A 72,089-nucleotide genomic window follows, 5' to 3' on the forward strand; every position below is an offset into this window, starting at 1 on the left:
GGTTCAGAGCTTAGTGCAGTATATATTTCACATTTCATTTATATCTTGTTTTACAGTTACACCATCTACAGTTTCTCCTAACAGCTTGTTCACAGAGGAACTTCAGTTAATGTATGCTGTCACAGCTATATTTGCTGTGAAGAACCTGTATACATTCTATATATGTCTACAACAACATACCAGAATAAACACATCAGTTTTTTAAGGGTCTTTATTGTACTTCAAGATTCGTCAGTCAAACCTTTTTATTTATTCAGTTCACACAGTAACAGTACACCTACTAGCAGTAAGCAATGTTCTCCATATTAGCTATTTTAACAATATACTGCAAAATAGATTTGTACTCACCAGCCTGTTGGTGCAGCCTCAGCAGTCTGTCACTGTGGGCTTCAACGTTCACAGCCCTCTCTGCTGCAGCTGTAAGGGAGAAAAACATACATTATGCATATCTGTCTATCACATTCTCAGGCTAGTATTTGCTACAAACTACTTGATAGTGATACTTACACACTACTGGAGCATTCCGGTCCCATCCATCTTGGATCCACTGGTCCAAGAGTGACCCCCTCCTATGCTTTAGGTCGACATAGTGGTGTCGTACCTGCTCAACAGTCTGTGGGATGCCAGTAGCACTGGTGAGGTCATGTGTGAGATGGTCCCAGGCCTCTGCTTTGTATTGGGAGCCCTGGTACTGGCCCTGCAGCAGTCTCTCCTAATGTTTTTTTATTAGGAGTCCAGCCATAACCCTGGACTCCTGAATCCTCCAGCATTGCACCTGGAATCACACTCCCTCTCCTACATCAGCCATTGTATCTGCACAGATGGAGTATAACAGATTATGGCTGTATTCCCACCTGTTCCATTTAAATAGTGTGATATTCCCACCCTTTGCTGTCATTGGACCATTTTGAAAAGGTGAAGGTCTGCTAAGTAGTGCGCAAACATGCTGAACCAGTTTTAACTCTGCTTAAAGAGGAAGTTGTTGAGCAGTGTTTAACAGAGCTCAAATCCACTTAGCTGAGCTACCTGCTTCTTAGCATTCATGTCTTAGCAATGGTTACACCTCCTAAGCATAGCTGAGCATTGCTAACCATTGCTCACTTTTCATTTATTAAATATATTAAAATACTGACTTTATTTATTATGTGCATATGATTTAGTTTACATGACATCCCTCTACATGCTTTCTTTACATTGGCAAGGGGTGTGACTATACTGTATGGGATACTTGTGTATACATGGGTGGTTTCACATGTTATATGCACTCACACTTCCATTTTACTCCAGCTACACTACCATGATTGACAAAAACAGTAACATCATTTAAGTTTAAAAAAATGATTTTAACCCTGCTTTCCCATATAAAAATAACTTGCCTCTTAAACCATGAACACCTGCATGTATAGCCAGGACTCTAACCACTACACTATCTCAGCTTGGGAATTTCAGCTGTATATGTGTAGTTATCTCCTATGGGTTGTTTAAGCTGTGGTAAGCAGAGACCCATAATGTGCACACCCGCTTAGCTATGCTTAAACATTCCTTAGCCTAGAAAATAAAAACTATAATATTATTATTATATTCTTATGTTATATAGTGAGTATTGTGGTGTTCTGACAAGTCATTGAGGACTTCAGTCATGAAATAATGGCATATATTTGGCTTTCAGGCTTCTATCCTTCAGAGATTCATGCTAATACATATCTTGTTTTCTATCAACTTTCTAGGTTTGTGAGGGCAATATTTAAGTGTTGTCCCTATTTTTAGGTTTTTGTCCCCCCATTATTTGTGCCTTTGTCCAAATGGATTGCTGTCAGGAAATATTGGCATACATTTGACTTTCAGACTTTTATCCTTCGGAAATTCATGCTAAGGCACGACCTGTTTTCTATCAACTTTCTAAGTTGGTGAGGGCAATATGTAGGACAGGTCCATTTTCATGGCTTTATCCCCCATTATTTGTGCCTTTGTACACATTTCCTGCTTTAGTAGTTGCGGAGGTGTCATACGGCACTTTTACAATGCAGGAGGTGTGTCACAAAACCTGTCACACACTGCTTGCATTGCTTTCCTGCTGCCATATGTATTTCAGTGTCTGCAGACATTGAAATGATCATTTATTTCATTTCAGTGTCCGCGGACACTGAAATACTGGCATAATATTAGAGAAATTCTTTAATATTATGCAGGATCATGATTAGAAAGTGCTGTAAGGCACTTTCTGAGTGCATGGGGCATGTTCAATGTCCGTGCACTACTTGAACATGCCTCCTGAATTCGTTCACAGTTCGTGTCTGTGTAGCTTAAACAGCAGCACACCTTCATGAATATGCAAGGTGCACTGCTGTGGCTACATGGGCACAAACCACTCCATGCAGGAATAGCCCTATTCCTGCATGGAGTTTATTGAATCCCAGGGTTTGTGTTACACACTGTAGAGGACCCTTTGAACCTATATAAAAAGACAAGTAAATTATTGGGTTAGATAACCTGAAAAAGAAACAGAAAAATCATATAAATCTTCTGAAGCCTTGGAAAGAAAATGAAGTACCTTTAATAAGCATATTTGCAGAGGAAGTTGAGGCCTTCATAGCTCATCCTGAACTTCTGGATCCAGAATAGATGAGACAGTCCAGTGATAAGACATTTAATAAATTTTTCAACCAAGGAATAAGGATATAGTTTCAGAGTTACCTGGTAGAACAAGTTTAATCCAGCAAAACACTGAAACTGCCGGGTAAGAAGCTGAATTTGAAGCCCCACAGACTACCAGACTCTCAATGACAAACAATTAAGAAATGGGTACAGAAACTGCTCAAACTTGGGGTCCCAGACAATTCTCAAAGTGAGTGAAATAACCCCATTGTACTGGTCAGTCAGCTGGATGGTTTTGTAATGGTTTCAGTGGGTTGAGTGGTATTTCTAAATTTGAATTCTATTCTATTCCCTGAGTGACTGAGATTGTTGAAAGACTGAAAAAGGCTAGGTTTCTGTCACTTCTGGATCTAACCAAAGATCACTGACAAATTTCCACAACCAAAGAAAGATGCCAGCAGCTTGGATAAATGGCCTGTTAGTAAAACCGAATATTAGAACTATAACCACAAAAAAATAAATATGAATGAGCCGATACACGGTCAGGGTAAAATCTTTATTAACAACTGTTTGGTAAGCACTTTCACAAGGACACTCCTTGCTTCTTCAGACCATTGACAAATTCCATCAGCCCCAGCAGAAGATATGGACAATTGCATTCTGAACCACAGTGGGTCTCTTCCATTATATAGACCTTCCTTTGGTTTTCCATGAACTACCTGGAATGTTATAGAGGCTGGAAGATAGATTTTTTTGACTACATACCAGGTATGCAGCAGCTGACTTGGAAGATGATGTGATATTCTCTGAAGACTTAGAAAACCATCTCACAAAAGTTCAAGCTGTACAAAATTCTCTACACCAAGCTGGATTAACTACCATCCCAACTATCTGTAAATCAGACACATAAATGCCCACTATTTGGGAATGAAAAAAGTTAAGGACTGGTGAAATCCCAGTCTGAAAAAGTTGAGGCAGTCAAAAACTGACTCCCATCTCCTAGTAACAAAAATCAAAGCTTTCTTGGGTCTAACTAATATAGGGAGTTTATTCTGAACTTCACTACCAATTCTGTGTATTTCAACTAACTAAACTAATGGTTAGGCCCTTGTGATGTCACATAGGCAGCAGCAGAGGAGGTCTTTCGATGACTAAAGTATATGCTCTGCACTGATTCACTTTTAATGACACCTGATTCCTCTAAGTCACTCAATCCACTACTATCTAAACATTTTTCAGAATTTTGTACCAAAATTATTCTAATTATGTATAATTAACTTACATAACTTGGACAAGCTTCCTTTGTAGGTCAGTTTACGCCCATGATAACATTCATATATTAATATAATGGGGAATAGTGTTCTATTCCTCTTCACTCATATTATTTATTTATATATTTATATTCATATCATGCTTTTCGGCCCCAAAACCCGGACCGAACCACAAAAGGAGGGGGAGTTTCCATATTTATCAAGGATATCCACACCTCCAGGTTAGTGGCATTGCACGAAGTATCGGAGACCATCCATGTTCAACTGACAGTGGGCAAGACTGCTTTTCAGTTTATAGCATCCTACAGACCACCCTCTCAAAGTCAGGAATCCCACTCAGCTTTCCTGAAAACATTGGAGAACATGAAGATCTCTCCGAACACCATTATATTGGGCGACTTCAACTACCCAAACATAGACTGGGAGCATTACTCAAGCCCCAGCACCTTAGCCCAAAGGTTCCTGGAATTTATAAACTCAAATGCTATGGAACAACTAGTCACCACTCCCACAAGAGGGGAAAACCTACTAGACCTGATCATTACCAACATGGGGACTCTATGCTCCATACCAGAAGTATATCCCTCATTGGTAAGATCAGACCATAAATTAATTTCAATGGATATCCACATCCCGACCCCACTCCCAGCCCAGAAAACCACAGTGAAAAACTTCTCAAAAGCAAACTTCACACTTCTCAAAACTGAAGTGGAATCCTTCAAGGCCCCAGGGCCAGTAGAAACTACGGCCCAAACTGCAGAATCCTATATAAACGCATTCTACGGACATCTCCAGGAATGCATGGGTCATGCTATCCCAAACAAAATCAAGACCCAATCATCCAAAGGCAGGCGTCCAGTCTGGTGGACCCCAGCCATAAATAAACTGTACAACAGAAGGAGGAAGCTACTACATGATAGAGCAAAATCCCTAAAAGGGAAGGCATCTCTGATCAGTACTAGCAAAAAATTATGATCCCTCATAAAATCCTCCAAGGCCAGCTTCGAGAGAAAAATTGCACAGGACACTAAAGACAATCATAAGGCTTTTTTCAGTTATGTTAGGATCCTGGGATGCAACTCCCAGACTTGTTCTGAGCTGATTCTAAACGACAAAATATACACTGAACCCACAGACATCGCCAATATCCTGGCAGACAGGTTCAGTGCAAACTTCTCCACCACCCCCCCCCCAAAAGAGCAAGTATCTATCCCGGCAGAGTGCAGCCTCCCAAACATCTCTGATGCTCAGGTGAAGGCCGCCCTCTCCAAAGCAAAAAACACTGCTTCCATGGGACCATATGGCGTCCCGGGTTGCGTCCTACATGAACTCCAAGAAGAACTAATCCCTCAAGTAAAACTGCTGTACAATCTCAGCCTCACTACAGGATATGTGCCCAAAGAATGGCATACAGCAACAGTGGTCCAACTCCACAAAGGTGGCACCTCTATGGACCCTGGAAACTATCGCCCCATAAGCCTGACTAGCCTAGTCTGCAAGGCTATGGAGAGGATCATCATGGAACTCATAAACAAAGACATTGGGGACCTACAGACACTAGATCGTACCCAATTTGGCTTTGTCAAGGGCAGATCCTGCCTTCTGAACCTGGTCGACTTCTTCAAAACAGTCACCAAGGCCATAGATGAAGGGAAGGTAGTCCACACAGCCTATCTGGACCTCGCAAAGGCATTTGACACAATACCCCACTCGGGCATCATAGATAAGCTATCCAGCCTAAATATAAACCCCTATGTCAGAAGATGGGTCACAAACTGGCTCAAAGACAGAACCCACAGAGTCAGAGTTGCTGGAGCCATGTCAGACTCGAAACTGGTCAAAAGTGGCATCCCACAAGGTGCTGTCCTGGGGCCTCTCTTATTCGGTATTTACTTTTCTGAGGTACAGGCCAATGTGGGAGGACTATGGCTCACCAAGTTCGCAGATGACTGCAAACTGGGTGCCATAATCGACTCTCCAGCTGACACAAACATCCTTCAAAAAGGTCTCGCAGAGATGGATAACTGGTGCCAGAGCCATGGTCTAAAGCTAAATGTCAAAAAGCGTATAGTCATACCCTTTGGCAAAAACAATGTGCCCACAAATTACCACATAGGTGGTAACCCATTAAGTACAGAGAAAGTAATTAGGGATCTGGGGACCCAAGTTGATAGCAATCTCTCCTTTGACAACCACATTGCCAAAGTGGTTAGAAAGACATTCTACATAGCCCACCTCATCATGAAAGGATTCACATCTAGATCAAGAGAGGTAATCGTGCCCCTTTATTCATCCCTCATCAGGCCCATCATAGAATACAATGCACCCTTTGGGATGTACCTTACCCGACACCTGCAGCAATTAGAAAGACCCCAAAAGTACCTCACCAGGAGGATCAAGGGACTCAAACAGATGCCATATGCTGCTCGGTTAAAAACTCCAGCTCTACTCAGTTGCATACCGCCTACTTCGAGGCGATCTATGCCTGACATATAAAGCTATGTCCAACCCAGAATTAATGGACATGCTCCACCTCAGTAAATCTAAATCCCTTAGAGCCACGCGCTCGAGGGACTTGAACCTCAGCACAGAAATAAATAGAACATGCTGGAGGGACAGATTCATAACCCAGAGACTCCCTTCGCTCTGGAATAGAATTCCAATTCATGTTAGACAGAGCACCTCACTGACTCTCTTCAAGAAGAATCTTGATGAGTGGATGGGGGATCGTAGGTTTGTCCCAGGGATTACTTCCGTGTCACTATTAGACAGAGGCACAGTAAACTAAACTTTAAAAAGGGCACAGTATACTCAAATCAAGGGGTGGCATAAGCCAAACACAATCGGGCTAGGCTTATAAATGCCCCAGAGCAGATAGCCTAGTATGAACCTATGAACCTATTTACAAATTCATTTAATTTCTTACTGATGGATAACATTAACTGGTTAACAGATTCATCCAACTAATAATCCTTCATTAAATATTCTGGTGGCATAGCTTTTCCTTTTCCAAAGTAATCAGACCAGAATACTAACCCATTCCTTTTTAATACATTTAATTTAACATTATTCTGAGTTTCCTTAAATCTAGAGGTGTGTGCAATGGGAAACCACAAAAATTTCCATTGTGATACTAATGGACTTTTAAAAACATATTTCTTAACTGTTTTAAGAACTGATTTCATATATGCAGAGTCTAAAGATTGAAATTAATTTCCTTCTAAGGCAAATTTTATTAACCCAATGAAAGGATTGCTATATATTTTTAATTTATCACATTTGATAAATTTATAAGAATTTAGTAGAATCTGCTCTTGAATAGTTTTCCATTAACTAGTGTAAGTTAATTCTATGCAAAGTATAATAGAGTTAAATTTTCAGCAATAGAGAAAGATTCTACATCTAGGAAACTAATGCCACCATACTCCCATAATCTTATATGATTTGCGTAAGCAATTCTCAGTTTTTTAGGATACCATAAGAATGAAGTTAACATTTTATTCATTTTCATAATATTGGGTAATATAATCATTTTAATAAACACTAAACTTTCCTTTAAAGTAATAAAAAATCAATTTTTTTAAAATAAGAAAAAACACTTCTTCAGTTGTTTTTCAATATTATTATTAATAATCTTACTCACATTCTGATATATTTTTATTTCTAAATATTATAGTTATTTTCCTTCCCAATTATATTTATATAAATGTACTATCTAGTAATTGATTTAACACTAAAGTTTCAGTTTTCAGTTTTATTATTAAATTTTAGCTGCAACATTTCTTTAAACTTTTCAATTTCCTTATCTATTTCTTAAATTGAATAATTTGACTCTCCTATAGTTATTAAAATATCATCTGCAAAAAGCTGTATTTTAGATTGACAATACTTGTTAATTTAGAATCCATCATTTTTAATTGATTCTTATACTATTAGCTAAGGGTTCAATAACTTACACAAATAGTAGAGTGAACAAGGAACACCCTTGCCTTTGTTTAAAGTGAATCCTTGAGAGATGTAAGATCCAGTTTTAACATATGCTTTAGGGTCTCTATGCAGTTGTTTTAATATTCCCATAAATTGTTCTGGAAATGCAAATGCTTCTAAAGTTTTAAAAAAGTAGTTCCAGTCTAGAGAATCAAATGTGTTCTCAATATCTATGCTAATTAGGACCAATTTCTTGTTCATTCATTTTGCTAAATCTAAGATAGTTACTACCCTTTTTATATTATCATATTATCATATGTTAATCTATTGACTGTAAATCCTATTTGATCTTTATTAATCTACTACATCTCTTAATCTTGTGGTGAAGATGAAAGTAAATATTTTATATTATGCATTTAATAATGAAATAGGTCTATATGAGGAAACAAACTTATCATCCTTTCCTTGTTTAAGTATTGCTGAGATTACAGAAAATGTCCATAAGTGTGGAATTATTTTTGTCACTCTGAATTATCCTGAAAATGTCACTCAGTAATTTTAAAATATTTAATGGAATCAGAGTATATAATTCCATACTTAAACCAGCTAATCTAGGAGCTTTAAACTGGCAATCTCTTCAGGAAAAGCCAATGACAGTCACTATTAACCAAAAAAGTCTGCTAGGCTCACCGGTCCCAATAAAGGCAGCTTGAACACAAACTTACAATATTCCTACAGGAAAAAACACTCACATAAAAAACATCATTATATTACACAAGATTTAGTGCTTTCATTTCCAAACAGGAAACTTCATCAACTTCTTCATCAAAGTTCCTTGTGTCTTTTCAGACATCAGTGATGAACTCTGACTTAGATTTTCTTGAGAACAGCTCAAGGTGGAAAGCAAGGCAAGCAAGAATCCTGTAATGCAATACACTGTACAGAAACGGAGGAATGTTACCGGATACTTCATTTAGGAGCACATTTACCACCGGGCTTAAATTAAAATGTTTCTTTAAAGCCTTTATTAGTGGAATTTCAAAGGAAGGTCTCATTGAATGTATCATGTGACTTACTGCTTTAAATAGTTGCACAGTTACCTACTCAACTGTTATGCCTGATGAAGCCTTACTAGGTGAAAGTTTCTAACTTGCAAGTGGAGTTTGTAATAACTAGTGGATTTTACCTGTGGATTTTACCTTGCTATCTGGATTTGTTATTATATGTGGATTTTATTCTGGATAATTAAAAAGGTTTTAGAGTGGTTTGTGGTTTCAGTGACTTTTTATTCCTTTATTTATTCCTATGGAGTTCATTGGATTTGCTTAAGTTACTGGCTGTTACTTTTATCCTGTTCTTTCTTAGTCATAGATATGAACCTACTCAAGGCCATTCCTTCAACAAGCTCTGCAATGAATTGCAGTTCATTCATACTCAATGGTTTTATGGACATTATTCATAATCCTATTTTAAAACAAGATGAGCTGATATGCAAAATGCTGATAGAGAAACTTCTAATAGTGGGACATTACAACAATTTAAAGATAAGCTTAAACTATCGTAAGCCTGTATATGTCAATTCAAGCACTTACAGTGGCAAAGATTAAGCTTTGCTGCATACTTGGGATATAAGGTGGTTCCACGTGGCTTGAGAATTTTAAAAATGCCCACTTACAGAGACCATATCCAGATTTATTAAGGAAATGGCAGCTCATTAATTTGAGCTGCTCTTTCCATTATATGTAACCAATGATCTCTTACCTTGAACCTGTTGAACAAGAACTATGGACTAACATTGAATCAGTTTATTCAGATAGCAGGGGTTGAGTTAAATATACATGCTGACTTGCTTTATGAAACACAAGATTGCATTGTTGCATATGAGCAAACGCCTGTAGAACTGCAACAAGATATTAATGATTTTAAAAAAGGAAATGTCTTTACACATCGAGTGGTTTCTAAGAATGTCCAATTACATCATGGTAACTCAACCTCTGTGTCTTCGCATAATGTCTGTATAATGCCAACACCTTCCATCAATTTGATTGGTCAGTCAGATAAGCAAACTGCCAAAGAATCAACAGCTACACAACAAATGTTGATTCTTTCAATTTCTACGCCATCTGCAAATCGGATTTTAAACCAAAAATCTGTCTTGACCAATGATAAAACCTTAAAATGGGCACACCTGCATAATACACCCAATGTACAGACATCGCAGCAAAAGGAGGTGATAAAGTTCAAGATGCATCCACGATTCAAATTGCTGTGCAGATTGAAATAACAGAGCAAGATTAGCAACATGCCTTTGTGGATATGAACTCAGTCAGAATGCTTGACCCCATTGACTATTCTTTTTTGTTAGAGGAACCTCTCCAGATGTCACAAACTCACTTGTAGAGGAAATATTACAACAAAGAAAAAAATCATTCATAAGACTGATAACATGCAGCCAAACAAGGAAATGAAAACAATGGGATTTAATCTTTCTTCTTATAATTTAACCACTGATGAATTATCTATTCTAAGTAAAGGTCTGAATTTCATACCTGCTCTTGCAGGCAATATTGCAAGGACACTAGCTGAATTTCATTATTTTGTAAGAACATTGAATTTGAAAGTGCTATTTGGGGTGACTCAGGAGACTGTTTAGGTATGTAAGTGCTCTAGTCTGTTCATACCATTTAACAATAATATAATTCAAGTCTTGGAGCCTGAAGATGAAAGAGACATTTATGCTTTCTATAAGAAGCATGAGCTTAAAATGTTTTATAATCTTACTACAGCAGAACAATCAGCTATCAAGTCATTAATAGATAATGAAAATATAATAAAAAATGCTGATAAAGGTGGAGGGGTAGTTGTATTAGATGTGGATTATTATCAGAGAACTATGTTAAATATACTTACTAGTCCTGATTATGAGCAAACGTGTAAACATGAATGCAATTTTATCATAGTGCAAGTACCCAAATCATTTCACTGTTCACTTATGTTGGAATGTTCTGTTATACTGTACTATACACTGTATGTACTGCATATATGTATCCTATATGTATATTACTATTATGCATCTTTGATGCTGCTGTGTTTTCACTATTGAATTGTATTGTTTGCTTGGAGCTTTTCTCCCCAGGTCTCCGCTGAAAATGGACCTGCATCCAGTCGGACAATCCCAGTTAACAAATGTAAAATAAAATAAAAATAAAAAATTAATTGATATGCATAGACAAATGAAAATTAGTGATGAATTGTACAATTATTTACAAGTTTTTGATTCCATAACGCTATTTATATATGGGATACCAAAATGACATAAATCTATGACAAAGCCTCCACTTAGACTGATTGTTTCTGCTAGGGGGTTGGTAACGGAACCAATATCAAAGTTTTTAGGCATGCAGTTGAAGGTTGGTTTTGAACATAGAGGGAATATCCTAAAAGATACTTCAGAATTTTTACAACAGCTATATGAATGGTCTCTTAACAAAGATCTTTCTAACTGTATATTTGTCACTAGATTTTGATTCTTTATTCACAAATATTCCTAATGACATTGGTATATGATATGTTAAATATTATTTATTAGATTTTACTGAACATACACAGCATTTTATTAATGTCCTTTGTAATCTGCTGCCCACAATACTTACTAATAATATGTTTATTTTTCAAAAGCATCTGTTTAAACAAAAAAAGGTGTAGCAATGGGCATGCCTTCTGCCAATAGCTATGCAAATATTGTTATGTACATCTGGGAATGTCAATTAATTCTGTCAACAGATAATTATTTTTTAGATAGTGGTCTCTTTTATCATCATTATTTGATGACCTATTTTTATATGGAAAGGAGACAATGAGAGTTTTAATTATTTTTTTTTAAATATTTATCTGATACCATCTCTTTTCTTAGTTTTAAGACAACAATATCTACTGACAACATATATTTTAGATATTACAATTTATAAAGAAAAGGAGGGAAGATTAGGTACTAAATTATATAAAAAACAGCAAAAAGAAGTCATGTCACAGAGGGAAACTATAGCTAAGCCAATCTTTTCAGCTAATACATTAAATAAACATATTAAAGAAACAGTTCTCTAATATACTTAGATGTATGCTCACATTTAATAACAATGCATATAATGTGAGACATATAATAAACAAATATTAGAGCCTTAAATAGGCTACAAAAAGATAATACAATTCGTATAAGGCCAGTAGACAAGGGAGGGGGCTTAGTAATTATGGATTGTGATGTATATAAGCAAGCAGTTTTGCAACTTTTGAATGACAATAATACTTATGAGAAATTAAATATTAATGATGTTCACGACATTATTAGAAGGGTACAGTCAATGCTGAATGACTGCATGCTCTTGAATGTTATTAACAAGGATTTTTTTTAAGTTTTGTTTTGTTGAATCACCTACCATTCCTGTATTTCAAGTCCTGCCCAAGGTACATAAAAGTTTAGTGAAGCCTCCTTTAAGGCCCATTGTATCAGGACGTGGATGGGCTACGGAAATGATTTCTGTCTATGTTGAAAGACACTGGATATTCTCGAATTAAGCTCTATTATATCTGATAGACCGAGTTTTGGAAACAAAATAAGTCAAAATTTAAGGAAAATGCTCTGTTATAAAGAACATAAACACATACATTTAGAGCATCTAATAAAAAGAGTACTTTTAAACGTGGTATGTGCTCATTCTATAAGGATGTATGTGTTTGCAATTCGTTTGTTCATCCTGTTACAGGCATGGTATACAGACTTAGTGATTATGGTAACTGTGATACCAGGAATCCTGTCTATTTAGCCACATGTCAACTTTGCCAATCGTACTATGCAGGGAAAACATCAGAAATTTAGAATGCATATTGGGAATCATTTTTCTGATATTAGAAGGGAAAATCCAGTGAAGCCTTACTTAAACAAATAAAAGAAAAAGGCATAAATCATAATTTTAAGTTTCTTATACTAAAAGTAATACCTAACTCAGTGCAAGGTAGTAATGTAATACACTGCACAGAGACAGAGGAATTTTTCTGGATACTTCATTTAGGAGCAAGTTTATCACCAGGCTTAAATGGAAATGTTTCTTTAAAGCCTTTATTAGTGGAATTTCAAAAGCAGGTGTAATTGAATGTATCATGTGACTTGTGGCTTGACATAGTTGCACAGTTACCTACTCAACTGTTATGCCTGATGAAGCCTTACTAGGTAAAAGTTTTCTAACTTGCAAGTGGAGTTTGTACTAGTGGATTTTACCTGTGGATTTTACTTTGCTGTGTGGATTTGTCATTATCTGTGAATTTTATTCTGGATAATTAAAGAGGTTTTACAGTGGTTCATGGTTCCATGACTTTTTTTTATTTTTAGATTTTGAAAACACATATTCTCAGTCTTCAAGCTCCCCTCACAGGCTAAAAATTTTAATAAAGCTTTTAACAACACTGGTGAAAACTATGTGGATATTCAGAAATCCTTGGTGTTTATGCAAAGAGCCAATTGTTGTGAGTCTTTCTGTTTTATACATTGTATCGGTAAAGTAACTAGCTGGACCTATCAAATATATGTTTGATGCAAAAATGTATTTGACATGCAGATCTAGCCATATTCCATGCTTTCAGCTAAAAATTGGATCCTGGGAATTATACCTTCACATAAGCACTCCAGATTTCTGAATACCCCTATGACTAACCCACATCTCAAATTTCTTCTCATAAAACATTGTCACAATTTCACATAGTTTCACCCCCCTTCATCATTTTGCAAGACTTATGGAATAACATGTCTACACATCCTGACAGCCACCAAGTCACAGGTCAGCTGACTTAACAATGCATATTTTGTTGAGAAAAATAATTCTGTACTGCAGCCTTAAACCAAACCCTGGAACTTTATCATTCCCTTCAGAGCTGAAAACCATAAGTAATATCTACAATACCAAATGCACCTTACATTTCATTATATAACTCGGGTTGTTGGACAGGTATGAAAAGGGATTTTTACTTCCAGTATCTTAACATTCAGCACTCATAATTAATCTGTGATACATGATATCCAATAAAAAGTGTGCTTTTGTATAGCTGATAGATATGATCAGTAAGATATCAGATTCTGGGTTAAAATGATAATTGCTAATATTAACAGAGCTTAATTTATGAGCCATCAGGTACACAGGTGTACTCATAATGCAATAAATCCAATAGCTACAGCACCCATGCAAACCTCTTAACTGTAACACTTTCTACAGTATTTTCTGAATTTTAGCTTTATTTAAGCTCCCTTCACAGATTTCTGAGCTTCCTTCCTTTACACGATTTATGCACAAGGACAAATTTTGCAAATACATTCTGGTTATGGAATGCATTAAAAGTAGGCATTTTGGTTTAAAAAATAAACTTACAAAGTATAAATAAATCTTTCCTGGAAATGGCCATGTACATGTTTCAGCAGTTTGTTTTGTATGTATGTATGTATGAATGCATATATGTATTTGTGAGCAACTCCTGGTGTCATATCATCATGCTGGTTTCTGAGGTAAAGTGGTGTGAATGAATCACAGAAGCTCATTTCACTAGTGGTTACGCTTAATTTGCACATATTGCAACAGATGAGGTCTGAGTTTCCTGGCTGTGGTATCTGCTCTGCAAGCAACCAAACAAAGTGGATAAAACTTCAGTGATACTTTTGCAATTGCAAACGGACCCTTTGAGATGGGGTGGTGAGGATTAAGATTGACTGTGAGTATCTCCTTGCCCTGGGTCAATTATGTTTTTTTTCAGTTGCATGAAAGAGGCTACTTTCATGCTTGAAACTGCATCTGCAAATCAAATTAGGTTGAGATAGTACGCCTACAGATTGCTTAAATGTCACAGCACTGTAATAGTCCTGGCCTACCTTTCAAAATGTGAATATGAAGTCTTGGATGGTAGTAAATTAGAGTGGTCTATCATCATACCATATTTGGTCATATCTTAGTATATGCAAGCCCAGTTTTCACATATTCAGTCTCAATGTACTGAGACTCATACATTTGAGTCTCAGAATTAAAAATGGTCACCTAAATAAACCTTTCTTAGTTTGGACTTAATGTTGCAGGACTGTATTAATTTAATGCCTAAAACGTTTTAAGCTGATGATGATTTTTGTTTCTGGATCACCTTTTATTATGACATTCTTTTGGTTGAATTGTCATTTTACAACCTGCCTAGAAACATCATTTTTTCCTAAACAAGAAACATCTTTATTAAATTATCACGCATGACATAGGCAATCATACATTTATATAAATGAAAACAAACCATATTGACATAATTTTAGCTGCAAATATTATACATCACAAACCACATTAATGTAATTGTAGTTGCAAACATTATACATCACTTAGAATCTATCCAGTCATTGTCAGTCTAACGTTACATAGCTCATTCAAAGCCTGCCTTATTTTAAACCTTGTTCCTTCTCTGCATGTATTGTTCCCACAATTCTCATTTTCTTATGTAATTTGCTCCTATCCTTTTTTTAAGATCCTAATTCCAGTTGTTTTTTTTTTCTCTGTTACTATATTCACTACTTCTAGTAAATCTGATCTAGACTTTAATTTCCATTTTCTAGTAATTACTTTTTTGGCAGCCACCATTATTAGACTCAGCAAGGCCTTACTATGTCTAAGCAATTCTGATTCTGCATCATAGCTCAAAAAATCATTTCCTTAGTTACAAATTTGTTCACATAGTATCTCTGACAGAACAGTCTGCAGGGAATCTTTAAACTCTGGCAGCTCATTACACTCCCACAAAATATGTTCCCAGTTATCTCTTTCTTCCCCATCACACCTCCAATATTTGCTGTCTACCTGAGGAAAAATTCTTTGGAGTCTACTTGGTGTACAAAAGTACCTATGCAAAGACTTCCAAGCAAACATCCTAAATTTTCCAGACTTTGTTCCATATTTGGGAGGCATACATTTATCCCCCCCATTGATTCTTTGTGATTTGCTTATCCAGTCTCTCTTCCCAATCTTTTCTAATATCCTCAGATTGATTCTTATAGTTATCATGCAATATTTTGTATACTCTACTAATTATTCAATTTTTAACAGCAGTTTCTGTTCTAGATTCTTCTAAAAACTCTACAAATGTTGGTCTTTCACTTAGGATCACATTATTTCTTTCTCTTTGCCTATATTCTAATATCAATTATTGATAGGGAAGGCAGTCTCTAGCCTGCAGTCCAAATACATTCTTGGCCTCTTACAATTCTATTAGCTTTCCCTCTCTAATTATTTGCTGCCACTACCTTGGTTCTTTTACCAGTTTTATCCAATAAATTGCAGCCCCCTCTTGCCTATTGTCTGTATCCCTAATTGCAGTCATCCCTATTGGCAGAATCCGCTTTCTCCATCCCTGTGTTGGCTTAGTTCTTAGAATACTTTCTGCTACTTTATAAATGCAATATTACTCACGGTTACTGTTATTCTCCTTAAGGCTCTCCATCCAAAATCCCAGTCTCTCCTTGTTTCTTGAGCTTCCCCCTGTTTCATCGTCATCATCCCTTTCCATTTTGAATTATAGGTTTCTGCTTGTGCTTTGTATAGGGCCTTAACTGTATATCTCTGAAATACCCCTTCAAATCGGGTAATCCCAAAATCACCTTGTTCAGTTAAAAGCATTAGCTTATCCCCTACTTGACTCTTGCCATCTTCCTCTCCCAGATAAAATCATTCAGCTCTTTATTAGTTGCTATCCACAACTTATCCTCTAGTTGATAAAAATATGACTGGCCTTTATATAAAACTAAAGGGACTAAAAACATTTAAACTGCTTGGATCTTGCTATCGATATCCATATAGCAGAGCTTCCAATTTCTCAGTTTTTGTATTATCTTCTGTTTAGTCTCTTCCCACATATGCTGCCACACCAAAATTCTTCTTAATCCATACTCTTCAGTACTTCATTTTATCATGTCTATATAATTTACAGCTATTGCCTTTGTTTTAGCTTCACTAATTTTGTATTCCAAAAACATTTGATACTGCCTCAAAAAGTTCCACTTTTCTGGTTTCATCAGGTATAAAATAATATCATCTGTAAATAGATTTAGCTTTTCTTGACTACCATACCAATTATATCCTTGAATTTCTGATTCTCTTATTTTCTTTGCCAATGGTTATAAATATAGTGGAAATAACAAAGGGGAAAGGGGACACCCCTGCCAAGTTACTCTGGAAAAACACAAATTATCAGAAAGGAACACACCCACATTTAATTTTCACCTTAGATCCCTCATATATCCTCCTAATCAACCTTATAATTTTATTAGGGAATGCAAATGCTTCTATTGCCCTGCTCATAAGCTCCCAGCTTACTCTATCAAATGCTTTCTCTGAGTCAAAACCCAAAAACAACAGTGGTATTTTCTTATGTTCAGCTTCCCTCTGGATCATCACTATTCTTTTAATGTCATCAGATATTTGCCTCCCCTCCACAAAACCACATTGATCCATGTCTATAAATTTTGGCATCACCTTTGCCATTCTTTTAGCCATTATAAACATAAACACTTTATAATCATGGTTTAGGATTGAAATGGGCCTGCATGAAGCTGGCTGGATCTGATGGGTCTTTACTCCGTGTAGGTATTACAGCCACGACTGCTTTCTTCCAGGAAGTTGGTTCTTCTCCTTCTCTTAAAATACTGTTAAACAAAACCTTACAGATCTTTACCATTTTTTTTTCTCTCTGAGTTTCCAAACTTCCACAGGAATACCATCTATTCATGGGGACTTTCCTCTTAATTGGCTATCCATCACCATTTTTATTTCATCTCCTCCTATCCTATTGGTAATTAAGCCTCATCTATCTTTAACCTTGGCATATTTAATTCTTCCATAAACATTTCCATTTGCACGTTTTCTATATCTCCATATTTCTCAGCTTTATACAGACTTTCATAAAATTTCCAGAATATTTCTAGTACCTGTATAGGATCTCTTGTTATCTTTGTTGTCATAAGCTCCCTAAGCTTGGCAACAACCCTTTCTACTTTTTGTTACCTGAGATATTGTGCTAAAAGTTTTTGTGCTCTAGTGTTATTATCAAAAAGCAGTTGCTTAACAGCAATCTTTCGAAACGTGTGTATATTATTGAGGTAATCCCTTATTTTCTGCTAAGTATTCTGATCTTCTTCTTGTTATGTTAGATTCCCACTATTCTGTAATACTTTAATATTTGTCAGTCCCTCTAACTAATTCTTACTGCTTCTTAACCATATCTCTCTTTCTTTTATTTCCACCACATTTCCAAACTCCACTTTAATTTTATCTTATTCCCTAGCTATATTTTCAAAAGAAATTTCTGTCTTCTCTAATAACACCCAAATAATTTCCACTACCAATTCCTTAAATTCCTCTCTTTCAACAGATAGGTGAGAAAGCACCAGGGTCTCATTTTTATTTCATCACCCTGCATTTTTATTTTAGTTATTATTGGAGCATGATCTGAAATAGTTATTGGGTGCATATCAAGGCCTTCAATTATATCCACATGTTCCAGTGAAAGGTAACTTCTGTCTAGCCTAGCCCAGTTTTTTTTTATCTTGGGGAATAATATGTAAATTCACTCTGAACTCATACTACTGAATTCACATCTTCCATGCTAAATATTTTCATAAATTTCTTCAAAGATCTACCCTCCTTTGTTATATTTTCCCTTCTGGGGCCCCCAGACACATCTTCTCTGCTACAAATCAAATTCCATTCCCCACCTAAAAATAATATTCCTGCTGAAGACTGATTATTTTTCCCAAAATTTTATTAAGCTCCATTATAGCAGTTTTAGATGGAATATAAATACATGCCAGTGTAATCATCCTCCTTTGCCACTAGCCCCTTAGTACTGCATAGCTATCATTATTATATTTGTTATCTTCTTCTATCACTATTGGAGCTTCTCTTGCAATTAATATAAATACTCCTGTTTTCCTTTGCCCAGGTAATCATCCTGAAAACCTTTCTTTATCAAATTCACATGTTCAGTTCTTTCCAAATGTGTCTCTTCTATCATAGCTATTTGCACTCTACATTTTTAATACAGTTCACTACACTTTCTTTTTTTGTATTTATATGTGAGATCATTAACATTTAAAGATAATATTGAAATGCTTGTTATGTTAAAAAGTTATTATTCACACGTTTTATTTGCAAAAGTTTTTTGTTAGGTATCTAATTCCAGGTTTTGTCTTGCTTGCAGACACTAATGTTTGTCAGGTTGACCTTTTATACAGTTGTTTCTTGTCATATCCATTTGAGCCTATATTAAGTCTTGGAAAACTTTTTGTTTTATTGGAAGCCCTTAAAAATACACCCCAGAAACCCTATAAATTTAATATTAACACACAAAACTATGTATATCTTTAAATACCGAAGTTCTATCTTCTTAATAGGAACAATTGTCACAAAGTGACAGCCACACTCATAGACTTGGGTTAACCTAAAAGGAAGGTTATCTATGCTAAAACATGTGCTACAGCTTGTGTTATTTCTAAGTGTTGTCTGGTTTTGTATTATATATATATATATATATATATATATATATATATATATATATATATATATATATATATATTGATCTCCCAGAATGAGAAAACACTTAAATGCTTTCAGAAAACATTGGGCCGGATTCACGAAACCTCCGTATAAGACTTAATATGTCTTACTCGGAGGCTGCAGTTGAACGATATGACGTCAGCGTGCCATGAATATTCATGAGGGCATGCTGACTCATCCGTAACTCTTACACGGACTGAGTAGGCAAGCAGGGGGCGTGTCTGACTGCCGAGCAGTCTAAAATTCCACGCCCCTGCAAGGTTTTAAAAAGCATAATGTCAACAGACAAGAGCGAGTCCGCTCAAATGTACTTGCACCCAACACCACACTCCCTGACACTGTAAACCCCCATCAGAGTTATAAAATGGAAAAAATTAATTTTTTTTTAAATCCACGATATAGCTGCCCGTGTTTGTGCTTGTTTGCGCGGGTGTGCCCATTGCTTAACCACAGTTAGCAATTGTGACATTGAAGAGCATATAAGAACTACTTATGCAAATTAATCCAAATATCAATAGTGTAATGGTAGAGCGTATGCACAAAGAGAAGGCATTCACGGTTCAAGTCCCACCACTCCCCTTCTTATTTATGTTTTAAATCAGTATTTGAAATAATACCAGACAAATATGATTAAAATTTTATTAAAAGCAGTGACATGGCCAATGTATCAGTGAACAAAATATATATTTTTAAAACACCCAGATATATAATAGCTTGCCATTAAGCAACATTTTACACAGCTAAACACAGGTGCCCATAGTTTAATAGCGCTATACCCATCTAAACAGAGGTGCCCATAGTTTAATAGCGCTTTATCCAGCTAAACAGAGTTGGCCATAGTTTAATAGCGCTTCACCCAGCTAAACAGAGTTGCCCATAGTTTAATCGTGCTTCACCCAGCTAAACAGAGTTGCCCATAGTATAATAGTGCTTTACCCAGCGCAATAGAGTTGCCCAACATTTAAAAATGCTTTACCCAGTGCAATGTGTTTGCGCGGATGTGCGCGCCGCACCAACCAGGGCACCGTAGGGCACAGGGGAGCAACATAGAGCTAAGTTGCTTAAATGCAGCCACACCCCCTAGCCTGTCTAGACAGTATTAAAATAAAAGAATGACAAGGTTTGAACCCAGGACCCTTTGCATCATAATCAAAGTACAGAACCACTAAGCCATGACAACATAGGGGAAACAGCCACTATTAACATACATAAACTTAGGAATGGTAGTTTAACCATTACTAAGCAGGTCTGCAGTCAGCCGAGAATTTTGCAAAACGGCCAATTACAAAAAAGTGCGGGAAATGCGGCATATTTAAGCCCCACAGGCGGGAATACATGCCATAACTGATTGTAGCTCACATCTGCGGTCAGAAGGTCTGGTGTTGGAGAGGGAGTGCGCTTCCGAGTGCAGAGATGGGGCACCGAGGATCCAAACACATGGTTTGGCTCCTAGTCCACCGTCTTGAGGCAAGACTCCTGCAGGGCCAGTTCCAAGGGACGGAGTACAAGGCAGAGGCTTGGAACCAGTTAGCTCGTGACCTCACCAGTGCCACAGGCGTTCCCCGGACTGGTGAGCAGGTCCGTCACCACCATGCGGACCCGAAGAGACGAAAGGAGGACCGCATGAACCAGTGGATACAGGAGGCCCGTGGGATGCGGGATGCCCCACAACTGAGTATGCAGCCATGGAATGCAGTATGTAAGGATTTAAAATGGAGTATGTATAATGGATAGGAATGTCAATATCCCTTCATTTACTTTACAGCTGCAGGTGACCGTGTTACGAATCAGCAAGCCTATGAAGGCTGCTAAGGCTGCGCCGCCAGGCAGGTTAGTGATTATTCTGCATGTACTGTTATATAAAATATGGGAGAGAGCATGAAAGAAAGTGGTGTAGTCCAATAATACAGCCATAAAATGGACTGAATAAGTCCTCTGCATGTACTGTCAGATAAAAACATTAGAGAGGCAGAAAAAGAGTGTAGTAACCCATTAAGAAAGGTAACAAATGTCTGGAATAATATCTCTGCAGGCACTGTCATATAAAATAATATGTGAGTGAGCCTGAAAAAGGAGTGTGCTAACCTATTAATAAAGGTATAATATGTCATGAACATGTCTGCCATATATACCGTTAAAACAAATAAAGGAGTGAGCCTGTGGAAAAGTGTGTAATGTTATTAATAAAGGTCTAAAACCCAGAGTGTGTCTGTTTCACTTAGCATGAAATGTTGTTGTACCCTTGCATTATACAAATAGTAATGTGTTAGAAAGTGCTGGCAACCCAGAGTTCTGCAGTCCCATCTAAAGTGGGTGATGGAAGTGCTAGTAGCTGTGAAGTAAATATACAGTCCTTAACAGTCAGTTACTGGCTGGCATGCATAAGTAAATCTGGCACACGAGTAGCATGCAAATATGTTTCCCAGAAATGTAAGTGTGGTTCAATAAATGCAGGGTTCTGTACAATTAGAAGTGAAAATGTCATGTGAAAACATCCAGATATGTAGATAAAGAAATATAAATGCAACCATGAAATATGTAGCAGTAACATCTGCATCCTGGACAGTTAGTATGTGAGATATAGGTCAAGTATAGATTGAACTAGCCAAACCCATTACACAACCTAATGCATGGTGGCAAGTGTAATAATACATGTAGGGAATATACACCTGCAGTCACTAGGAATGTAGTGTAGAGTAAAAGTGTTTATAAGATGTTAATAGAGGTTTTTTCTACACCCTACTGTTTGTGCATAAACCATGCAATTCCACACCTCAATGGGTATGTACAATCTTAAATATTTGTCGGGATATATGTCCTATTGTTCCATAAATATTTGCACTCATGTTGATGCATGTGCCCTGTTCAAACACCATGTTCATGGTGGCCTGTTGCTACCAATCATCCCTGCATGCGGTTGGAATAACCACTGTTGTTCAATATATGCATGTGTTATGTTTGCTGTTCAACTGTTGGAAATGTGGTGTGTTGGGTTAATGGGAATATCACTGCATGCTGTTACAACTAATCTAAAATGCTGTTGTTTATGTTGTAATGAAACACACCGAATCACAGAACGTATGGGAAGGCTGGTCCCAGCAAACCCACCTGTCCCTCCTCAGTTGGCGAGTGCCCCTGGCACCAGTGGCTCTGGTGCCCAGCCCGGACTCCCCTCCTCCGTTGGTCTTGTGCCATCTTCGGGTGGAAGCACTCAGTTGGCGAGTGCCCCTGGCACCAGTGGCTCTGGTGCCCAGCCCGGACTCCCCTCCTCCGTTGGTCTTGTGCCATCTTCGGGTGGAAGCACTGCAGGGGATGGGGCTCATCCCCCCATGCAAGCATGGGTGGAGAAGGGCCATCCGTCACCCTTCGAAGGGTCCGGGCTGTGGTGCGTAGGGAGATCCAGCGTTCAGTCGCTGATCCCCTATGCCAGCTTGAGGCAAGAGTGGCACATCTCATGGGTGAGCCTGCCCATCCTACTCAGCCCCCAGCACAGCCACCCCCGGGGTTGTGAAGGTGCAGTGGTGACTGCCCATGGGTGGGGATCTCAGTTCCACTGTTACCATCTGTGGGGTCATGGGCTTGCGATTTCCAAACAACCTTCCCCGTCAGTTGTGTTCAACCACCCCATGTGTCAAATTTCGCCCCTGTATGCATCTTGTTTGTCTTGTCTGTTTACCTCCCCAACCTACCTCCCTAAATATACCTATTTCCCCTACCTCACTTACCACTCTCACCTGAAAAAAAAAAAGGGCAATCTGTACCCGAAAAAAAATTACGCCCCATACATAAGTTCCCATTTTGCACACATGTCCATAGGACATGTACACCGATAATTCTAATTGGCAGTGCAACAAACTATGTTGTCCTCACCCCTCTCTCAGGGGTGGAAGGTCTCAAAACTCACTCCAAATTTTCAACATATGCAGAGCTGTTGCTGTTAAAGAAATGGGCAGCTATGGGCCTTCCCTACATCCTTCCTGCACATCCTGAGCTTGTTTTCCTACTGTCTGTCCCTCTCTGTGCCCCCTTTTTTCACCACTTTCCTATCTCCCCATTTTCTTTTCTTTAAAAGAAATTAGCGCGGGGGTTAGTGGGAGTAAGCACTTTTAAGCAGTAGTTAGCGGGGGTGTGCGAGTGTGAGCTTGTGTGCGCTTAGCTAAGCATTGCTAAGCATTGCGCAAACCCACGCCAACCCGCTTCCAACTGCTTAAAAGTGCCTTAGTCACTCTGTATGATAAGGCCCTTGTATTGCTCAGCAGCAAAATAAAAATACCCTTGTCAGTCTCGAACCCGGGACCTTGGACTCACCAGTCTGCATGAAGTACCACTAAACCACAACAGATATACAATAACTTAGTGCTGAAAGCAATTTATCATGCATTACCATGAGTGAATGTAAAGGGAAAATAGGAATGGCATAACACAAATCCTGTTCTGTGGGCCTTAAACAGCAGGTGTTGTTGAATTGCATGACATGACTGTGAAAAGAGAATCAGCCATGCTAGTAGGGAATAAGGTTACAGTAGCAGCTTACAAACCCCACACAGTATCAGAGCAGGATACACATTGGCATATTAGCATAGGTGACAGGCCAGGCATCACAACAGTGACTGCTCTACAGTGATGACCCTGATTAGTAAACAAAAGATAGCTGTGCCCCTCTGACTCCCTGTGAAATGTACTAACAGTAGGCAGAAAGGTGTTGAATCTCACTTAATAACAAATGTCAATAAGTGAGAGTAGACACCGCTTGCATGTCAGAAAAGGTGTAGTAATAGAAATGGTCTGAATCACCCAAAGTCTGAACTGAAAAATGTCAGAACTATATCACAGGTGTATCCCAGTTATATGTACCTTTCCCTGAGGCTGTTCAAATATATACATGAAAGTATCTGAGGCCTGGAAGAGTCAGAAACACACAGGCATATCAGCTTGTCTGCTGTTACACACTCTGCAAATAGCTGTAGAATGAATCCCACAAGCATGCCCTTATGTAGAAGTACAACACAGAAATAGCAAAAGATGTAGCCATGTACTGCTAGCAACCACCTGTGACAAGGCCATTTTTCAGGTGCTGAAAAGACTGCTGTGGTGCACAGTCAAATAATACTAGGCTGACCTCTGTCTACCATCTGGATATGTCCACAGGTGGGAGCTACTCAGACAGACTACAAGCCTTCATAGACTTACAGGTACACAGCAACTCTGCATGTTCAGCAAGATAAACATCACATGATAATAAATAATGCACATTGCAGTTGGCACAACCAAGGGTGTAGGTAGGCATACACAGTACAGAAATATGTCCAGTCGTCCTGAGCAGACTGTGCTAATGCCAACACAAACCACAAACTGTTCAGATGTGAGTAACGTACTAATGACAGTATAGCTGTTCACAAACAGTGCATGTGCCTGATATTCATAATTGGTAGTACAACATACTTAGATGTCCTCACCACTCTCTCAGGGGTGGAAGGTTTCAAATATCCCACCTAATGTATTGCATATGCACAGCTGTTGCTGGTAAAGAAATGGGCAGCTATGGACCTTCTCCACACCCATCGTGTACATCCCAAGCTAGTTTCCCTAATGTCTTCCCCTCTTTGAGCACCCTTTATCACCACAGTCCTATCTCCCCATTTACTTTTCTGTCAAAGACATAAGCTTGGGGGTTAGCGGGAGTGAGCACTTGTAAACAGTAGTCAGCGGGTTTGCACCAGTGTGCGCATGTGTGCACCTAGCTTAGCATTGCTAAGATATGATAAGCTCCGCCAAGCTTAGCTTACTATTGCTAACATAAAATAAGCTAAGCTAAGCTTAGCTTAGTATTGCTAAAATACAATAAGCTAAGCATCGCTTAGCATCACTAAGCGTCACGCAAACCCGCGCCAACTCGCTTACAACTGCTTAAAAGTGCCTTTGTCACTCTGTATGACAAGGCCCTTGTATTGCTCAGCAGCAAAATAAAATACCCTTGTCAGTCTCAATCCCCACACCTTGGACTCACCAGTCTGCATGATGTACCACTAAGCCACAGCAGATACACAATAACTTGGTGCTGAAAGAAATATAACATGCATTAGGAGTGCATGTAAAGGGAAAATAGGAAAGCCATAGGAATACATTGCAATAAAGAAATATGACATGCTTTACAAGGACTGAATGTAAAGGGAAAATAGGAAAGCCATAGGAATACATTGCAATAAAGAAATATAACATGCATTACAAGGACTGAATGTAAAGGGAAAATAGGAAAGACATAGAAATACATTGCAATAACTACTGTTGTATGCCAGTTAATTCCCTAATTCCAAAAGAAAGTACATACTCCCATGTATCCAGTGTTAGCATTAGGAGGTGTGAGTAAATTTACACACTGAGAAGAAGCAGCAGTCAGGTTTCAGTACAACATGCATTTCACTGGCTACAACCCAGCTTCAGATATGAGACATATACCAACCTTCTGACTGACACAACAGTGTCCACAGCAAACAAGCATGGTCCCCACCTTGCAAAACGGAAAGGCCTATACCTACCTAACCTATCATTTTATAGCAGTGTCCTGAAATAACAGTGAGAACTGCAATTACCACACAGCAGGCTGCATGCAATTACTAAATGGTGGGCACCAATTGGTGCAGAGGCCATCACATGCACATGTACAGATACCTACAAAAGCAGCCTGTACTTGCTGTCCACACATGCAATAATATAATTGCAGCAACTGGAGAGAGAGCGAGAGAGAGAGACAGACAGACAGACAAACAGTTGGAGAGACCAACCCAAACAAAAAAAACAGAGGCAGTTGGAGACACCAACCAACAAAAACAAAAAATAAAACACACAGAGGCAGTGGAAGACACCAACCTAAACAAATAAAAAAAAAACATCAACAGGTACAACAGACCGAGGTGAGAAATACAAAGGTAAGGTATGTAACACAGATGTATTTGCTGGCATCCAAATGATGTGTCTGAAGGGTACTCTATATTCTGTGAACACTCCTTATGTGGTAGCAGTCTGTATCTATATGTATATGCAGATGTGCATAGGGCAAGGGACATACTGCAACTGTTAGTAAATGCTGGACATATATATGTATTTGAAGGTTGCTATGTGCACATATCTATGTAGATTGTAGTGTGTGGCATTGAAAACAGCAAGCAGTGCAGGTATATGTCATGTGGTGGTTAAATGCTGTGGGACTGAGTTACAGCCAGTGAGGTCTGCTACGGCTATACAGCCTGAGGACAGCGAAATGCATTCTGCACAACACTGTGCAATATTATTACATAATTGTATGTCTCACAACTGTTCCATAATTGATAGTCCCACCATGAAAGGTGGGCAGTATATCTGCATATATGTGCATGTATATGTACAGCAGTGGCTGTTTACAAGTATGTATATATATATATATATATATATATATATATATATATATATATATATATATATAGTAAGAGAGGGAGACACAGGGTCAGACGTATTGCAACAGGTGCCTGGTGACCAAGGCATGGACTGAACACCACTGTTGATACTGCAGTGCCATACCCCATTCCAAAACACTTTACCCACTAACTACCAGATAGGTGGTTACCTGACTAACACTGAAGGTGTCAGAAGGGAACATGGGACACAGGTGGACAGTAGCCTCCCCTGTGATATTCACAGTGCCACACTAGTCTTGCAATCTGTCTACGTGGTACGTGTAATCACAAACGATGTGTCATGTACAGAAATATAGGTCAGTGTTCCCCTGTACTCATCACAATTCCCCATGTGGTATGTACCTCACATGACAACTACAGCAAGTGGAAAGGCCACAGACATACCTCACAAAGGGTAATACTGCCCTGAAACACATACCCTATGCAGACTGACTCACATAACCAAAGCTACAGTGCGTTGTATACTGGCCACCCAGAGGTTGCCTCTGCCAAACATACAGAGGTATGCCACACCCATAGCAGTCAGACAACCACCATGTCAACACCTCACAATCCCACCGGGCTACACGGCCTAGGTCCCTAGTCCCCGCAACCTCACTAAACAGCACATGCTGAAGGGATAGGCTCCTATTGGCAAATATGCCATACTCTGGAGTAAACCACCCAGCATGAACAAACAAGGCTCCTCAGTAGCAGATGTCAGACATACCCCTGATGATTGTCTGGGGGATAGGTAACATGCCCTGGGAATCACCTATGTGCATCCAGTTGACAGGAGGAAGTGAAATCTAATTACATGTGTGTCACAGACCAGGGTAGCATATGGCTAGGTTGCTGTAGGCCCCAGGGACAATAGCATATTACCTACTTATGACACAATGCACACAAACATGTACACATTGCAATACCTGCTATGTGAGGTGGAATGAGTGTGACAGTGAATGTGTGCAAGGTCTGTGACAGTGTGATAGCTAGGTGTGAGGTTGTTTCTGTCATGGTCATTTGTGTCCTAAGTGTGAGGCCAGAGAAAGATGTGTCAGTTATTGGGATGCAGACACAGTAGGATGGTATATGTTGTGACGTAGTGCCTTGTGTACGACTGTGGTGTCCCATCATAAGCTGAAGCAATACACGTATGCTCAGTAAGTGGTACTGCTGGTGAATCCAGCCGACATTTGAACTGTTGTACCACCTGAAGCTGTAGGCCTAAATAGCACAGTATGGTGTAAGTTCACATTCCCTGGTAACACTGTCTTGTGTGTTTCCTGCAGTCTGCACAGATTACATTCCTCAGTCATAGGTATCTGTAAGTAGGGGCACACAGTACTGTAAGGTACATAGCAAATGCTCATCTGTGTTAGCATACATTTGTGTGTTGTATGAATGTCTGATGTGTGTGTAATGATGCCTGTACCATGTCCGCAATCACATGTGTGATGCAGGGTTTGTGTGTGTACCTAGCAACATGTATACTCTGTTACAGCAGTATGCCAGCTATATTAACAACTGTGCACATATGTTAGGTAGGGTATGGCATCAATGACTAGGGTGGGTTACTGGTTATACTGTAACTGTACTTCACATTCATTGCAATGGATGACATATTTCTGCATGCATTAGCTTGATATGTACCCCCCCCTGGCAAGGCTGTGCACTGGATCCCAAACAGTGAGCCGAGTACTGGTGTATACTGGTGTGTCATATGGAGTGTGGCAGGCACTGTCAGCCAGTTGTGGGCTGAGCACTGATATGTGGTATTGAATGTGTGTATCCTCTGACAGACGAACAGATGCTATATATGGCAGTTAACTGATATCTGTACTGTATAATGTTGTGTGCCACATGACTTGCTCACACATATCGTTTACTTGTCTTCCAGGCTTATGGCTCATCACAGGAACCTCTGCTACACAGCTGCAGAGGAACAGGAAATCCACCACAGCCTGGGTCAGCACTATACCCTGCTGTTTTCAAGGGTCAGCCAGTACCAGCAGGAGCGTACTGCACTGTGATAAGAACTTGTTCATTGGGTAAATGACACAGGCATGCATAACCAGACATATGAGCAGGTACGCCATCACTGCAGTGATTTCATTAGACATGTCCGGTGGCGTGCGTCTGATATCCACAGACAACAGCTTACCACAGGTGGTGGGGTGGCCATACATCCCCCCTCACCAGAGTGGAGGAACTGCTGGGATAGGCTCCTATTGGCAAATATGCCATACTCTGGAGTAAACCACCCAGCATGAACAAACAAGGCTCCTCAGTAGCAGATGTCAGACATACCCCTGATGATTGTCTGGGGGATAGGTAACATGCCCTGGGAATCACCTCTGTGCATCCAGTTGACAGGATGAAGTGAAATCTAATTACATGTGTGTCACAGGCCAGGGTAGCATATGGCTAGGTTGCTGTAGGCCCCAGGGACAATAGCATATTACCTACTTATGACACAATGCACACAAACATGTACACATTGCAATACCTGCTATGTGAGGGGGAATGAGTGTGACAGTGAATGTGTGCAAGGTCTGTGACAGTGTGATAGCTAGGTGTGAGGTTGTTTCTGTCATGGTCATTTGTGTCCTAAGTGTGAGGCCAGAGAAAGATGTGTCAGTTATTGGGATGCAGACATAGTAGGATGGTATATGTTGTGACGTAGTGCCTTGTGTATGACTGTGGTGTCCCATCATAGGCTGAAGCAATACACGTATGCTCAGTAAGTGGCACTGCTGGTGAATCCAGCCGACATTTGAACTGTTGTACCACCTGAAGCTGTAGGCCTAAACAGCACAGTATGGTGTATGTTCACATTCCCTGGTAACACTGTCTTGTGTGTTTCCTGCAGTCTGCACAGATTACATTCCTCAGTCATAGGTATCTGTAAGTAGGGGCACACAGTACTGTAAGGTACATAGCAAATGCTCATCTGTGTTAGCATACATTTGTGTGTTGTATGAATGTCTGATGTGTGTAATGATGCCTGTACCATGTCCGCAATCACATGTGTGATGCAGGGTTTGTGTGTGTACCTAGCAACATGTATACTCTGTTACAGCAGTGTGCCAGCTATATTAACAACTGTGCACATATGTTAGGTAGGGGTATGGCATCAATGACTAGGGTGGGTTACTGGTTATACTGTAACTGTACTTCACATTTATTGCAATGGATGACATATTTCTGCATGCATTAGCTTGATATGTACCCCCCCCTGGCAAGGCTGTGCACTGGATCCCAAACAGTGAGCCGAGTACTGGTGTATACTGGTGTGTCATATGGAGTGTGGCAGGCACTGTCAGCCAGTTGTGGGCTGAGCACTGATATGTGGTATTGAATGTGTGTATCCTCTGACAGACGAACAGATGCTATATATGGCAGTTAACTGATATCTGTACTGTATAATGTTGTGTGCCACATGACTTGCTCACACATATCATTTACTTGTCTTCCAGGCTTATGGCTCATCACAGGAACCTCTGCTACACAGCTGCAGAGGAACAGGAAATCCACCACAGCCTGGTTCAGCACTATACCCTGCTGTTTTTAAGGGCCAGCCAGTACCAGCAGGAGCGTACTGCACTGTGGCAAGAACTTGTTCATTGGGTAAATGACATAGGCATGCATAACCAGACATATGAGCAGGTACGCCATCACTGCAGTGATTTCATTAGACATGTCCGGTGGCGTGCGTCTGATATCCACAGACAACAGCTTGCCACAGGTGGTGGGGTGGCCATACATCCCCCCTCACCAGAGTGGAGGAACTGCTGCTAAGTGTGGTAACTCCTGGCCTACAGCAACAACAACATCACACATGTGTCGTCATGTAGGCCAAAGCCACCCAGCATAGTGACATGCAGCGTGAAGGTAACATGCCCTAGCTGTAGACTACTGTTACCTGTATTGTTAGATTATGCATGTGTGAGATGTGTACTGTGTTTAGCAGTTGTGCTGCCTATTGTGTGCAATACTGATAATTTGAATAGTATCTGTACACCTATGCCTGTTTTTCTACTGTAGCTTAGCACACTCACAGTAGCAATGCCACAGTTGTGGCCACTGACAAACTGTGTCATATTCTTGCAGGTCCCTCTGGTGTGACAGCAGGGCAGACGTTACATGCTGGTGAGTGTGTTAACACTTTAAACTTGGTATTGAACTGTGCATGTCATAGGTGAGGTGTAGGCTATGTACAAATAACACACCTACGCATAATGCATGCTGTGCATGTTTGCTATGAGACGTGAAACATCTCAGTAATGTCAGTAGCTGCCTCAATCACATGCAAAGCACAGCGCATCAGACACAAATGTGGCAACACTATACTGCACATTGGATAGGCATAGTTGACACACATGTACACAACATAACACGTTTGTCATACACAGTACACCTCAACATGCTACACATAGTGTAACCGGACACCCGCTGCCAGGTCACACTTCAGTATCCCACATGTCATCCACACACCACACATACCATACCTGAGGGGTAGAGGCCTAGCATGGGGCTGTGCAACACTCCTCAACACATAACACAATCATGTTAGGCAATGCTCCCTATTGGATACCTCACACACCCTTGTGCAACGTGGCTGTGTAATTGTGAACTTAGCCACGGCACTGCGGTTCAAGTACAGCATGCAAGGCGGTGGTCTAGCACACTTTAGTGGCCTTGAGTGACCACATGATGCATGATGATGATGGCTAATGGTACTACACCCCATACTGTTACAATGGCCATGCCCAGGATTGGTATCCCATCACGTATACATGCACCACTCATCCCGTGTATGTACATAGCATGCATGTGCTACACCTGTGTCCACAATTATCTGCTACAGACACAGACACTGCAATCAGACATGGAAATCCATGTGACACACAGATAACACATGCAGTCATGGTATGTATACCTGTGTGTGATGGTGCACAGGACATTGCAGAGCTTATAATACTTAGACAGAAATATCGTGTCCTTGTACACATTGTGTTCCAGGGTGTAGGCAATCAATGAACATGTACACACATGCACCACAGCCATGTACACTGTCATTAACTATGGCTGTCTACACTCACACTGCATGGACTTGATCAACACTTATTCTGCATGCTGACACATGTGCATGACGGTTTGCCTTGTGATATTGTCACCCACCTTCAACCAGTATTGAGTATGATTTGGATTTCTGTTGTGTGTGTGTATCTGCTGTAGGGAGGAGTGTGCACGTGTTCCTGTGTTCCTGTGTTCCTGTGTACATGTGTTCCTGTGTGCCTGTGTGCATGTGTGCCTGTGTGCAAGCGTGCATATGTGCATGTGTGCATGTGTTCATGTGTGCATGTGTGCATGTGTGTGCATGTGCAGACCGTAATGTGTGTTTCCTGTCTTCCTCTCACAGGTGCTGAGGTAGGGCTTGGCGAAAGCAGCAGGTGACCTGAAGCCACTGCCATGGATAGTGGTGATGATGACACATGTATTTTGGGACAGGGAGATTTGACAGGGTCTGTCGTTGGTCCATCAATCAACAGTACACAGCGTTCAACCCCATCTATGCGCACACTCATACTGCTATTACATCCCTCACCACCAATGGCCATAGGGGAGGGACAGCATACAGTTGGCATTGACCAGGAGAGCGTGGTATCCATGGTATGTGCATCCCCTCACAGCAGCCATAGCCGTAGACCCGGAACGGTACCACATAGGCGGAGGTCCAGGGGTTCTCGCGGAAGCACCACTGGATGTATTACCCTTGGCAAGCGTGCCCTCAGAGGTCTTACAAGGACCACTATGTTCCAGGCTGTAATGCAGGCTCAGGCACATATGGAACGGTACACCAGGCAGGGACTTAGGGCGCAGAGGGCACATAACACTGCTATCAATGACAGCATCCGTGACCTTGCCGGTGCCATCCGGACATACACCGAGGTCATTGACAGATGTTAGGGGGAGACAATAGATGCCCTCCACAACATGTCTTCCTCAAGCCAGGACCGTGCGGGAAGGTTGCGACGTTGACACGGACGCATGCCAGCAACAGCTGGCAGTGATTGCAGATGACCCACAGCTCACAGCCGCTCCTGTAGTGGCAGTACCAGCCCTAGCAATGCTGGGGCTGGCCTGTCCATTGTCCTTCCCAGCAGACCACGTGCACATGGCTCTGGCCAGTCCCAGCAGGGACATGGGTCCAGTCATCATACCTCTGCCTCTGATGACAGTACCCAGTCAGGGTTGGTACTCGATACCGTCCATAGCACCCCTGCCAGACGCAGGTACTGTGTCCGTGGCCAGAGACAGTGATCTGTACAGTCAAGCAGGCACAGTCTGTGGCTGTCCCACAAACCACTGTATATGGCAGCCACATGGTGGAGCTGTGTGCATGCAGACACACACACATTAAGCAAACAACTAGGGCTCACACATACACACACACATTACATCAATATTGGCCCATGCTGTACTGTTGTCCCACACACACACACACACACACACACACACACACACACACACACACACACACACACACACACACACTCACACACACACACACAGACATGTCGATTGGATGGGTCAATGTCAGGCTCTGGCAAACAACAAAACGCACTGTGCATCTGATGATACCTGTGCCGCCTCCTGTCATCTGCATTATCGATGGTGGGACAGGCTAACAAGGTGCTGATGCACAGGGTGACACTATAGCAGTGTAGCAATAATAGCGAGTTGTCAGCAAGGAAGTCTAACTACATCCTTGTAGGTATATCTGAGCAGACATTATGCATCAAAGCTCTGATTGTCAATGTAGCATTGTTTACACCACTGTTAGGTCTGAGTATGTATTATCCACCCATGTGTCACTTGGCTGATGTGTGATGTGTTGCCAGCATGTGTTAGCGAGTGGACAGTACGTGTGTGATGTGTGCAGTACAGATTAGCAAGTGTACATCTGTGAACATGGTGAGTGCGCACTGTCTGGATGTACGTGCATAGTGGACACATGGGACATGTGGCATACCCTGTCGTACACATTATTAACATCCCATTGCATCTTTCAATGGCCAGTATGCATTCTACTACAGTTATGTACTAACATGGGTAGACGTGTGTATGACATGGGTTGACACTATGCGGGTGATACCGTTAATATCAGTCAATGATTTGCAGTCTGGTAGTATACACAACCTCAACAGCATGACTATAAGCAATCATTGGATGATGTCCTGACAAATGACACACAGTAGTAGGGAACCCAGTATCAATTGGATCCTTCTGGTGCTACACTATAACACTAACCAGTGGTGATGACTGCCACCCATTACTGTGACCACACCTGTGTGTCATATAGCCCCCTTAGGTACATGCAGACACACTAGGGATGTGTCCATCCAAATCTGGGAATGCATGGAATGGCCTACAATGCATTCCCTGGATGGGACTCATATCCTACACAAGGGTATCATACAGACAGATACCTGTTGTGTGATACATGCTTTATAGCAGTAAGTCGACTATGGCATAGTCATCCTCATGTACTATACCTACTATCCCATCAGTACCACACCGGTGGTAGCCCTCATGTATGTCGGGTACCATTGTGTACATACAGACCCATGTTATGTCACGTGTCCCTTGGTATCCACATCACAGACATTAGAGGTTTGAATGCATATCCACAAGGCAGTCGTACACCTATAAAGACTGTCCATTCTTGGCAGACTTTGTTGTGTATGACCATTTCTGACATATACCCCAGGCATATACCCTCACTCAGACTACTCTTAAGTATCTGTCATGGGTGTGTGCGCCACAGATGACCTTGGCCATAGAACACGACAGTGAACAACCATGTCACATACATACATATGTGACCTATGATCTGAGTAGCAGCGGCACAACCTGTCAATGGAAACAAATGTATTCATGTAGTATGCAGGCTTCACACCTATGTACTGATTGAGGGGACATGTACACATATATATTTACTGCACAGATACCTGATGTCTGCAATGCAATTACTGTTGTCATCATACTATGTCATACCATAGTAAAAGCATAACCCACACTGTGTTGACCAACAGTGATACACACACAGTCAGCATTTGCAGGATTCAAACCCCTACCTAACTATGTTATGATACTAGAGAGAGACACACTAACACGGCGCGCTATTTGCTTTACTGGCTGGTTTCCCTTCTCCTGCAGTATTTGTAGGATGGTGACATCATCAGACTTTCCAAAGAGGAATGTACCTTTTTTAGTGTGTTTTCACAGTCTCCAAAAAGGGCACTCCTTTCAAAGACAATTGCATACATACACACACACACACACACACTTTGCAGGATTCAAACCCTTACCTAACTATGTCATGATACTAGAGAGAGACGCACTAACACGGCACACTCTTTGCTTTACTGGCTGGTTTCCCTTCTCCTGCAGTATTTGTAGGATGGTGACATCATCAGACTTTCCAAAGAGGAATGTACCTCCTTTACTGAGTTTTCCCAGTCTCCAAAAAGGGAACACCTCTCAAAGGAAACTGCACACATACACCCCCCCCACACACACACACACACACACCCACACACACACACTTTGCAGGATTCAAACCCCTACCTAACTATGTTATGATACTAGAAAGAGACGCATTAGCACGGCACGTTATTTGCTTTACTGGCTGGTTTCCCTTCTCCTGCTGTATTTATAGGATGGTGACATCATCAGACTGGACATGGTGATGTGTGTACACTTTGTTTTATGCCATTCCAGGAATGGTCCATGTGGGTCAGCAGGTGTCAACAGCTTGAACATGACCTCAGTATCCTTACCTTGTGTGATCTATCTGTGGACACATTGACATTCCGTCATATGTCAACACATATTTATGCACAGCTTCTTGGTTTTGTGGATACTACATGTGTCTGGGATGTTGATAAAGGGCTATTCAAAGTCTATGTGACACATGTGTAGATGTGTTCATTGATGTATGTCCTGGGTGACTGCCTTGCAAACAGTCTAGCATGTTTGGGAACCATGATCCGCACATGAACATACCACAGTTGGTAGGGTTGTGTGTGTGTCAGCTTCCAATAGCTCTGTTTATGACTGCAACCATGATGGACTCCATGACCTTGCAGATCAGACCTCATAGGCATACTGGACTTGACTTCCCATGGTGTGTTGTGCACCAACACTTGTGGGGAGTGCCATATATAGCTGTGACACATTCAATGGTTCCACATCTTGTGTAGGAGGTGCGGCTCAGCTGACTGTTCAGGTGCATGATCTGTTTGTTCTGTAGTTTGTGCATGACACATATTGGGAATCAATGTATTCCACCAGCTGCCATGCTTTTGGCAGTGGGGGTAGATGCTCATCCATTCTACATGTGATATTTCCTGGTATGATGATGTGGACTATTGTCAGTGGGGGATGGGTATGTACATATGGGCCTGTCTGTCATGATGTCGGCATTGACACTCAGGTACAGTTGGCCCTGACTCAGGACATATATGTGTGTACATTGATATTTATGACATAGCTGAAGGAGGTGTCGTGATTCAGTATGGACTCCTTCTCAGCTCCTCTTTACAAAACACTAACAAACATGAGCACTAATCCCTGTTATACTCTTTTACATGCTTAACACCCTACTGATCCTTTGTGATCAGGCTACAGAGTATGTCATGATAATATCCTGGCATGTCCAGGGGTCGGTTTTGTGTGTACTCTTCAGTCCAGCTAGTGGATATTGTGATATTGACACAATGTCACATCTGCCTCATGTACACAGACAACCCTCTCCTCCTCCCGACAAACTCAGATACATGTGTGAGATGCACCTATATAGACATACAGGGAGCTGAACTCTCTCGACCCATGACTGGCACATTCTATCAGGTGGTGAAGGTAACCACACACACCACATATCAGTCTCACATATCCTCTAGCAACAGCACTCAAACCACATTAGCACACATTGACATACTCAGATGGTGTAAATGTACTCTACCTAAGCAGCAGAGACCTCCAAAGCAGACACACACACACCTGCTACCCCACTACAATATCCACATATCAGTAAGTTCACAATGTCAGTGTTCCACACAGTCACTGCCCTTCGGGCTAAACAACACACCTAATGCACTTGTAATAGGCGACACTTATGTTCAGACACACTGACGTACCACTCACCAGCCCTGACAAGGGAATAGTCACTTTGGGCTGTCTGTTGGGTGCCAGGATCTGCCACATAACACAGGCAGTCAGGTCACTCCAAAGCAAGTACAAGACTGGCACCATCATTGTCCATGCTGGTGTGTGTAACCTCAGACATTACTCCCTGGACCACATGACATGATACATGGAGGTACACTCTGATCATGTAGCCCAGGCCAGTATGACCCTGACCTTGTCCTAGCATCTTACACCCACCAATTATGATGTCACAGTATACGGACACACATATCACATTTAACAGTTGGCTAACAAATTTGTTTCATTTATAGGGGATACAGTGTCTGTCAGCGTATGGTGACATCCTCGACATGCCACGTAGCTTCACTATGGACAGCTTGCACCTGTCACCCCTGGACTTTGGTATGCTGGCTAAGGCTCTTGCTACCACCAGAGTGCCTTTTTTAAGCAGGGCTCAGAAGACAAACCCACCTCCATAGACATTACAGGTTAAATGAAACTAAGGGTAATGCTGCTCAACAACAGTTGTGTTAACCTCATATTGTGGCCACTCAGGACTCTCCTCAGTATGGAGGAGAGCAATATCTGTGCACTGACAGACACCTGGTTTAGGCTCACTTATGCACACCAGCACTACCAGGTTATGTTTCATACCATGCTGTCTGACAACAAGACTTGGAACAGACAACACAACTAGGGGAGTATCCATATACATCACAGATACACACACCTCCAGGTTAGTAGCACTGCACAAAGCATCACAGACCATACATATACAACTACCATTGTGCAATACTGCCTTTCAGTTTGTTGCCTGCTACAGAACACACTCCCAAACTCAGGAACCACACTCGGCTTTTGTGGGAACTATGGAGAATATGAAGGTCTCCACAGACACCATTATATTGTGTGACTTCATATACACACATATTGACTGGGGATACTACTCAAGCCCCGACAACCTCACCCAATAGTCACTACAATTTGTGGACTCATATGCTTTGGCACAACCAGTCAGCACAGCCACAAGGGGGAATACATATTGGACCTGCTCATCACCAACATGGGGACTCTATGTTCCACACCAGCGATATACCCCTCATTGGTAAGGTCAGAACATACATGTATCTCACAGGACATACATATACCCTCCACACACCCATCCTGGGTAATCTTGGTGAACTTCTCATGAGCCAACATCTCACTTCACCAAAGCAAGGTGGTATCCTTCAGAGATCCTGAGACAGTGGCATATACGGCTCACACTGCTGCATCCTTTACATACACATTCTATGGACAACTAGTGGACTGCATGGATTGTGCTATCCCAAATAACAACAAGACCCACTACTACAATGGTAGGGGACCTGTCTGGTAGACCCCAGCCATTAATAAGCTGTACAACGTCAGGAGGACGCTACTACATGATAGAGCACAATCCCAGACTGGGAAGGCATCTGTGATCTGTACTAGCAGACAGTTACAATCACTCATGGACTTTTCTAAGGGCGGCTTCTACCAGACAATTGCACCTGACACGTAGGACTATCACACGGCCTTCTTCAGTTATGTCAGGAACCTGGGTGGACACTCACTGATATGTTGTGAGTTACTGCATACTGACTAAACCTACCCTGAACCCACTGGCATTGCCTACATCCTGGCAAACAGGTTCAGTGCAGATGTCTCCCACCCATCCCCCCTAAGGAGCAACTATCCATCCCAACAGAGTATAACCTCCCTGACATCACACAGTAACAGGTGAGTGCTGCCCTCCCCACAGCATACATCACAGTATCAATGTGACCAGATGGTGTCCCAGCCTGCATCATACACGAGCATCATGACAAATGCAACCCTCACATTACATCACTGTCACTGTTCAATATCAGAGTTACCACAGGATATGTACCCAAGGAATGGTGTACTGTGACAGTGGTCCCGCTCCACAGAGTTGGTGCCACAACGGACCACAGACAATATTGCCCTATAAGCCTATGTAGCCTGTTCTGCAAAGCTATGGAGAATATTGTCATAGGACTCCTACACATAGACATCGGGAACCTACAGACACTGTGTCCTACTCATTTCAGCATTGTTGTGGACAGATCTTGCCTCTTGAACCTGTAGGTATTCTTTAAATGGCTAACAGGTCCATCGACATAGGGACGGCTATCCACACAGCCTACCTGAACCTTGCAAAACCATTCAACACAATAACCCACTGGGCCATTATGCATAGGCTCACCAGCGTCAATTTGGACACATATCTCACACAATGGATTGATACCTAGATCAGGGATAGCACCCACATGGTCAGGATTGCAGGTGCCATGTCTGACTATACACCAGTTACACATGGCATCCCACGCAGCTTGGTCCTGGGATCTCTCTTGTTCAGTATATATTTGTCTTACATACAGGCTATCACAGGGGGAATATGGCTGAACATGTTTGCACTACTGGGTGTCATGATCAACTCTCCAGCTGCCACATGCATACTCAATCAGGGTCTCACAGAGATGGATGACTGGTGCCTGAGCCATGGCCTACAGCTAAATGCCATTAGTTGCATAGTCATCCCCTTTGGGAGTAACAACATGCCCACACATTACCACATAGGTAGTACTCCATTACATACGGTAGGAGTTGTTAGGGGTTTGGGGACATCACTTGTTCGTACTGTCGCCTTTAACATTCATGTTGCCAAAGTGGTTGGACACATTTTCTATGTGTGCCACCTTATCCCATATGGTTTCACATCTAGATCGAGTGAGGTCATTGTGCCCCTATAATCATCACATCCATGCTTGGTTACAATGCCACATTTGGGGTGTACCTTACCTGACACCTGCAGCAACTGTACTGGCCATGGACAGTCCTCACCAAGCAGATCTAGGGACTCACACAGATTCCCTGCATAGTTCAGATGCAGTAACTCCAGCTCTACTCAGTCGCTTACCACCTACTCAGATATGATGTGTGCCTGTTGTTTACAGCTATACCCAAACCAGAATTACTGGACATGCTCCACCTCAGGATATCCAACTCCCTTGGAGCTACACACTGCAGGGACGTATACCTCAGCACAGATGTTAATAGGACATTGTGGAGGGACAGATTCTTATCCCAGAGCCTCCACTCACTACAGAATGTAATCCCAGTTTCACATAGGCAGAGCCACCCACTGACCACCTACTGGAGACATCTTGACAACTGCATGGGTGATTGTATATTTACCCCTGGGATATCTTCTGTGTCCCTGCTAGACAGAGGCACACTAGCATAAACGTACATGGGCTATCTTGTGTGACCTACTATTCACACACACACAGTGTAGTAATCTGACAGGGTTGCAAATGCCAAACACACTCTGGCTAGGCTTGTACATGCCCTAGGGCAGATAGCCTAGTATCGACCTCTGAACCTATGCTAATGTTCAAGATGCACAATGTTTATTGCTGATACTGTTTGCAGGTCTTTATCATCTTTGCTTTACCAGTTTCCATGAAGAACTTCAGTATCTGCAGAACATATTTGATTATGACAGGGTTCCACTATATTATAGATGTGTCTGTTGTCATATAACTGTGTGCACAGGGCGGATTGCTGTATAGTGACAGGTTCCTGGGTTAACACATGCAACTGCCAGATATGCATGGCCAACTGCTGTACTCAGACATGGCCTAAGTGTGTGAGCATGCCCAGTTCTGACATTACATGTTTTGTTGCCTGACATTTGTCTCATTTATTCAAGTGTGTGAGCATGCCCAGTGTGACCCTTCAGTATGTTGCTATCTGAGGTCCACTACATTTGCTGATGTGTGCGAACATGACCAATATTAACATTTATACTGTGTGTGTTGGAAGTCAGGTTCTGTTCTCACTGCAGGACTCACCTTTGTGTCATAACTCAACAAGGATTATGCTGTGCCTGCAGGGTTTCCATGGAATACTTTGCATAGACTTATCAGCATTCCATCATACAGGTGGACCACTGCAATACTGTCATGGTTTAGTGGTTCAGTACTTTGGCTATACTGCACAGTATCCTGGGTTCGAGGCCCATCACTGCTTTATATTTTCATACTGAGCAGACCACACTGGTTAAGGGCCTGTTAAGCAAATATGAGCATGTTGGCTTTTGTTCAGCTATGCCCTACTTAGACCAGGCTTGACCAACATTGCTCTATATTCACCAACATTGCTGGACGTTGCCCAATATTACTGAACATTGACCACAGTTGTGCTAGTTGGTGTGTGCGATTTTGTTTGCATATACTACATGGTGGTAATTGCTGTTTAGCACTGCTTTATATTGCTTAACACATGACATTCATGCCTTAGGTGGTGCTACAGAGCTGCTTATGTTGGATGCACATACTACACTCCCTGCACATGTTTGGAAGCAGGTAGTGTCAACTTAGGCATCCCTTTTACTTTATGTGCGAGTTGGAGAGGGGTATCATTTCCAGAGTTCCTACTGAGCCAGTGTATGTGCTATGCGTTGCCTCTTTGCCAAGGCCAAAGCATACTGGGCACGCCTCCTTCTGCCTACTGGGGCAGGCTCAGGATGTTCCTCCTCCAAGTCACGCTCTGCCTGTGATGGCCTTGGCAATGGTGGGGGGCTGTTTGGCCCAGGCCTATGCTGGTCCTGCTGCAGCTGTTTTCGCAGGAACATGTTATGTAGCATAGCACATACCATGACAATTTGGTTACATGTAGTTGGTGAGTACTGCAAGGCTCCACCAGATTTGTCCAGGCACCGGAACCGTGACTTGAGCAGCCCAAACACATGCTCTATTACATTACGTGTTTGTGCATGTGCCTCATTATGACATTCCTGTTCAGGTGTGTGTGCGTTTCTGATGGGTGTCATCAGCCACGGCTCCAGTGCATAGCCAGCATCCCCCACTAGGTGACCATGTGGGATGTCCCCATTGGCAAATGTCTGGTACAGCTGCATCAGATGCCAGATATGGTAATCATGGTAGCTTCCAGGGCAGCCTGCACACACATTCAGTATTATGACCTGGGCATCACACATGACCTGGCAGTTGATGGAGGGGAAGCCCTTGCGGTTCAAGTAGACCCTACCCCGCTCACCAGCTGGTGCTTTGATGCATATGTGCGTGCAGTCTATTGCACCCACTACCTCAGGGTATTCTGCTATTTGCTGGAAGAGACGCATATTGCTGGCCAATACCTCATGGGAATTGGGGAAATATACATGATCACCGACATATGCTGACATGGCATCCAGGAACTGGTGTAGTACTCTTTATGCTGATGCCTGTGATATCCTCATCATATCACCAGTTGGTCTCTGGAAAGTACCTGTTACTAATATTCTTAGGCCAACACATACCTTGGTTTCCACTGGGATGGGTTCCCCTCTGTTGGTTCTGTGTGTGAGGCGTGGCCTGCACAGCTCAACAATTTGCTGCAGGAGGTCTCTGTCCACTCTATAGCGCTCCACTATCTCCAGCTCATGTAGCCCCTGGTAGGTTACCCTGGGCCTGTACACTCTTCTCCGTCTCCTCACTGTGGGTTGTCCAGCAGCATTTCCATTGTCACCACCCTCAGTATGTTGCATATGTCGCCTTATAACAGCAATGGCAGCCCCTAACATTTCTTTGTCTCAGTAAAGCTTTTTCAGTTTTCACTTCTATTAGCTTACTGCAGTGTCTCTTGTGAGAAACATAATGGACTGTTGTTTGCAGAGTTTTAAGTGCTAGGCTCGGCTGGGCTAGTGTACTGCCTGTGTAATTGCCTGATTTTGATTTGTTTTCACCTGCTAGCTCTGCTAGTACTCCCTGGTAGCTTCCTACTATTTGTTGTGCTTCCTTTTTCCTTTCTGTTTCCTCAGGGGGGAGTGCCGCACACACAAGTGCAAACACGAGCAGAGCAGTTAACACGTGCACACACATGCTTACACGGACTAAAACTTGCTTATTCGGGTTAAAACGCATGCACACCAGTGCAAACGCACTTACAACTCTTTAAACAGCCTTATACATGCGTACTCTGGCTTAAACGCGCGCACTCACGCTTACACGAGCGCACTCTGTCTTACTCGGGTTTACAGGCACGCACACGCGCGCATGCACGCTCAGCAAGAAACTTTGGTGTTATCCATGGTATACACCTTCCATTTCTTGGCTTTCCCTAGCCTACCTGTTGACACACCTCTTTCCATGATGTCTAAATGACAGCGGACACATGCCACTCTGCTCCAATGAGCTTCACTTCTTTCATACATACCCCCCCTTGTAATGTCACCTATCTTCTACTCTGTTACTCCCCATATCCTACTCCTACACTCCACTGACTGTGCTCATTTGCTATGTAAACTAGCGATTCCCTATCCTAACACTCATTTACATAGGATTGCCTACTAATGCTTGGTTACATGTCTTAGACTGAGCTTCCCCCCTTAGCAACCTCTACTTGGTGGCCATCTTGTCTTCAGCCTGCCATTCCCTTGCATTGTACATTACCACTTTCAATAAAATCCACATTTGTGGGTTTTAATTTGTAGTATTCTGGTTTTTAGAGTGCAGCCCATTTGCGTGGTGCTGCGCTACACTTAAACATCGGAAATCGGCAAAAAAAAAATATTTTTATTTTAATTTTGCATCAGGGAACATTTCCAATGGCCGTATATTTAGCCATTGGCATGCTTCCTGCACTGGATGCAACCTTTATTTGGAGCTGTCACGGCTCCATTTTGCTATTTGCAGAACGGTACTCAGTTGTCAACTGAGTACATTTCTGCAAATAACACTGCTCTTACTCGGACAGGTTCGGGTTTCCTGAATCGCAAATCTACCTCATTTGCATGCCTTTCATCTGCAATTGAGGTGATTTGCATGTCCCAGCCCTGTCCGTGTAAGAGCCGTTTTAGGAGCTCTCTTACACGCCCCTACAGGCTGTTCCTGGATCGCTCATCGGACATGATGGCTGCATGGAGTCTTAATCTACTCTTAGACTCCATGCAAGCCATCGTGAATCTGGCCCATTATCTTCTAGCCATCGAAAGAAAGCCATTAAAAGAAAGAAGCATTCTGTTTTTATTTCTCTTTATCAGATTGTCTCCATTGAGACATGAGATCCAGATTCAGGGTTGCATTTACAAGTATGTATTTATTTGCTAGAGGATAGCTCTATTATATTCAATGTTCTTTTTTTATTTATTTGCTTTCTCTTAAAACTTGTTACTAGATAAAGCCAAGAACTTTAATCCAGGCATTCCCTTATGTAAGAATGAGAAAAAAACACATTATTTTCTTGTAAGCACATTTTGTCTTGTATCATACTCTTTTGAACAGACTTTTTTTGCATTATCTATGTTTCTTAAAACTGAACAAGGAGAAAGAGAAAAGAAGAGAAAAGAACATGGGCACCTGTTTTACTTCAGTATCCCCATTACACTTGAAAATAACTGAGAAAATGACTTTACAGCATGCAGATAAAATGCACTATACAATATTAGTATTAAAAACAAAAGTTTGTATTACTTAACAGTTAACACTTTCCTTCCTCTTCCTTCTCCTAAGTATTCCTCCAGACATTAATGACATGAAGTAGGGCATACGCTTTAGAGTTCCTTACAAGTTTAACACAGTCAAAAATGTCCAATATTTCCAGGTTTTCTTTTTCTGTCATGTTTCACAAAATATAATTAAAGCTTTATAGTCCCACATTTATTTGTCAATTTTGGAGTTGCTGGTTTTAATATTATCTCCATATCCCAGATCCAGTCTCTGCTTCTTTTCCAACATACTCTTGGTTCTTCTAGTCAACTCTTGTGCTTTGATGTGCCTCTCAAGCATTTTCTGTTGAAACAGTTTCACATTAGAGTCTCTAGGTGGTCTTTCTTAACAGAATAACAAGAGGGAGAATCTCCTGTTTCAAACTCACTTTTTATTGGACAAACTTTTGTATTTCCTCCTTAGCATGTTCTGCATCAAAAAATTATTTTGTTCTTTCATGAAAGAATATTCTGAGGATAGCTATATACAGCAGTTTGAATCTCATGCCTGCTCCTTGACATTCACTGATTAGTGCAAACATGTGTTCATTTGCTGCCTGATATAGAGTGAGTAATCATCTCTCTCAAACACTCTGCTGTCTCCCATTTGTAGTACTTTGTCCTTCTACCACAGTTTTGTTAGAATCAACTCCTTCTGCTTGTATGATTTTATCTTTTCTATTAAAAGTCTAGGTTGCTTTCTCATCACCAGGTTTGGAGCATGCGCATGATGTGCCCTTTCAATTAACAAATCCTGCTGTGGAATACCAGTCTAATTGCTTATTTGTGCTTTCATAAAATTAATACAAAATCAAATAGAAATCTAATACAAGCAGCTAAATCAGTTAAATCACTCACTATAAAACCAAATGTAAAATAAAATGAAGCCAACTAACACAGTTAACAGCATGAATTTATTAACAAACAGATAGGTACTTTCATGTAAATTAGGCTTCTTTAGATCTAAACAATGTAGCAAAAACAAACAATTTAAAATACGAAATAACCAATGCAATGTCACTTAAAAAATCAAGAGCCAATCAGGCTCAGACTCAATATAAACACAAAGGAACCAATGCAATCTCGCTTAAAAATCAAGTAACAATCAAAGGTGGAATCAATAGAAACCTAGTAGAAAAATCCTCTGTGCTTTCAAAGCTGACTTTAAAGGTAGCTTGTCTGGTTGTAAAGTTACTATCCATTTCATTTCAGCAAGCTCTGTATAATTCACCAACTCACCACCACGGATGTTATCAAATATAAGCTGTAATATGTTCATAGGTGTGTACTAGGCTAATGGCTCTGGAGCATTTACAAGCCTAACCCATAGGATTACCCTGGCATCGTGCCACCTGACCTTAGTTTCCAGTAGAGCCACTGGAGTGATCCCTGAGGTGAATTTTCTATTTCTCATCCACTCATCAAGATTTCTCTTGAAGAGGGCCAGTGAGGTGCTCTGCTTGACATGTATGGGAAGTCTATTCCATAGACCAGGAAAAATAGGCTGGAGATCTCCATTCAGACTGCACTAATCCAGTATAAACCATTGATAGCCACGGCCAAAATGAACACAAATACCAACTTTATTTATGTGAAGTGCTTTTCGTCTCGCTTATAGCGAGATTTCTTCAGACATAAAATCATTTACACAGTGTCAGTTGTTTAAATTATGCTGACAATTACAGATTTCTCCCAACCACCAATCGGAAAACAAAAAACACAAGACCGGAAATGCCATTCAAACTACTCTAATTAAACCCTAAGGAATGTATAAATATCTGATCCATATAATATATATATATATATATATATATATATATATATATATATATATATATATATATATACATTAAAATAAATACAATAATATATAAATTACATCTAAAAAATTAATATTTAAAATTTAAAATATAAAATCATCTAAATACTATGTATAACTCATCAAACTACTAATGTCATACACACATTACATTAGTAAATAAGGCACATAACCTGGCTTGCCTGCAGTTTAAAGGTACCCAAATCATATCAGCACCGCAACCAGTTAAAATAACCCCCCTTTTCTAATAATATGATCCAAATAAATCCATAAATAACTCGAGAAAAAATACATCGAGACAAAATACATAAAAAATTACATACTTATACAATAAAAACTCATACTATTACCTTAAAAGACTTTTCAATTTTAAGATGCAGGCAATTGAATATATTTCATTCAAGCCTAGATGATGACAGGCACGAGTACATAATTGCCAAATTAATTCCAATATTTCCAACAATAATGCACTTGGACCCCCCTCAAGTCCATTGTGATGCAATCAGTTGCTCCAAATTTAAAAGAATGGGTAGGGAATTCCCCTACATGTCTAGCCAATGCATTTTCTTGTTTGGTTGTCCCTCCAGCAAGTTCTGTTGATTGTTGTAATGAGGTTGAGGTCTCTGTAGCGTGTGGTACAGAGGGATTGGGATTTCTTTAGATGTATTTCTAACAGAGCTGGGTCAGACATGGCTTTGTAAGTCAAGCAGAGATTGCCTCTAAGTATGTGATATGAGACAGAGAATAGTTGAAGTTTTTTGAGTCTGTCCATATAGGACAAGTGTTTAAGGCCTAGGATCCTCTTTGTGAGATACTTTTGCATCCTCTCCAGTTGTTGCAGGTGTCTAGTGAGGTACATGCCAAATGGGGCATTGTATTCGATGACTGGCCTAAGATGGGAAGAGTAGAGGGAGACAATGACCTCATTCTTCCTGGATGCAAAACCCTTAGTAATGAGATGTACCAAATAGAAGGACTTTCTGACCACAGTGGCAGTGCGGTGGTCAAAAGAGAGGTTGCTGTCAACATGTGTTCCCAGATCTGTTATGACGCCTTCTGTGTTCAGTGGACTACCATTGATGTGGTAGTTCATGGGAACTGGGGTTTTCCCAAAGGGGATGATGACACATTTTTTGGTACTGAGCTTAAGGCCTTTAGTTCGACATCAGTCACTGGTCTCAGTGAGGACTTTCTGTAGGATGTTAGCATCATTTAGGGAGTTAATAATGGCTCCCAACTTGTAATCATCTATGAACTTTGTCAGCCAGAGTCCCTTCATGTGGCCCTGAACTTCTGAGAAGTAAATACCAAACAGGAGAGGACCCAGAACTGATCCTTGTGGGACTCCACTTGTGGCTGTTCAGCAGTCTGACTTGGAGTCAGCTACTTTCACACTGTGGGTTCTGTCTGTGAGCCAGTTTGCAACCCACCTAGTGATATAGGGGTTGATGCCTAGCATGGTAAGTTTTTCTATGATTTCCAAATGGGGAATGGTATCAAAGGCCTTGGCCAGATGAAAGTAGGCTGTATGAACCACCTTACTTTCATCCACAGCTCTGGTGACTGACTCAAAGAAGTCGAACAAGTTGAGCAGGTATAATCTACCCTTCACAAAACCAAACTGTGTGGGATCCAGAGTTTGGAGATTCCCTACATCCTTGTTTATTCGGTCCATGATGATGCATTCCATAGTTTTGCATATCAGACTTCTCAGGCTAATGGGGTGATAGTTTCCAGGATCTGTAGTCACTCCTCCTTTCTGGAGAGGGATGACTATAGCAGTGTGCCAGCCTGAGGTGAGGCTGTGATTGAACAGGGCACACAGGTGAGGTGCCAGTTCACTCTGTAGTTCATGTAGAACACAGCCAGGGATATTGTCAGGTCCCATAGAAGCTGTATTCTTGGTCTTCGACAGTGTTGTTTTAACCTATGCAGGCTATCTACTGGTATTGTGATTGGTCCGTTGGGGGGGGGGGTAAATGTGGCACTGAATCTGTCGGCCAGTATATTGTCAATATTTGTTGGCTTGGTATAGGAGGTACCATTGTGCAGTAGCTCAGAGCAAATGTGGGTATTGCCATGGAGGTTCTTTATATAACTATAGAAGGCCTTATGGTTGTCTTTACTATCTGCTGCAATTCTATTTTCATAGCTAGCTTTAGAGGATTTGATGAGGGAGCTCATCTTTTTATTGAGGCTGATAAGGGAGTTTTTCCAGTCTTGGGACTTCACTTTATTCTGCAACAGTTTCTTCCTTCTGTTGTAGAGTTTGTTTATGGCAGAGGGCCACCAGATTGGCTTCCTTTTTTTGGAGGAGAGTGTCTTGGTTCTATTGGGAATGGCGAGATCCATGCATTTGTGTATGTGTTCATACAGTGCATTGGTGCATGATTCGGCAGTCATGCAACTATTCTCCATTTGCATGGGTGCCGTGAAGTTAGCCACCTCTGGTCTTAGGAGCCTAAAGTTAGCTCTGGAGAAGTTTTTCATGGTGGTTATCTTTGCGGGGGGGTGGGGGGGATGTGGATTTCCAAGGCGATTAGTTTGTAGTCAGATCTAACCAGGGAGGAGTTGACTACTGGTGTAGCGCAATGGTCACCCATGTTAGTAATGACCAGGTCAAAGATGTTGCTACCTCTACTGGCAGTAAGAATGAGCTGGTCCAGGGCATTGGAATTAATGAATTCCAGGAAATGTTGGGCAAGTATATTGGTACATGAGTAGTTTTCCCAGTTAATGGAGGGGTAGTTGAAGTCACCCAGTATGAGAGTGTTAGGCTGGACCCTAATATTCTCCAGGGTGCTTAGGAATGTGGAGTGAGTGTCTTGGGACATGGTTGGGGACCTATAACAGGCTACAACCTGAATCCCTGTCTTCCCAATGTTAGCTGCACCTGAAGTATCTCTGATGCGTTATGTTGGGCTACCAGTCTGGAGGCATGCACATCCTTTATGAATATGGAAACACCACCACCTTTGGAGCTTCAGTGCAAGTTCTGGGGCCGAAAGGTGTGGAATGAGTTATAGCCTGGTAGTGCAGGGGTGCTTTCTGCTGCCTTGATCCAGGTCTCTGTTACAGCACAATTGTTGATGTTCTCCATTTTAAGGAGTGCTTCAAGTGAGTGCATTTTGAGATTTAGACTTCTAGGGTTGCATAACATGACCCTCAGATTGCATTTGTTTGTAGCTGTTACAGTGGTAATTTAGTCTTTGGAGCACCGTCTAAAAAGGCACTATAGGGGTGGCAAGAGCCTTGGCCAGCATCCAGAAGCCCAGGGTTGACAGATGCAAGCCATCTTTGGCAAAGCATCGAGGTCTGTTAATCATGTCATCCCAGGCAGACAGATACTGGATCTCCTTAGAATGGCACCAGAAACTTAGCCAATTGTTGAAATCAATCATTTTCTGCTTGTACTGTGGTATCATTCTGGGTGATGGTAGGATGTTGCTCAGGGCTAGGGTCATTCCCACCTGGGCTATATAATCCGAGAGCTCCTCCATGTCTCTTTTCATGTAGTCCAGGGAGGTACATCTCAGGTCATTCACACCCACATGTACAATGATAGAGTCATATTTGTTCCTGTTGTTGAGGGACCTGAGTGCATGCATTATGCGGTGGATCCTGGCACCTGACAGGCAGCTGACGTTACTTTCTCCTTATTCAACTTAGTGAGTGGGACATCAGTGTGCTTCACTATTGAGTCACCTATGAGTAATCTAATGGGTATGCTGTTTTGCCTTAGGGGGTTTGGTTGAGTGGCACACTGTTTAGAAGAGTTATGTGTCTCATGATTAGTGTTGTGTTGTGGTGGTTGATTGCGTTTCTGCCTTGGACGTCTCTGCTGTTTGGGTAGATTTTTATTGAGATCCTCAGCGAAGGTGGGTGTGTGGTTTGTGTTTTTATGTGAAGGCAGTGCTGGTGTGTGTTCTGGAGGGCTATGTTCCATGTGGTGTGGTGCAAGTGTTGACCTTTTCCTCTTGACCAGCTATTCTGGTCTTGGCTGGAGAGTGCGTGGCTTTCAATTTGGATATATAAGCCCATCTCTCACAAGTCTGAGTGTTGGGAGGTAAGAAGAGAGGGTTGTCAGTGTACATGAGGCAGTTGCTACATTGCCTCAGGATGCCCAAGTTCACCAGGTTAATAGGAGAAAGCACAGAGGACTGACCTTTAGACATGCTTGGATGAGTGGGCATTAGCAATAAGTACTGGAGCTGTTTCCTTGTAGAGCGTTTAGTGCTGGTAGCACTTTTGTGTGCTACAAAAATTGCTACAAGAAGTCTGTATGGTAAAGTGCTAGAGTAATAAGCTAATAAAAGTGCAGGAGAGGAGACTACTAGCTGATCTAAGGGAAAAATTGAAGAGCAGACTTTGGCACCTCTCAGAAGCTTACAAACAGTCCTAGATACAGCAAATCTGTATCTGGACTAGACTAGTTACAGAAAAAGCAGGAAACAAGTGCAATGCTGGCTTTTAAACCAGAAAGTTGAAAGAGATGGAAAATCTGCCCAAACGGCCAATAAACTACAAATTCTGGGCCAGAGACCACTCCTCTTGTGGTAGATAGGCTACCTAGTGCTTACCACTCCCACTTATAAGCTAGAAGGCTTCCTTCCAACACAGAAAGCCTTGGGGGGCTCAGAAACTTGCATACAGTCCTTGATACAGCAAATCTGTATCTGGACTAGACTAGTTACAGGAAAGGAGGGAAAAGCGCAAATGTGGGCATTTAGACCAGACAGTTGAAGGACATGGAATAAACTGCCCAAACAGCCAATAAACTACAATTTCTGGGCCAGAAACTGCTCCTCTTGTGGTAGAAAGGCTACCCAGTGCTTACCACTCCCACTGACAAGCTAGAAGGCTTCCCTCTGACACAGGGAGGCTTGGGGGCTCAGAAGCTTACAAACAGTCTTGGATACAGCAAATCTGTATCTGGACTAGACTAGTTATAGGAAAGGTGGAAAACAAGCGCAAATGCTGTTTTTTAGACCAGGAAGTTGAAAGAGATGGAAAAAAGTGCTCAAATGGCCAATAAACTACAATTTCTGGGCCAGAAACCACTCCTCTTGTGGTACCAAGGCTACCTAGTGCTTACCACTCCCACTGATAAGCTAAAAGGCTTTCCTCAACACAGAATGGCTTGGGGGGCTCAGAAGCTTACATACAGTCCTGGATATAGCAAATCTGTATCTGGACTAGACTAGTTACAGGAAAGGTGGGAAAAGCGCAAACATGGGGTTTCAGACCAGAAAGTTGAAGGAGATGGAAAAAAATGCCCAAACGGTCAATAAACTACAACTTCTGGGCAAGAAACCACTCCTCTTGTATTAGATAGGCTACCTAGTGCTTACCACTCCCACTGACAAGCTAGAAGGCTTCCCTCTGACACAGAAAGGCTTGGAAGGCTCAGAAGCTTGCAAACAGTCTTGAATAAGAAAATCGGTATCTGGACTAGACTAGTTATAGGAAAAGTTGGAAACAAGTGCAAACATGGGCTTTTAGACCAGAAAGTTGAAAGAGATGGAAAAACTGCCCAACTGGCCAATAAACTACACTTTCTGTGCCAAAAACCACTCTTGTGGTAGATAGGCTACCTAGTGCTTACCATTCACACTGATAAGCTAAAAGTCTTCCCTCCAACACAGAAAATCTTGGGGGGCTCAGAAGCTTACAAACAGTCCTGGATACAGCAAAGCTGCATCTAGACTAGACCAGTTGCAGAAAAGGCAGGAAACAAGCTTAGAATTATTATTTTTTTTTTGTTACAGAAAAGCAGCTAAAACAGCACTTAAAACAATTCAAGTGCACTGCAAGCTAGCACACCTGAGTGTGTAGCAATATAAAAGCAATTTATTCAAACTGTATTCTGAATTGAATTCAATTATTGTTTAATTCAACTCTGAACAGTTAAAAAGTGCCAAAAATATACTTATCAGCTGAGAAGCACACTCAGTCAGAACACACAGTAAAGTGGAAAGGGTAAAAGAAGAAACAGAAGATAATTAAAGGTTAAGGGCCTAAGTGGATTGGCCTACTCAAATGCTATCTCTGTATTAGGTAGAATGAGCTAATGACATTAGACTGGGATAGAGCAGAATAGATGGGACTGGTGGAAGTGTCTGAAATCAAAATATGATCTCATTGTGCTCGGCTGAGTGAGCAAATGAGATGGACCCAGGAGGAGTGTTCAAACACAAATTTAAAGGAAGGGCGGGCAATTCCAAAACCACCAGGATTAATACCACAACAAGAACAGAGTCAGAGAGTAAGAAACTAACTGCAGAGAGACAGAGAGATCCCAATATTCAGTGAAGCAAATAAATAAACAGATAAATAAAATGCAGTACTATCTTTTAACACTGCAAGTTGTACTTATCTCAGCTTGTAATACAATTGATGTAGGTATCTAGCAGCTAACCAAACCACTCAAATATTCAGCTATTCAGCAGAAATAAATTCACAGATAAGTGACTAAGACTTGTAAGCACAGAGAAATCCTCTAAGCTAAGAGTTCAACACAGAATATCAATGAAGTGAGAACAATAACCCCCACTTACTGCGGAGAGACAGAGAGATCATAATATTCAGTGAAGCAAAGAAATAAACAGAAAAATAAAACTCAGTACTATCTTTAACACAATATTCAATTAAACAAATAAACAGAAAAATAAAATGCAGTACTATCTTCTAACACTGCAAGTTTGTCCTTATCTCAGCTTGTAATACAGCTGATGTAGGTATAAACCAGCTAACCAAACAGCTCAAATATTCAGCTATTCAACAGAAATAAATTCACAGATAAGTGACTAAGACTTATAAGCACAGAGAAACCCTCTAGGCTAAGAGTTCAACATCGAATATCAATGAAGTGAGAACAATAATCCCCACTTACTGCAGAGAGACAGAGAGATTACAATATTCAGTGAAGCAAATAAATAAACAGAAAAATAACATGCAGTACTATCTTTAACACAATATTCACAAACAAATAAATAAACAGAAAAATAAAATGCAGTACTATCTTTTGTACTTATCTCAGTGTGTAATACAGTTGATGTGGGTATATAGCAGTTAACCAAACAGCTCAATTATTCAGCTATTCAGCAGAAATAAATTCACAGATAAGAGACTAAGACTTACAAGCACAGAGAAACTCTCTAGACTAAGAGTTCAACACTGAATGCCAAAGAAGTGAGAACAATAACTCCCACTTAATGCAGAGAGAAAAAGAGATCACAATATTCAGTGAAGCAAAGAAATAAACAGAAAAATAAAATTCAGTACTATCTTTAACACAATATTCAATGAAACAAATAAATAAACAGAAAAATAAAATGCAGTACTGTCTTTAAACACTGCATGTTTGTACTTATCTCTGCTTGTAATACAGTTGATGTAGGTATATAGCAGCGAACCAGACAGCTCAAATATTCAGCTATTCAGCAGAACTAAATTCACAGATAAGTGACTAAGACTTATAAGCACAGAGAAATCCTCGAGGCTAAGAGGTCAACACCAAATATCAATGAAGGGAAAACAATAATCCCACTTACTGCAGAGAGACAGAGATATCACAATATTCAGTGAAGCAAATAAATAAACAGGAAAATAAAATGTAGTACTATCTTTAACACAATATTCAATGAAACAAATAAACAGAAAAATAAAATGCAGTACTGTCTTTTAACACTGCAAGTTTGTACTTATCTCGCATCTATATCATAACGTCGACAGCTTAGTTTGTCGAATCCAAAATCATTGACACCTAAGGGTCGAAACCTAAAAACAACAAATGGCCAAATCATCGAATTCTTTCCTAGGGAAAGAATTCACTTGGCTGTCTGCAGACAAAATTTTTAAAACGCACCCAAACATAGTGGGTGGCTTCGCCCCCCCAACCCCAATATGGGGGGCTACATCCCCACACCTCCCTAACTAAATATACCAACTCTGAGACCGTTCTATACTGGGGAAAGGGCAAATCCCTGAGAACAGCCACGTGGACTCTTTCCCGAGGAAAGAATTCAATGATGTGGCCATTCGCTATTTTAAGAGTTTGATGCTTAGGTGTCAATGAATATGCATTTGTGAACCTAAGCTGTCGACAAATCAATAGGGAACTCTTATCCCAGCTTGTAATACAGTTGATGTAGGTATATAGCAGCTAACCAAACAGCTCAAATATTCAGCTATTCAGCAGAAATAAATTCACAGATAAGTGACTAAGACTTATAAGCACAGAGAAACCCTCTAGGCTAAGACTTCAACACTGAATATCAATGATATTTACTTACTGCAGAGAGACAGAGAGATCACAATATTCAGTGAAGCAAATAAATAAACAGAAAAATAATATGCAGTACTATCTTTAACACAATATTCAATGAAACAAATAAATAAACAGAAAATGCAGTTCTAACTTTTAACACTGCAAGTTTGTCCTTATCTCAGCTTGTAATATGGTTGATGTAGGTATATAGCAGCTAACCAAACAGCTCAAATATTCAGCTATTCAGCAGAAATGCCATAAAACTAAAAGTATGACCATGATATTCTGTAATATGCTTTACTAGAGCATTCTGCATAGTATCATTCCTGATTTCACTTATGTGTTTAAGAATACGTTGTTTGAACATACAGTTAGTCTTTCCTCCATAAAAACAACAGCACTGATTACAAGTCACAATATATACCAAATTGGAAGTTCTACAATCAACACAGAACCTCTGTTCATATTTGTGGCCATTGACTGGATAAATAAAACAATTCTTACTTGTTATTTATTTGCAAGCCTTGCATCTATGGCAAGGAAACATATCTTGTCTGCATGATATATTACCCATTTTCACCTTGGGACCATAGCAAGGTCTCCTTTTCAAGGAGAGTGAATTCCTGAAACAAAAACTAAGTTGACACACAACAATGTGCCCCAGTCATATAATCTGATGTCAATACTCTCCATTTCGTTTTAACAGCATCACATATGATGCCAATATCACTGGAATAGGTCATCAACCTCTTACCCCATCCATTGGGCATAGCCTGGGCCTCTGACTGCATCTGATCACTATGTCTAGAGAAGAAAGTTTTTTTTGCCTCAGTGTTGTCTCATTAAAAAAACTCAGTCCAACAATCATTGAGTTCTTGATTAGGATAACCCCTCTATTTGAACTCTGGATGCAAAATCTCAGAAGTCTTGGCAAAATCTTAGGAACTGTCTCTTAACAACATTTTTGTACACATTCTCTTAACCATGTTAGTCAACTTTGTTTTATAAAATTAATGCAGTTTGTTCCTTCCAGCCTCTCTAGTACAACAGAAAATCTCAGGTTTTCCCTGCATGCTCTGCCCAATTCTATTTTTTAATCTTTTTTTGAGAAATCTTAAATTCAGCCATCCTTTCCTTCATTTTACCCTCTGACATTTGCAGTTTTATCATCCCATCTGACCATCTGTTTAAAGCTTCTTCCATTTTATCCAGCCTTTTGCTATTTGAGTTGATATACTCCATCAGTGTTTCATTTATTTTAGCCAGCTCTGAGTACATTGACTTATTTTATTCCTCTAGGTGACTGGAAGTCATGTCTTGCACCAAAGCTGAAGCTTGCATTGCTTTTTGCTGAACAGCTGCAGAATTCTTCCCAGTCATTTTTTCCTCGCCTTTTGTGGTTGACTTTCTTTAAGATTCTCTGGATTTCTCCTTTGCTGGCATCCAGGCAATGCACTTACTAGCCACATACTGAAATTTACCCCAAAAATGAGTTCACTGGCTCTGTCTTCTGATCTTCTGTTTTCACACTGGGGGAGCTGAAGTTAAGCTGTTACTCACTGTGCAGCCATCTTGGAAGTCCTGCCTAGAAACAGTGTTAATTCATGTTGTTGACCAATTACATCTGACACCTTTTGAAGCTTTTTTAGTCCTAACATCTGTTCATTTTTATTTTTTTCAGCATTTATTCTTTGCACACAATTGTGTTAACTATTTTGCAATTATGGGATTATTTATCAAATTGAGCTTCTCCTACCCTACAATTTCTTTATTGTTCTCTACTCATTTGGCTCTTTACCTATAGATTCCACTGTTTTGTTGGTACATGGGAGGCTGGTTGTTTCTTAGAGTTATTAAATAGTTGATAGTTGATGTTAATTTGTTGCACATCCAGAGCTGGGGAGGCACTGGTATTAAGATCAATATGTGTCACCTGATGAAAGGTGGATATGGGATTTTCCTGCTTTGCTGTTGGTACTTTTATTTTTTATGTATTTGGTTTTATTTAACATTTGTTGACTGGGAAAGTCTGACTAGGACAGAGCCTATTTTCAGCGGAGGGCCGGGAAGAAATGCTCCACATGCATGTCTTTGGAATGTGGCAGGAAACTGGAGTACCCAGAGCAAATCCATGAAAATGTAGGGAGAACATGCAGACTCCGCACAGAAGTCACCCCAGCCAAGTATCGAAATGGAGAACCTCTTGTTGTGAGGCAACAACTGTTACAGCTGCACCACTGCACTGCCTTTTAGAAACTGGATTATCATGTATGCAGTTTAAGTAGTACCTACCCCCTCACGCCCTGCCAAGAGCTGTGCCTTCTAATGCCTGGTCATTTTGGAACAAGCCAGGTATCATGCAAGTCAAATGACTGACGAAGATATGCAGCTGCAGGACAGCTCATTGAGCTGTCTGCCAAGTGTAAAATAAGCATCTGTAAATGCTAGTAGACTGATTTATAATTATTTCCTCTTTGGGTTTTTTTTTTTTAGCAATACAAGTCTTTTATGCTGCATGTTTTGTTACTGATTCAATATATATCATGACTGCTAAAGTTCTTAAATCAAGCATGATGGATTTCTTTGTAGTTCAGTAAGATTTTGTGCTACACTACTTTAGAAACAGGCAGCATAATCCTGCTGTAGTACATCTCTACAAGAATCTATAAATTAAGTAATTTAGCAATATTTCTTTTTTTAAACACCTTTATTAAATTATCACTTGTGACATAGGCAAATTTCCATTTATACAAAAGTAATCAAATTGTATTAAATTAACATGAACAAACATTATACTTTACATATATGTCTATATATCATATAATCTAAGCAACATTACACAAATTACTCAATTCCTACCCCCCTTTTTTTAAACAAGAAACATCTTTATTAAAAAGAGATTATTAGCATTTTATTTCTTAGGCTGGTTTAGTTACCGCTTAAAATTACAGTAATAAGCCATTTGGCAGGATAAATTAGAGACTGGGTTACAAATTGGCATTACAATCTTTAATACTTATTTTCTGCTGCTTGAAACCAATATGTAATCCTTGTTTATATGTTTATGTGATTCTGTCATTCTCAAGATATCTGGACAAAGCCTAAAATAATGGGCGGACAAAGGCCAAAACATAGTGACAGATTTTAAATATAGCTCTTATAAACTTCAAATGTTGCAAGAATAACAGGATTTGTCTTTGCATGCATTTTCTAAAGAAAATGAAGACTAAAACTCAAATGTCTGTCATTCTTTAGTAATTTCTGTTCTCAGTGATTTGCACAAATTTTATGAGAAACAGACCAAAATTATGAGGCAAAAATCTGAACATTTTACAAAAATCTGGACGGTTGAGAGGTATGTATGCGTGACGATTGGACTGTCCAGACTGTGTATCAGCTAAACAAAAAATAAACAAAACTGCAAGAGACAAGAACTTACTCGAGTGCTTTTTCTGTTATTACAAAAAACTTCATCAGAATAACACATCCTTAAAAAAAATTACTTTAAATAAGATTATGTCAATGGGTATCATCCAATTACTTCCTTCATATACTGACTTTTTATTTTAAAAAATGCACACTGGACAAATGTTCATTCCAACCAAGAAGTCTACCTGCACTTAAAAGAATTTACCATGTTAATTCATGATACAACAAATTATTTTCCAAATCAACACCCCTACAATCCCTAAAAAACTGTTTCTAAAACAATAAACATACATTTCTGGAAACCATGGTAGACAATGGAATGTTTATATAAAGCATTGTTGTTATTATAAATACTGATGGAATTATAACTTTCATAAATCCTTTTTGCTGGTTTTGCATTCAATCTTTCCAATATAAAAAGATGGACATACTGAGCAGATATTCACATATACTACTCCAGAGGTATTACAACTAAATCCACCACTACAAGGAACAACCCCCAGATATTTATGAATTACTACATTCAGTCCTTCAAGAATAAACTGGCACTGCAAGAACCACATTTACTCATATACCCATGCATGTCCTTGGGAAACCTTTATGTTCAAAAATACTGCTCAAATTATTCAGGGACTTATAAATAAATCAAGGCATACTTATCAGTTTACCAAGACTGGAGTTAACACCCCTCTCCAGTTCTTTTCTGTGATAAACTATACCCCCCTGAAATAAACAGAATGATGTAAAGCTATAGTAAGTGTGTATCCAGACCCATTCTCGGTCTTTTTGGAACTGATTATGGATTTCTTCAAAATGGGGGGGGGGGCATACCTGTCATTCCTTCCCCTCACCACACAGCCTATCAACTCATCCAGTAATTCAGCAGGATAACTCTTAGTTAAAAACATAGATTTTAAAACCTGACATTGATCCACAAAACTGTTACCATATTATTCAATATAACCAAATCAGCTGCCCTTTAACAATGTTTTTTTTCTGGGTTAAAAAATGTGCATTATCAAAATGAAGGTAGTAAATGGTAAAAGTTACTTTTTTATATAAATACACATCTAAGAAAGAAATCCCATGATTTTCCACATTAAAAGAAAACTCAAGAAACGTTGCAGTAGACCGCAAATATTGAAAAAAATTCAATAGGATCCTCATGACTGACTTTCCACACAATAAAGATGTCATCCAAAAATCTTCTTGCAGAGATACTTCACCAGGAAGGACTCTCATCCTCACTCTATAAAGTTCCAAGTCTACAGAATCTTTACTGAAATGCTTTTATTACACCCTTGTAGGGTGACTAATGGTGTTGCACAATATGATATCATGTTAACAAGTACCAATTAGTGAGATGGCTATGTTAATGAAGTCAGCACCATTGTCTGCGAATCACTGTTGTAGCATATTGCACTACTGAAACATGCTGCTGCATATCATTTACATCACAGTGACTATGTGCATGCACCATGTGTACACCCGCAATGTCACAGTGCAGTGCTATCTCCATTCTTTAGTGCTACGTACAGTAACACCACTGTGCAGTGCTTCATTCCACAAAATGTGATGCAAAAACATGTCTCCATTCATTTTTCTCCTTGGGCAAACCTAAGTGAGTGGCCATGGCTACTTCAGACACTATGGAATTCAGGGATTCAGCAGAGTGTGATGGAGTTCTTCCTGCACGGGATTTAAGGAAGCATCTGCTGGGTGATAATAATGGCCCACAGCAGAAAGTGGATGCTAGGATGGTAGGTGATGCCACCATCATCACTCACTCTGCTTACAATGATAAATCATTCTCTGGCAGTGTTACCTTGACCTGCTTTATCAGTTACAGGTTAAGTAAAGAGAGCCAGAAATGTACTCTAGGCATTTTTTCTTGTATAACTATCTTGCAGTACCTTAATTGCTGTACATGTGTATTTAACAATGTATACTTTGTGTTCCAGTAGTGAAGGAGTAACAGCTGAATGTGATTAACTATCACAGAAGGTGCATGCACCTTTCATAGCAGCAGGTTCTATATGCCATCTATGCCAGTCGGTTTACTGTCACTTGGGTTTTTAGTCAAATGGATTTTCAGTCAGACTGCATCAACCATTTGAGTTTGTCAACTACAATTTTGCCAGCTGATAATAAACCTTGCCAGTCCACTGTACAACTACAAGCGTGTGTCCATGTGTGTAATATTTTTTTCCCAGTGTGTCTTCCTTCTGCGGGTCCAGTTTTGGAAGAGAAAGAGGAGGTGAGACCACAGTCACCCTGAGTTCTAAGAGCTGATGCTCCTAGCATTGGGACAACAGTAGCCTCCTGGTCTATCTCTTAACAGGAGGATGATCCTACTGTAGGAGGCGAGGTGGTGTCACTGATGGTTTCTGTGCCCACTTCTCTTGGGAGCAAAGGCTCCTGTTCTGACAGTCCATCAGAAGGATCTGCCTTAGTTTTCTGGCATCAGTTGTGGATGCTGGTGGCTGCTGTGGAGTACCAACCACTGGATGCCTGCTACAGAAATGACAATTATCTTCTGTTATGGCTTGGGGAGCTGCAAACCTAGCCAAATGACTACCAAGGGGGAAGCAACTGGCCCATAACTTCAGCCAGCCAGGTGGATTGGCCTTGTGACCAACCATACCAGGACCCTTCTCTATACCCATTCTGTTGGCTTTCCTCTCTTATGTGTCATTCTTCATTCCTTGTTATCTTGATGGCAGTTGGCACATAGGGTTAAGGCTGTAAGCTGTAGACCCTAAAGTACGGGGTTTGATTCCCTCAGTCCTCATTTGTCTACTGTGTGACTGTGGGCAAATCATTTAACCAAGCATTGCTCCTCCTGTTGACTTAACCAAGCTACTACCAGATAGGTTCGGTGCAAACTTCATCCCCTGTCCCCCCCAAAGGCCCTTTTGACATCCCTGATATTTGTCCTGCACCTCGCATCTCTATAGATCAAGTGCTAAATGCCCTATCCAAAGCAAAGAACACAGCTTCCATGGGACCTGATAGTATCCCAAGCTGTATTCTACACTATCTCCAGCAAGAACTGGCTTTTCCATTGAGCGCCCTGTTCAACCACAGCCTAATTACAGGCTTCATTCCAGCAGTGTGGAGAACTGTCATTGTCATCCCCGTGCACAAAGGTGGTGCCACTACTGACCCTGGAAACCATCGCCCCATTACCTGATCAGTCTGATCTGTAAAGTCATGGAGCATACTGTTATGGATCTCATAAACAAGGATATAGGCAATCTCCAAGCACTTGACCCCACCCAGTTTGGATTCATCAAGGGAAGATCTTGCCTGTTAAACCTGGTTGACTCCTTTGAGACTGTCACCAAGGCCCTGGATGAGGGAAAGTCAGTGCATACAGCTTACCTTGACTTGGCCAAGGCCTTTGACACAACCCCCCACTAGGGCATCATCAAAAAGCTAACACAACTTGGCATAAATCCCTATCTCGTTAGACAAACGGCACTTCAAACCCAGAAAATCGACAAAAAAGACAGATCCAAACCAGAGCACAGAACCAAGTTGTAGTAAAGTAAATTTAATCCAGATAGAAATGAACCACGAAACACTGATACACAATGAATTTAAGCGCTTTTCGTCTGACTAGTAACAGACTTCTTCAGAAAATAAATAAAACAGGCAAGGAGTGCTTAATTTAAATCAAATCAAATCCAGGCAAGGGTTTCCTCCAGTAAGAGTATGTTGTTACCAGGGGGTATATACAGAACTATGATACATCATTTTTTTTTTTGCAGTGATTGATTTTTAGGAAGGAAATAAAAATGTCATCATTAGTAAAAATGGGGGAGTAGAATTTCTATAGGGAACTATACTGTAGGTGTTAGGAAAGAGTAGTGCTACACCACCTCCCTTTTTGTGGGGTCTAATCTTATAGTTATGAAGCCTGGAGGGAGAAATTCAGAGTCCTTATTGTATGGTTTTAGCCAAGTATCAGCAATAATATCAAGTTGATTATGGGCAATTCAAGCATTAAAGTAAGGAATTTTATTATGAATGCTTTGCAGGTTTAGAGTGACCATATATAAGTACTTGTGGGAGTTGCTGGTGTGTGGTTGTGTGGATGCATTGATTGATGTGGGTTTGGGATTGGGGTGGATGTCTCAACATAAGGGTAATGTTGTTAAGCTGAAAGAGTGATAAGGTAGATATTGGTTTGTGATGGGTTTGGTAAAGTAAGTTTATAAGTTAGTAGCAGAAATGTGTAGTGCATGAAATGGATGTTGTTTTTTGTGGGAATATTTTTATTTTGTATAGGAGGAGTTTTATTTGATAGAGGCTAGGAGATATATCTAAATAACTTTCTGACAGTTTAGATGAGGGAGATGTAGTTGTGTGTTTGTGTGTTTGGGGGAAAGGAATGGGGTTTAGAGTAATGAAGTATACTAGGGAGAGAAAAAGTGTGAAGTGTAATAGGTGGTATGAGTAAGCTAGATGGATACATAGTGAGAAAGTTTTCAGGATGAGAGGGTTTGTAGTTAGTAATAGTAGAAAGGATAGGCAGGTAGTGTAGTATGTGGGAGAGGTGTAAGTGGAGTGAGGAGGGATAAGTTAGCCAAGTAGGAGGGGGAAGGGTAGGAGGGATAATAGTTTAAGGTAGAATAGAGTATGGAGTGATTAAAGTGGTAAGCTAGTTAGGGTGTGGGTGGAGTAAGGTTGTGATGAGAATAGGGGTTAGAGAAAGTAATTTGAAGATAAGTCAAGTATGTTGATAGAGGTGTAGTGGCTGATATCAGGTCTTGTGAAGTAGGAGGGAAGGGTATGGGGATATTTGTTAATGTACAACACAATCACTTTTCGGCAAAACTAATTCCTTGATAGTGACACAAGCACTACTTATGCTCTGGGCCCTGGAAGACTTATAAATTAAAGAGTACTTTTGCAGTAAACTGTACTCCTGATGGTTTCAACCATCAGTGAATTGAGGCATGCAGCAATCCATTCCTGTTCCTCTAACTGAACTTGTGATGTCTGGCAGTAAGTACAGAGGACTAAAGTTCTGTTTCAAGTGCTAAGAGTACATGGTTTGAATCTTTCCATCTTCATTTACCTACTATGTGACCTTGAGCACGTCACGTAACCAGACAGTGCTCTGGGGCTGTTCAGACTTTGGGCTAGACTCCTGATAGTTTCCCGGACTGTATGCATACCAGCTTTGTACAAACCTATGCCCTTATCCCTTTATTCCTTTTTTTGGTACACATCACAACTAACACAGGACTGTTTCTATGTTATGCTTCTTCAGTCTGTTATAAGCTATGGTGGCTGTCAGTTTCAGTAAGTGTCCAAAGACATTTATAGCTTTTCAGCTTTTCATTGCATGTTAATCCTCTCTGTAATGTTTTTTTCCCAGTCATAATTGCAGTGGTGAAATGTTTATTGTACAAAACATTTCCTTTATGCAATGTCTTTTCCTGCTCCACTCCATTTCATTTTCAGCCACTTCCCATAGTCAGTTATACCATATTACTTTAGCCCTGATATTCTCATCAAGTACTCTTTTTACATTTGTTTCCCATCTGTGTATCTTTTGCCCTTTGCATGAATTCCCCAGATTACTGCCCCCCAAGCAGCTGTCTAATCATCTCATGTGAAAGGATGTACTTAGCTATTTTAGCAATGATTACTGTTACTAAAGAGGGCTCTTACCACCCACTAATATGTCACTTTTCCCCCTGGCAAACTCCACAACTGCTGGACTACAAAAATGCCTATGTTTTTATGGCTCATTCCATGGTTTCTTTCTACCTAACACATCTTAACATGTGCTGCAAGAATTTTTTTTTACCCCAATTAGCACAAGGTGTAGAAATAAGGTTGGAAAAAGTGATGAATAAATAATAGATGGCTGTCCATGCAAGTGTAATATTTTTCAAATGGAATTTCTTTATATTATGTAACACAGCTGACTCATACTTTCCACGAAAACATACATTAACACTGCCACACATTAAGCATTTTCAGTACAACAGTTTAGTGACCAATATGAACATAGGCATTGTCAATGAGACAAGCACAACATGGCTGTCAAAAAAAGATGTTTCATTCACAACATTACACGTCTGCATTTTCCCTTGTACAGTGCTAAAAAGGAACAGCCCAAATTCAAGAATTTCTGCTAATCTTCTAGTTTCTCCACCTATCGCAAAGCCTTAGAAAGTATAGCAGGTTGATAATGCACTTAATATTTTTAAGAAGCAGTGTAGTGTACTTTGCCAGCCCATTTTCTCCTATTGTTTTCCTAGTGTTGCTCAGGAACTGCTACATCACCTTGACTCCTGTCATTCATAAACTTCAGCTGCATCTTGTCTGCTCTTTGTGTTGTGCTTCATATGTCAGTTTTTTCCACACACAACACTGCTTATCATATTTACATACATAATCCATGGAGTGTTTGGTTTCCTTGTGTCAGTGTTTCACTCTGTCTTTGCTTGGTAGTTCAGCTATACTCTGCTTCTCCTGTATTCATTACAGGATTATGTGTCTAGTGTATATGGAGCTGAAAATTATAAGTAACCTGTTTAGTGTTTCAAAAGTACATGATTTCAGACTAAAATGGAAATAGAAATGGCAGGTCCTATTTTGTACGTGTGCCTGGAGCTTCATCCCCATCACTCCTATCGCTTATATACTTACTTACGTACTTACATCTGTTTACTGGGAAAGTCCGATTGGGATATAAAACCCCTTTTCAATTTATACCCATAGAGAAAAGCTCCATGGTTATATATACACAGTTATATGACAATGTGCAAAACATCTATTAAAGCAAAAGCATTTCTATTTTTATAACAGAGATGTCTCAAGATATAAACAATGAATTAACTGCACTGTGCAATGCAAATACATTAAAGTGACTCTTTTATACCAAATTGATAGACAGCTTTGGTGGTTGCAGTATACAATACAGATACTTTAAAAGGATTTTTTACATGAAAATGTTACTTAACTACAGACTGGGAGGTGAAGTGTTACTGCTTACATAAGCGCACAGTATGTGTGCGCACACACAGGCATGTAATCTATTTCTCGATTATACACATACAAATGTCTCTATATGTACATGTAAGATGTGTGCTACACACATGTGCTTCATATGTATATATATATATATATATATATATATATATAGAGAGAGAGAGAGAGAGTTAAAGTACTTCTGATTTCCATTTCCTAATGTTTTAATAAAAGTGCACATAGCACATGCATGCTAAAGTAAATTAAGCTGTATACCACAAATTGTTAAATTTCCTTTGTAGACTAGAAAATGCTCATGCACTCCACTTGTGTAAGGACTGACTCAAAGTCAGTGGAATATGTCTCTTCCAATGGATCTGTGCACTAGATATGCATCATACTCTGGGAAGGTTGTCACAAGAAAGCATAAAAGACCTGCTTATAAACAGTATCCATGCACCTAGTTGACAGCGTTACCACTTGTTTCACTTCCTGCAGAGAAGTCTTGATTTGGACAGTTCTATCCTATTGTTGGGGGTGAACATGACAATATTAATTATGGTGATACTTTACAAGAAGTAAATATACCATCAGTAAACTTATACAAAACTCCCACCCATCCAACCCCCATACCTCCAACTTCCCCCCTACGACAAAATAGCTCTTTCTTTCTAAATCTTGGTCTAACTAGTTACATTAAAAAACTTCTTTCAAACTTAAACCCTGCTCCCCTTCAGCTGGCAACCTGTCATCTCTCAATCTAAAGACTGCTAACTCCATAGTATATCCAGTCTCCATCCTCATCAACTGTTCATTCAGAGAATCCACTGTCTCCACTCTCTGGAAAAAACCCACACCATACCCAAACACAAAGGTGGTAATTCAATTGAGCTCTCCAACTATAGACCCATTGCCATACTCTCCCCCCCCTCCAAAATTCTCAAGCAATGTGTACACAAACAAATCACTGCTTACCTCCCTCAAGGAAACCTATTACCCCTACTCAACATGGATTCTGCTCCCACCACAGCACCACTACTGCACCTCTATCCTTTACTAATGTCATATCTCAAGCAAGAGACAATAACAAACTAGTATCCTGTCTCTTTTTAGATCTTTCTAAAGCCTTTGACACTGTCTCTCACTCCATCCTCCTCTCCAAACTCTCCCAATTCAACCTCTCTCCTGCAACTGTCTCCTGGTTCAACAGCTACCTCACAGACAGACAATGATCCATTAAATTGCTCTCTGCCCTATCTCCTTTTCTCCCCATCAAAATGGGAGTACCCTAAGGCTCTATCTTAGCCCCCCCTTTTTAATATATTCGCCAAACAACACCACACATCCTGCCCTCAGTCTTTCCTCATACAGTACGCAGATGATTCGACTATCATCTCAATTGCTGACAACCCCTCTGACCTACTAACCCTTAGTTTTAACCTCACAGAAACTTGGCTTACTAAGCACCAACTCATATTAAATACTAAAAAAAAAACTTCTTCTCCTCCTCCCTAAATCTCTTTACCATCTTAAATTCTTGTTTACCATCTCCTCCCTAAATAACACTACTATAACACCTGATAACCACACCAAGCTCCTTGGAGCAATAATAGACAACCAACTTAAATTTGATCTCCATGTACTTAACAGTATCAAGAAAACCCATCAGAAGCTCGACCTATTGTACAGAAACAAAAGGTTCCTCACACCCAACTCTCAGATCTCACTTCCCCAAGCCTACCTTCTTCCCAATGTCTTCTACAGCTCCCAAACCATAACCAACCTTCAGACCTCACTACTTTCTAAACTTGAAACCACCTACAACATAGTTGCTAGATTTGCTGCCAATCTCGCTTCCAGTTCACACCACTGCCAGGCTCTCCAGACACTCAATTGGCTACAGTTTCCAAACCATCTATTACTTACTCAGCTACTCATTATCCATTCTATTTTGAATAAGCCTTACTCCTGCCCTAGTATATCCTCACTTGTCTCATATCCTCACTTCTCTCTCTCTCTCTCTACAAGTCCCCTCACTATCTTGGAAGCTCTGAACAATACCGCTTAAAGATTCACAAGCCTAAAAAATCTTTAGGACGGAATCTTTACAGTTACTGACCTGTTCTTTCCTGGAACAAGCTTCCACTAGCTATAAAAAATATTACCCAGACTCTGGAATTCAAGAAAACTCTCAGACTATACCTCAAGAGCACATGGCCCTGCTACTGCAATCATCCTACCTAAACTCTTCCTATTCTCCTTCACTAACCACTTTATCTCCTCCTTTTCCCAACTACTAACAGTAACTAATAAGTTGCATTCTGTTTCACAGAATCCAACTTACATCAACCCTAGGACTCTTTGTGCCTAGTTGCAGTTTATTTTAACTCTAATGATACCTCATCCTCTGAACTCTTTGTGCTTAATTGCAGTTTATCTTTACTTTACTGTTATAAAAATGTGCTTACTTTTGTCTCAATGCACTACGTATGGTATTTGAAAATCATCCTTAGAATTCATTGGTCATCATAGAATGTGGCTCTTTATAAATTTGCTAGTTTGTTTTATTGTATACTAAATACTGCATATATCTTATTGTATAATGCTTATTGCTTAGTTTTGCTGGGGAGCTTTTCTCCTCAGGCCTCCACTGAAAAAGGGCTTCTGCTCAGTTGGACTATCCCGGTCAACAAATGTCAAATAAATAAATAAATAATTACAAGAAATAATTATTTTCTGCCTTTCCTCTAAATGTCACAGACATCTTTGGTACTACATTTAAGTTATCTTAACATATAAAGTAATATAAACAACCAACATTCACATTTAATTTAAAGCTTAGCATTTAGATACTATGATGCTGCTTATATAAATGTATTGGAAGAGATGACAACTGCTTTTAAACAACTGACTGATCTAATTGCTTTGTTTTGCTATGAGAGGTATGGTTACATTGAAAGCAGCTGTGAATCAGTGTAAGTTATCTTCCTCTCTGCAATAAAGGCAGTGGAAAACAGTTTCACAGCTTTCTGCATTTCTAATAATACCTGGTGAGCTCCTGACATCAGCTGGACTAATTGCCTGTATGAGATTGTCAGCAGTACCTGGCAGGGTAAACTACAAATTTTTCTGTGTCTGTGTTATGTCATGCAGCTGGAGACAAATTCCTCTGCAAAACATGTGAAAGGTTAAACTTACAAAATGTGAGTGGGTTTTCCCTTCCTTTGATTCCAAGGCAAGGAAATAAAAGCTTTATAAAGTACAAGCAGGTTTCTGTTACCTACACAATACTAGACCCATACTGCAGGTAAGAAGCCAATTTAAGGATTGAGTTAAATTGTAGGAGAAGGTGAAGTTTTCCTTAGAACCAATGGTCTTGGGGCTGCTAGGATTATACATGCTCTGAATTGCACAGTGAAGGAAATTCATTCTACTTTTTATTTCAAGGAAGAAATAAGTTTTGTCTGACAAAACATTTCACAACAAACTGAGAAGACAAGTGCTTGCAAGGATACATAAATCATTTTTCAAAATACTGCCCCCCTCAAAAAAAAAAAGATAGTCACCTTCTGTAAACCTCTCTTGTATTAGAGTGAGATAAAAATGAAATATAAGGCACACATGTCCACAGTCATGTGTTTCAAGTGGCTGCTGTCAAATACAAACACAGCATGCCCCAAAAGACAACAGATTTTGGTAAACTGAAAAGTAAAACAGAACAAGTAAAATATTTCAGTCTGTTGCTGTAAGACATATATAAACAGCATGTCTCCTTATTCTTACCCCCAAAAGATAGCCACTTGCATACAGACGTTTGATTGTGAGAAAAATATATTCCAACTTATTGCTCCTACAGGTCAATGGTCCTAAATAAGCTACTGTGACCTTGTATGCACATCTCTGAGGTTTATGAGGAATATTAAAGAAATAGAGAGTACACCATCCCCACCCAAAATGTTGTTACCTTTTGTGTACATCTCAGAGATTTGATTATGAGCAGAATTAAATAATTAATGACCACACCATCCCCAGCTCCCTACACAAGCTCCAGTGACTTTGGAGGTACCACTCTAACCTGGGCCAGCTTTATACTAGGTGATGTTCAAGGCAGAGACCACTATTAAGCTTGTGTCAAAATCTCTCTTATATAGCCTGGGGTATGTGGACTGCTAGGTCCCCATGAAGTTTAAGAGCATCTGGCTGTTTTGTGAGCCATTCTATGCCTTATTTCTGAAAGGTAATGATTTGATAACTTTTCTGGATGTGAGTAACAAAAAAAAAGGAAATTAGGTCATATGGATAAACCCACATAGTGCCAGGGAAGGTATGCAGACACCACATAGAAGAAGACACATCCAAGAACACAACCATGACTGTGCATCATGAGATAACAACGCTATTCACTGTGCCACTGATCAGTTACCTTCACATATGTATCCTGCACCTCCTAGACCACCAAATATAGCCACTTATCACATACAGTACTGATGCTTATGGTGGAAAGTGAAAGGAAATTATGACCAATTTATTACTCTTAAATTCATTGCAACCCCCCCCCCACACACACACACACACACACATACACACACACACGCATACACATGCACTCATAAGCCATAGCAATGTTAGTGTTATACTGATTTCAGCAAATACAGTACATTGTCTGATAACACTTCTGCTATGCTAGATCCACAATTAATGTGTAACAGTAATCAGAGGTAAGTCACCTGCTTCCATAGATAGTCTCCAAACCCATCAATTTCAGCCATTTTATTGACTGAACATAAATGTCAAATTGTGATTAAAAAATAAGAACCACCACAACAATGTATTCCATTTTGCTTCACATAAATATTGCTGGTTTGTGTCTTCATGTATCTTAATTTGACTGACTTCTAGGTGCACCATTTATTCATATCACTCCACAAATAATATTTTCTTGGGTAAACTGAACCCAGTACTCAACACTCTCTCAGCAGTAGGTAACATGATGCAATCATTCTGTTTAAAGCTGCACAAAGGAGACATACTGTAGGATGCCTTGTTTGATGTATACCACTGAATATCTTCTGCTTATGCACCTCAGTAACCCCTCTTCTTTGCCTCCCATTGCCTGGTTGATCTTACACTGATGACCTTGCAGTATGGAAATATTAGGCCCTGCACAAAACATGGAAGAACAAAGCAATTAGCTATGACTATTTTGTTAAAGCACTCAGTTGGCTACATGTGCTTGCCCCACCAGGATTGAAAAAAAAATCCTCACCCTATCAAAAGCTGCTGCAATTTACTAACTGAATTAACACATTGGCTGGAATATAGGGCTGGGGCCAAAGCAGAGGCTGCTTTAATGGACTCTACTGTACAACTGTCCCTTCTAATTTTAAGTTTTTTTCCCCTCTCAGCTATCTTTGTTGTGTTTAAAAAAAAATCCACTCATTCTTCCACTCAAGCATTTTGTCAATCACAGTGGGTGGTGGTGTTGGAGCAATTTGGGATTTTAGGATCATCAAGTCCTCTTTGCATCAGGAGCCCTCATCATTTCCTTTTCTGTGCAGTTGGGTTTTCTGCTGACAATTTAATTAACTCATTCATATAACTCAAAGTATCCAAAACAGCAATACTCCCAGGTACAGTCCTTGAGTATTAAGACAAAGAATTCTCTGTATTAGAATCCTAATATAAAGAAGAATAAATCTGCTTTATGTAAAAATCATTCTTAAAACTGGACAACCCGGGGAAATGTACTCTTTAGTTTTTTTTCCTTTTTCCTTCATGAACCTTTGTAGATCCATTAAGATTCATGTCTGTACATTATATATATTCCTACATTGAACTGAGGTGGGTACCTCCTTAAGTTGCCAGTGCATTAATGCAATTTTCAGAGCAATAACAACATACGTCCAGGTAAAATGCATTACAAAGGATTACCAAAAAGTCCCTGAAGCTGTATTAAATGTCAGATCTGTGCTTATACACTGTAAAAACATTGGTGATGTACTAGGCTTCCTCAAAAATAAAGCCTCTAAATGTGATACTGGCATTGACAAAGATGCTACTAAGGTATTAGATTTTGAAGGTACTGAGTTTACAAAGGAGAACTTTGGTAGTTAAAAAAGTGACTATTTATCCCTGGGTATGGCAGTCATTTAAAAAAACAGTACCCTTCTCAAAATGTTTTCAGTACTTTGGCCTCCTTCTTTGACAATTTTCCTGTGTCTGTCATAGATTTCTTCTTCTTTTTGTCCTGTAGACATTTGATTGTGTGTCAAAAATTGCAAAAATGCTTTAAACACAGAAACTTATGTTGAAAGTACTGGCAATTGTCTACCACAATCATGACATTTATTTAAAGTTTAATAACAAAACAGAAAACGCAACACAAGAGCAAAGCAATGAAGGGCATATACAGTCACCTGGAAAGAAACACAGTCCTATAATCCAAATACGCAAAGATAATCCAAAGGACAAGAAGTCACAGGCAGATGATCCAAAGAACGATAATCCACAAACAGATAGTGTAAAATGATTTAATTCAGTGCACAACGGTTAGCGCTTTCGCCAATAGCTTCATCAGACCAATTGTATGCATTACCTCCCCAGTTTAAATACTCAAAAAAGCGTGAACTTCTGATATACAATTAAAGAAATATCACCTACACCATAAACACATTGTCTGAAAACATCAGTGACCAACAAACATAACATTCATAAAATACTACTTAAAACTATAGTAATTATAATTCATTTATACTAAAACAATTGGTATATCTATATGTTAAAAGTACATATTTAAAAAACATATGCACACACACATTGAAAAAATTACTATATGTATATATTAAAAGTGCATATGTAAAGAACATATGTGCACACACATTAAAAAACATCTATAACTATAAACATTCATATTAATATGGGTGAATGTACATATAATATATAATCACTGACCCATAAAAACTTTTGATTCAATATCTAAATATCTAAAA

The sequence above is a fragment of the Protopterus annectens genome, chromosome 2.part2 (assembly GCF_019279795.1).
Source record: "Protopterus annectens isolate FY-2018-M chromosome 2.part2, PAN1.0, whole genome shotgun sequence".
Taxonomy (NCBI): Eukaryota; Metazoa; Chordata; order Ceratodontiformes; family Protopteridae; genus Protopterus; species Protopterus annectens.